The following is a 72,089-nucleotide window of genomic DNA, read 5'->3' on the forward strand; positions in this document are numbered from 1 at the left end:
AATCTTGGTACATCTGTACCACTTGGATGAATAGAAAATGGCAAGTTATCAGCCTCCGTTAATATCTCTTTCCTTAACTCCTCTATTGCTGGGACTAATAGGATCACACAACAATGCACACATTCGATCTAGATGAACACAAAGAACAGGATAGAGAAGATTGTAAGGAGAACTCTGGCTAAAAAAATTTGTATTGATGAGTATGTATAAGAGAGAATACAGAAAATAGAACGTACATTTTCAGAACTATACCGTACGGGATATATATATATATAGTTCAGTTTACTATATACAGCTTTACTAGATTTAACCATCTACTATATATAGCTATTTACTATATATAGATTTACCAGATTTAACCATCTACTATATATAGTTATTTACCATATATAGCTTTACCGGATATAGCTTTACCAAATATAGTTTTATGGAATATAATCGTTGACCAAGCTATAAATAAGAGACCAGACTCCATAACCTAACAATTCTCCCACTTGGAGACTAATCCAGTTAACCAAGAATTTCATCCTCAAACGATCACTACACCATACCAATTAAGGCTTTGCATAACCTTAATTTTCCAACATCAACACATTTTGTCAACATGTCTGCTGGATTCTTTGCACCCTCTATCTTCTCCAAACACATATCGCCTTCTTCCACTAATCTGCGAGTGAAATGGTATCGCCTTCTAATGTGTTTTGTCCTTGAATGATAGACTGAGTTTTTCATCAACTGTATGGCACTCTGACTATCTGTATAAAGGATCTTCTTGCACTGCTTCCTGCCTAATTCTTCTAGATAGTCTGTCATCCTATCATCTCCTTTCCAGCTTCAGTAGATGAAAGAGCAACGCATTTTTGAAGCTTGGACATCCAACTCACTGCTGTTTCATCTATAGTGTAGATATATCCAGATGTGCTCATGCTAGAGTCTAAATCTCCACTCAGATCAGCATCCACAAAATCTTGCATAACTACTTTGCCATTGTCATAACAAAGTGAAGTATTGGATGTACCTCTCAGATATCTCAGAAGCCACTTCACAGCTTCCCAATGTTCTTTCCCTAGATTTGTCATGTACTTGCTAACAACTCCCACTGCATGTGTTATGTCAGGTCTAGTGCAGACCATAGCATACATCAAACTCCCAACTGTAGAAGTGTACGAAACTAATGTCATGTGCTCACATTCCTTAACTGTCTTGGGAGATTGCCCCTTTGACAATTTAATACGACTTGTCAAGGGGGTAGTCCTGGGTTTAGCATCATTCATCTTGAATTTGGCCAACACCTTCTCAATGTACTGCTCTTGGGATAGATTTAATGTGCCAGCAAATCTATCTCGAGAAATCTTCATCCCAAGAATCTGCTTCGCTGCACCCAATCTGTCATCTCAAATACTGAAGACAAGCTTGCCTTCAAGTGGTTTATCTCTCCCATACTTGATCCAGCAATTAGTATATCATCCACATACAGGAGTAGAAACACATAAGAATCCGTGTATTTCTTGAGGTAGCAACACTGATTCTTTTCACTCCTGTGGAAACCACTCTTGCACATGAAGGAGTCAAACTTCTTGTACCATTGTCTCGGTGCTTGTTTCAGTCCATACAAGCTCTTATTGAGCTTACACACCATGTGCTCCTTGCCTGAAGCTGTAAACCCTTCTGGTTTTTGCATATAGATCTCCTCATCTAGATCTCCATGTAAAAACTCCGTTTTTACATCCATTTTCTCAAGGTGCAAATTCTCCGATGCAACAATACTTAGCAGAATTCGGATAGTAGTTAATTTCACAATTGGAGAAAAGATCTCCGCATAATCAATGCCTTTTCTTTGAATTCTCCGATGCAACAATACTTAGCAGAATTCGGATAGTAGTTAATTTCATAATTGGAGAAAAGATCTCCGCATAATCAATGTCTTTTCTTTGTGAATATTCTTTAACTACTAACCGAGCCTTAAACCTCCTTCTGCCATCTAGTTCAACCTTGATTCTGAACACCCATTTGTTCAACAAAGCTCTCTTTCATGTAGGCAACTCAGTTTGCACCCACATATTATTCTTTTCAAGTGAGCTCATCTCATCATCCATGGCTTGCTCCCACTTGGTTGAATCTTCCACTTGTAGGCCTCATCAAAGGATTCTGGTTCTCCTTCGTCAGTTAGCAATAGATAATGCGGTTGAATATCTATCTGGTGCTCTGATAGTTCTGAAGGATCTCCTCAACACCTGCTCAGGTGTAACTTGCTCTACGTCTGGTTCTTCAGCAATAGGATCAGGAGTTTCTTGAGCTTCTATTGTAATATCACTACGTGAATTTTCCTGCCACTCAAGTTCAACTTCCACTTGCTTTGTAGTCTCAGAGTTTATCTTCTTTCTATCCTTGTATATGAAATTTTCATCAAAGGTTACATCGCAGTGTCTTAGGATTTTCATATTTTTCTCATCCCAAAACCTGTACCCGAACATGTTAGAGCCATAGCCTATGAAGTAGCATTTCATAGCCTTAGCATCAAGTTTATCTCTCTTCTCTAGATCAACATGAACATATGCAGTACAACCAAAAGTTCTCAAGTGAGAGTACTTGAGTTCTTTTCCTGCCCATACTTCTTCGGGCAATTTGAACTTCAAGGGTACTGACGACCCTCTATTAATCAAATATGCTGTTGTGTTCACAACATCAGCCCAGAATGTCTTTGGTAGTCCAGAATGAATCCTCATGATTCTTGCTCGCTCATTCAATGTTCTGTTCATCCTTTCTGCAATACCATTTTGTCTTAGCCTTACCGCGAATTGTTCTTATTAATCTAATTCCCTCGACTGCACAAAATGTTATAAACTTTGATTTGTTGTACTCTCCTCCATTGTCAGACCTCAGACATTTGATCTTCAAGCCGGTCTGATTTTCAACTTCAGCTTTCCACTTCTTGAAGGTGGTAAACACATCTGACTTGTGTTTCAGAAAGTAAACCCATACTTTCCTGTTGAAGTTATCGATGAAGGTGACGTAGTACCTTGATCCACCAAGTGATGAAACTGGAGATGGTCCCCAGACGTCTGTATGGACCATTTCCATCCGCATTTTCTTCGGTTCTCTGGCAGCATTTGTGAAACTAACTCGTTTCTGTTTGCCCGTAACACAACTCTCACAAAGACCCATATCAACAAATTTTAAGCCTTCTAAAGCTTCTTTCGCAGTCAACATCTTCATTCCTTTGACGCTCATATGTCCAAGTCCATTGTGCCATAGACTTAAATTGGAAGTACTCTCAGCAGCAGTAGTCATGTTTATACACTCTGCAGTAGTGTATAAGGTTCCGGATTTTGTGCCACATGCAACAACCATGGCGCCCTTCACAATATTTCATGAACTCTTTCCAAACTCTACTGCATAGCCTGTGCTATCCAACTGACCAATAGAGATCAGGTTCTTCTTCGAGACTAGGAATGTATCTGACATCTTGTAATGTCCACTGATTTCCTGCTGGGGTTTGTATGGAGACATCTCCCTTCCCTTCAATCTCCAAGGTTTTGTTGTCGGCAAGATACACCTTCCCGAAATTTTCTGATTTGAAATTTCGAAACAATTTCTTACTTGGAGACGAATGGAACAATGCACCTAAATCCAAAATCCAGGATTCAGCTGGGCTGTCCACACTAAGGATTAAAACGTCCTCAATATCTTCTATTGTATATATAGAATCATCATCTTCAGATTTATAATTATGCTTCTTCTTCAGTTTTGTACAATCTGTCCGAAAGTGTCCTTTTCCCCCACAGCTCCACCACGTTACGTTGGATTTGTTTGGAGATTTTCCCCGGTTCTTTGATTTTGATCGCCCATGTTTGTTTGAGCTCTTTGATTTACTTCTTCCTCTTCAATCAACATTGACAGCATTGCCTGATGAATCTCCAGTTTCCCGTTTGTGAATACTTTCGCTGAGAACTACATCTCGAATTTCATCAAACTTCAGTTTATCAGATCCTCGGGAACTGCTGATTGCGGCAACAACAGTATCCCATGACTCGGGTACAGATGACATCAAAATCAACGCTTTAATTTCATCTTCGAAATTAATTTCCACCGAACTCAGTTGACTTACGATTATATTGAATTTATTTATATGATTAGCAACATATCCATCTTTAGACATCTGTAGATTGAACAATCTCCGCATCAAATACACCTTGTTCATAGCCGATGATTTTTCATACATATTTGACAGCGCCTTCAATAGATCTGACGTTGTCCTCTCCTTGATAATGTTGAACGCCACATTTCTGGATAGCGTCAACCGGATCAGCCCCAAGGTTTGTCGATCCTTGAGCTTCCACTGTTCCGTGGTCATGGTATCTGGCTTCACCCCCAACAGGGGTTCGTGAAGATATTTCTAGTACAAATAATCTTCAATCTGCATCTTCCAGAAACCGAAATCGGATCCATCGAACTTCTCAATTCCAATCTTTGAATTTTCCATCTTCACAGATCATGGTGAATTTCGTCTAGCTCTGATACCAGTTGTTAGGATCACACAACAACGCACACACTCGATCTAGATGAACACAAAGAACAGGACAGAGAAGATTGCAAGAAGAACTCTGGCTAAAAGAATTTGTATTGATGAGTATGTATAAGAGAGAATACAGAAAATAGAAAGTACATTTTCACAACTCTACCGGACGGGATATATATATATAGTTCAGTTTACTATATATAGCTTTACTAGATTTAACCATCTACTATATATAGCTTTACCAGATTTAACCATCTACTATATATAGCTATTTACGTTTACTGGATATAACTTTACCAAATATAGCTTTACTAGATATAACCGTTGACCAAACTATAAATAAGAGAGCAGACTCCTTAACCTAACAGGGACACATAGGCATCCTTGACAAATCAGTTCGTCATCTGAGGATTTTGAGAATCCGTCCACTCGACCCTCTCCTAGTTGGTTCATAATCTTATGTAGGCTAAGGTTCTTTTGTTGGGAATCAATAATCGTTTGTCTAAGAGTGGGTTGTACTGTGAGTCGAGCCATCTGTGTTATGACTCTTTCAGTCACTACAACTATGTTAGCTTGCTCAAAATCTTTTTATACTCGTACTTTGCTACTAATGAGGGTCGACGAGTGTGTTGCCTTTCAACTTAGGGCATCAACAACCATGTTTGCCTTTCTAGGTGGTACTGGATGTCTATATTATAATCCTTCCCCAGTTCCAACCACTTTTGTTGCCTCATGTTCAACTCTTTCTGGGTGAAAAATATTTCAAACTCTTATAGTCAGTGTAAATTTGGGTTTTCTCTCCATACAGGTAGTGTCACCAAATTTTTAATGGGAACACTATTGCGGCCAACTCTAGGTCGTGTGTAAGATAGTTCTTCTCGTATTCCTTTAATTAACGGGGAGCTTATGCAACAATCTTATCATATTGCATCAACATACACCCTAGTCCTTTCTTAGAAGCATCATTGTAAATCACATACCCCTATGAACTCTCTGGTACTGTGAGCATTGGGGTTGTTACCAACCTTAATTTTAGGTCTTGGAAGCTTGCATTTTTAAGACATTCTATTTTTTTTTTTTTTCCCTCTTGACTACCGAATGAATTAGAGACTCCAAAGATAAGGAAAAACTCACGTTTTCTATTTTTGACCGGTTCACTCGAACTCCGATTAAACTCTGGATTTCGTCCTGGAATCCTTCAAGAAACCTGTGTGAATCCTTTTTAGTTATGCACTTCAAAACTCTAGTTCTATCACTCAAGGAACTCCTCAAATCTAGGTAAAATCGAAATGAGAAGTCGAGAACCTTACCTTGTTCGTTATCAGATTTTCTTATCGGAATGGGAGAATCCACCACAAAAACTCTTCCTTGACATGTTTTTTTCTAGGTTCCCTCGAGATGTCCCGAAGATTTTCTTCTCCAGAATAAATCTAGAAAGCTTGAGTTTTTTAAACGTAAAATAGACTTGAGGAGAAATTCAAACCTGTTAGGTCTAGGTGTCGCAGTATTCATGTCGTTCAAAATTTTCTTTTTACAAACTTAAAGATTATGTATATATAATTAATTAGTATAATTAAGTTTCTTTTCATTTAGTACAACATGTTCAAGCCCTCGACCTAGAATTTGTTAGATAAAAACTATGGTTTTATTCACACGTTTTCTTAAATTTCATTAGTTGTTTTTGGTTTTGGATATCTAAATTAACGCTCACTGTTTAATGGGAGAGTGTATTTTTTTTTTTTTTTTTTTTTTTNTTTTTTTTTTTTTTTTGCTGGCAAATTGGCCGGTTGGGCACGCCACTACTGCTAAATTTAGGATAGGTTACTTATTTAAATATGTCAAATCAAATAACAACCATTAGGTCTTCACCACAATTTTCCTCTAAATTGCCAGAAGTAAACCATTGGTATCAGAGCCTGGTTTAATCAACCGATGGTATATCATTACAGAGGAGCTGATTTTATCAACAACTAAGTTGAATAGCTCAAGTGGTTAGAGCGTCAACCTAATAACACAGGTCTTTAGGTTCAAGTAAAAGAAAATTTAAAGTGTGAAAATACACACATTGTGTTTAGTGTCCACTTAGGCAGGCTTCTTCGTCACCGCCACTAAGAGGGCGACGTCGTCAAAGGAGAGAAACGATACTTTTTTTGATGCGGATCATAGGGCTTGCAAACAGCATCACCACTCTCGGTGGGAGCATTGGCGAGACAGAAATCGTGAAGAAGATGTTGCAGGTCACCCCCGATCACCTCGAGCCTCCAGCCGCAAAGGCGATAAGAAGCCATGAAAATCTCGCGCGGGAAAGGGGGAATCAAAAGAAGAAGTCGACCGATGGCAAGCCAATCTAGTACTCGAACTGCGGGAAGAAGGACTACTTGAGAAAGAATTTCTAGAGCAAGCTCTGGAACAAAGAGAAGGTCCATGTGCCTCGATCTGAGGAGGAAGAGTCGGCTCTTTTCATGGTAAGTGCATCAGTCTTGTCCGACGTCCCCAATTTCGATTCCAAATCCACGAAGGTGGAGGTAATCGACGACGGTGTAACTGCTTCTCCGGTGAGCGTTGAACCCGAGGAAGAGCTCCAGATGGGCGTAACAAAGGCACCGGTTGGGAAGCCAATTCAACTGAAGTAGAAGCGAGTGTTCGCTTAGATCGGCAAGAGGGGCCGAGAAGCATGAGCACCAGCGATGGGTTCTCTACACAGGGGCAACAAACCATATGACCGGGGCTAGATCCACGTTCATTGAGCTCGACTCAGGGATTCATGGAACTATGAAATTCTGTGATGGCTCTGTCGTCGAGATCGAAGGGCGTGGCACCATCTTATTCGTCGGTAAGGGAGGCGAGCACCGCAAGCTGACCGGCATCTACTTCATCCCTAGGCTCATGGCTAACCTTGTGAGCTTGGGTCAACTCGATGAGGCCGGCTGCTTCATTTCCATCGAGCGCGGGCTACTTAAAATATGCAATGATCGATGACGGTTGCTCACGCAAGTTCGGCACAGGACAAACCGTCTTTACATCCTGAAGCTGGAGAAAGAGCAACCGGTCAACCTCTCGGCTAGAACCGAAGAAGTATCTTGGAGGTGGCACGCAAGGTTTGGGCACCTGAACTTTCCTGCTCTACAAAAATTAAACAAGGAGGAGATGGTGCACGATTTGCTGACAATTGAAAGCGTGAATAAGCTGTGCGACGGGTGTCTCAATGGCAAGTAGAGGTGCACCCCCTTCTCGTCTCAGTTATCCTACTACGCCGGTGAGCCATTAAAGCTCGTGCATGGCGATATCTGCGAGCCCATCAAGCCAGCGACCCCAGGCAGCAAGACCATCTTCCTCTTGCTGGTCAATGACAAAAGCCACTTCATGCGGTTGATCCTACTGCAAGCGAAAATTGAGGCGATAGAGGCGATTAAGCGCGAGCGAAAACTGAATGCGGGAAGAATATGTGAATGCTACACACGGACCGAGGCAGAGAATTCACCTCAGCGAGCTTTGGTAAGTACTGCGACGAGCTCGACATGCAGCGACAACTAATGACGCCCTACTCGCCCCCAGCAGAATGGGGTGGTGGAACGCCGAAATTAGACCATCATTGGGACAGCAAGACCATTGCTGATGACGGTCGGGATGCCTGGGAGGTTCTAGGGAGAGGCGGTAATGACGACAATCTACCTCCTCAATCGTTCACCAATGCGAAGCCTCGACGGGAAGACGCCACATGAGGCCGGGTACAACAAAAAGCCAGTAGTACATCATCTCCGAGTGTTCGACTGCGTCGCATACATGAGGTAGCGCATCCACACCTCGCCAAGCTCGATCCCAAGGGGCTGAATGTCATCTTCATCGTCTACAAACCCGGGAGCAAGGCATATAGACTCTATGATCCTGTGGGGGGTCGAGCTCACGTATCTCACGACGTCATCTTCAATGAAGCACCTTCTAGAAGAGGAACGACGTGATCGAGGCAGACCACAACCCAAATCAATTCACGGTGGAGTACCTCGTCATCGAGCTGGAAAAAGAAGGAGCACAGCATCGAGAACCGTCACCGTGGTTAGCAGCTACACCCCCTGAACGAGTGGAGTTTGCAACACCACGAACTGCAGATTCGACGATGGATGCCGATCACGATAATGATCTGGTGGCCAGGTACTGGAGGATGGACAACTTAGTGGGAGGAGGTGAACCACTTGGACTGGCGACGCGCGAACTCGAAGAAGAGGTGGCCGAACTGCATGTCATCAGCGCAGATGAACCGAACACCTTCGCCGAAGAAGAAAGGAACCCGTGCTAGCTGAAGGGAATGCAGGAGGAGATGACATCCATCACCGAGAACCAGACGTGGAGTCTGGAGGACATGCCACCGGGACACCAAGTCATAGGGCTCAAATGGGTCTTCAAACTGAAGCGTAACGAAGAGGGAGAAGTTGTGAAACACAAGGCCCGTCTGGTGGCGAAGGGCTACATCCAGAAGCAAGGGGTGGATTTCGAGGAGGTATTCGCGCCGGTGGCAAGGCTGGAATTTTTCCGCCTATGGCTGGCAATCATGGCACATCATTCTTGGGAGGTCCACCACATGGATGTGAAATATGCGTAAATGAACGAAGAGCTGAAGGAGACCATCTATGTCCAACAACCACCGGACTTCCTGGACAACGACAACCCTGACAAGGTATTACGCCTGCACAAGGTACTCTATGGGCTTCGGCAAGCACCACGAGCCTGGAATGCGAAGCTCGACAGTACCCTACTATCGCTGAAGTTCAAGCACTGTGCCTCTAAGCATGACATGTACATGCACGGCCACGACGAGCAGCGACTGATCATGGGAGTGTACGTCGACGATCTCATAATCACTGGAGGCGACATGGAAGTCCTCGATAGATTCAAGAGGGAGATGTCAAAGAAATTCAAGATGAGCGATCATGGCGTCGAAGTGCAACAGAGTACTACCGGCATCACCATCTGCCAAAGTGCGTATGCGAAGAAGCTGCTCGACACAACTCGGCTTGTGGACAGCAACCCTACAAGGATGCCAATGGAGGCCCGGCTCCAACTAAGGAAGGTCGGCACTACGACAGCAGTCAACACCACCAATTACCGTAGCATTGTTGAGAGCCTGCGCTATCTGGTAAACACACGCCTTGATCTTGCTTACTCAGTTGGATATGTGATTAGATTCATAAAAGCACCTAGGGAGGAGCATCTTGTGGCTGTCAAGTGCATCCTGCGCTATGGAACTAGAGGCTGGGGTGTGAGATACTATGCACGGAGAGGAAAGGAGAAGCTTGAGTTGGTCGGCTACAGTGATAGTGACATGGCCGGTGACGTTGATGATCGTAAGAGCACCAACGAGATGATTTACTTTCTCTCAAACAGTGCAATCTGCCGGCAATCAACAAAACAAAAGGTAGTTGCTTTATCTTCCTGCGAAGCAGAATACATCGCCACTTTAACGGCGGCAACACAGGGGGTCTGGCTTGCGTGACTGATGGAAGAACTCATCAGACGAGGAGGCGATCAACCAATACTATACGTGGACAACAAAGCTACGATCTCCCTGATCAAAAATCTAGTTTTGCACGACTAGAGCAAGCACATAGAAATCAAATTCCGCTACATCCAAGAATGTGCAGATCGAGGGCTCATCAAGATTGATTTCATCCAAACAGAAGAACAGCTTGGAGACATTTTCACCAAGTCCTTGGCATGGGTAAAATTTAAAGAACTACGTTAAAAGATTGGAGTTCAAATAATAAGGTAGAGATATAGCTTGTAGGAGGAGGTTGTTAGATAAAAGTTATGATTTTATTCACAAGTTTTCTTAAATTTAGTTAGTTGTTTTTGGCTTTTTTTGGATATCTGAATTAACACGGTATTTTTGTCTTTTTTGAATATCTAAATTAACGCTCCCCTTTTATAGAGTAGTTGCTGACCATTTTGTACTTTGGACACAAGTTCTATGTCACTACTGCTAAATTTAGGATATGTTAGTTATTTAAATATGTCAAACTAAATGAAATACCTACCATCAATGCAAATATTTCTCTCCCTCTCTTTCCAGTTATTTTTTTCATCAAAGAATTTTCCTTCCGGTAGTTTTGTACTCCGGTCTATTTTCCTCTCAATTGACAAAAGTCAACAAAATTTTTAGACCTATTTACTTTCCTACCTTCAATATAGGATACTTTTGATATCAATTTGTTTTGGCTTCCAATACCTTCAATGAACTTTTAGTTTGTTCACTAATAATTTGCCAATGTTTACTCTTAATCACCGTTGAAAATTCAAATTCTACTTCTCTGTCCATTAATTGTGATTGATGACATTTCAGATATTTGGTGAAGAATTAAAAGCCCTCAACCATCTTGTTTATGGTAAGAAATTTTAAGTTCAACCTTTTTTCGAACCCATCAAAAGTCCTACAACACCTTTGTCTTTGATACTCAAAAAGGGAAATGGCATTGCTGATGATGCTCTATCAAGTGGGCGGTATCTTCCTTATCTCTCTTTTCAATTCTCTTGCCAACTCTCATCATCTATGTGATCCCAAACAAAGCCTTGCCCTTTGGGAGTTCAAGAAAGCCTTTTCCGTGAATGAATCTGCATCAAGTAGTTGCAATGATGAGCTTAAGAAGCAAGCTTATCCAAAGACAGAGACATGGAACCAAACCAAAGATTGCTGTTCATGGGATGGCGTGAAATGCGACGAGGAAGGAGAAGGTCATGTCGTGGGGCTTGACCTCAGCTGCAGTCGGCTTCTTGGAGTTCTTCATCCCAACAGCTCCCTTTTTTCCCTTTCTCACCTTCAAACCTTGAATCTTTCTCGTAACTCTATTTTATCTGAATTTTCATCCTCATTTGGAACGTTTAAAGACTTGAGGGCTCTGGATCTTTCCTGGTCTTACCTCATAGGAGATGTTCCAATAGAAATATCATACTTGTCTAACCTTGTTTCTCTTGATCTATCCGGGAATTATCTCAGCTTCTCAGACATAGTTATGAATCAGCTTCTTCATAATCTAACTAATCTAAGGGATCTTGCACTTACTGATTCACGCCTCGATGACATCACACCCACTTCTTTCATGAACCTCTCTCTTTCTTTAGCTTCTCTTTCTCTTTCTTCATGTGGGTTGAGTGGGGATTTTCCACAACGTATTATCAGTCTTCCAAACTTGCGTGTGTTACAACTTGATTATAATTCTGAATTGAAGGGGCTTTTGCCAATGTCTAATTGGAGTGAATCACTTGAAATCTTGAGTCTTAGTTCCACTAATTTTTCAGGAGAGATCCCTTATTCCATTGGTAATGCAAAGTCCTTGATATCTTTAGACCTTTCATTCTCCAAATTCACTGGTGGACTTCCAAAATCAATAGGAAACCTTACCCAACTCACTAACATTGATCTCTCTGTAAATAAGTTCAATGGTCAACTGCCCAATGCATGGAACAAACTTCAAAAGCTAACTAATTTCAGAATTCATATGAATTCTTTCATGGGTCACCTACCCAATTCTCTTTTCAACCTCACCCACCTCTCCAACATGACATTTTCATCTAACTTATTTTCGGGTCATTTACCCACAAATGTTGATTCAGATGCACTTTCAAATCTTATTCATTTGGACTTGGAACGCAACTCACTCACTGGTGCCATACCCTCTTGGCTGTATGAATTACCTCGTTTAAACTACTTGGATCTCTCTCATAATCATTTCTCTTCTTTGATGAGGGATTTCAGATCCAACTCCTTGGAGTTTCTTGATTTAAGTAACAACAACTTGCAAGGTGGAGTCTGTGATTCTATTTATAGGCAACTGAATCTTACATATTTAGCATTGGGGTCCAACAATCTGAGTGGGGTTTTGGATTTAGACAAGTTGTTGGGAGTTCAAAGTATAACATGGTTTGACGTTTCAAACAACAATCAACTTTTGATAGAGTCTACTAGTATTAGTTCTAAGAATCTTGTTCGAGTTGAAATGGGTTCTTGTAAATTGGGAAAATTTCCCTACTTTTTGAGATATCAGAAGAACTTGGACTATCTAGACCTTTCAAATAGTCAAATTCATGGGAACATTCCCAAGTGGTTTTCTGAATTGGGTGCTTTGAGGCACCTTAATCTTTCTCATAACTTTTTGTCCTCAGGAATGAAGCTTCTCCACAATTTGCCAAATTTGAAAAATCTCTATCTTGATTCTAACTTGTTCAACCTATCCTTTCCAATGTTGCCATCATCAATACAACAATTTAGGGCTTCAAATAATCAACTCATTGGAAATATCCATCCTTCAATTTGCAAAGCCACCAACCTTACTTCCCTGGATTTGTCAAATAATAGGTTGAATGGTGCAATCCCATCTTGTTTCTCTAACCTAACTTCTCTCATGTTGTTGGAATTGAAAAGGAATAATTTTTCTGGTTCTATTCCCATCCCACTACCATATATTTTAATCTATACTGCTTCAGAAAATCAGTTCACTGGAGAAATTCCTTCTTCAGTCTGCAATGCCATCTTCCTTGCTGTCCTTAGTCTATCCAACAATCACTTGAGTGGTACAATTCCGCCATGTTTAGCCAACTTCACTTCTCTTGCGGTGTTGGATTTGAAAAAGAACCATTTTTCTGGGAATGTTCCAATGTTTTTTCCAATAGGAAGTCAATTGAGAAGCCTTGATTTGAACGACAATCAAATAGAAGGAGAATTGCCACCATCCTTGCTCAACTGCAAGAATCTTCAAGTCTTGGATCTTGGGAATAACATCATAACAGGTTACCTTTGATTATTGCTATATAAACCTAAGCTATGATAAATTTAATTCTTATTCCCATATTTTTAATCCAAATTTTAATATTTTATTGGTTCTCTTATCAGGTCTGTTCCCCCAATGGCTAGAAGCTGCATCAAGTTTGCGAGTTCTTATCCTACGATCCAATCGATTTTATGGTCCAATCAACAACTCCATGAACAAAGACTCTTTTCCAAATCTACGTATCATTGATTTATCTCGCAATCATTTCAGGGGGTTGCTGCCATCAAACTTATTCAAAAACATGAGAGCCATGAAGGAAGTTGAAGTGGGCAACCAAAAACCCAACTCTTCTTCGCTTGAATCTGACATACTCCCTTTCTATAAGGACTCAGTGGTGGTATCAATAAAAGGGTCTGATCTAAAATTGGAAAGCATTCTATTGATATTCAAGGCTATTGATTTTTCAAGTAATGCATTCAGTGGAGAAATACCAGAGGTGATTGGGACGCTCTTGTCCTTGAAAGGTCTCGAGTTTTCTCATAATAAGCTTAGAGGTAGGATTCCCATAACTTTTGGGAATCTAAAAAATCTGGAATGGTTGGATCTTTCTTCAAATGAACTGTTGGGTGAAATTCCACCTCAGTTGGCTGCTCTTACATTTCTCTCCCGTTTGAACCTCTCACACAATCATCTTTCTGGGCCAATCCCTCAAGGGAATCAGTTTGCAACTTTTGAAAGTTCTTCGTATGTTGGGAATCTTGGGCTTTGTGGGTTTCCTCTACCAAATTGCTACTCAGAAAAGGCCCATGAATCTCAAATGGCACATGAAGAAAGTGAGAGTTTGGACAAAGGGTTTTGGTTGAAAGTTGTGTTCATGGGATATGGATTTGGAATGGTGTTTGGAGTATTTTCTGGGTATCTTGTTTTTCGAATTGGAAAACCTTTATGGATCGTGGCAATGGTTGAAGGAAGAAGAGCTTCAAAGAAACAAAGGTAAGAAAAGAAATGAATAGAGTATGCCTTTCATCAGTTGATATATATATTGTAGCATATTTCATAATTATGAATGAATGAAGCTATATTGTGAATTATCGAGATGGATTTGACATGACATTTATTGGATAGAAAAGCATGCCTAATTTTTATGGTCGAAGAATATTATATAGTTTTCTATAAGGAAATAGAATATATAATATTGATTATTCATTTAGGGGTATACATTAAACCTGATATCTCGAATCGACCAAACTCATATTGTAACGACTCTAGATTTCTATTTAACCTAAAGTCCTATGATATACATATCATAGACATTTTATACATAAACACTTCATTCAGAACTTTATAATAAAAACACCACCTTGGTCTAACACATTCTTTAGAAGGCATTTAAATAAAATAATTAAAAAGAACTAAAGATAACATAAGGTAAAAATGTCTTATACTATCCTATATTGCTACTAAATAGAAATGTAAACTAACCTATATTAACCTATAGTCTACTAAATTCAAAATGCAAGTAGGCATGTGTCACGGTCAGTCATATAGTGGAGCCTTGTCTAAAAAAAAAAAAAAAAAAACTTGAGTAGTTTAAGAAATACTCAGTAAGTGACCCCTATTGAGATTAGATTAAGTACATACAATCTTGAATGGAGTCACTATCCTGGGCCCCTTTTTTAGTCAGGCGAGCATTCTCTGGCAGCTGTTGATGTCGAACACTCGTTAGGAATAACGATCGTCGTAGCAGCATTATGGTAAATATAATAATTGTTTCCCTACTTCATAATGTACACGTCTGTACCATTGTAAAAGGAGAAGAGGTATCCCTCGATGCATGAACACACAATGATGCATGACGTCTCAACATTTTTCCTTTTTCATTATCATGTATGAGAGCCCCCTCTAACATTTTTCCTCTATATCATATCATTTTATCATAGCTTTTCATGTGTATATCGAGATTGTGCACTAAGCCAATTCCTTATTTGCATGTCAATCTATCCTATCATTTTATCATTCATGCGAACATATGTTATATCATAAACTTATCATGTCTTCAAACGTATCAATTCGTATCATACACATGTCATACCGTATCATATATCATGACAGTCACATAACATTTACATATCCTATCACGAGTATGTCGTCAAGCACATCTTAACTTAGCATATCATATCGTAGACATATCAATTGATCATATAAAGCATAATATTCACATATCATATCATGCACATAACATTTTGCATACACGAGCATATGACACGTGTCATAATTCAGTGTACAATTAAAATAAAAAAAAAATTGTAGGGTCACTTGCTTGGTTGGCCTTAGCCATGGTTTCCCTAGATTTGAGTACGTTTGCTTTCTATTCCTCGAGATTGCTCCAAATATCGTCGGTTGTCGTTACCCGAATGTCCATCCGATTTTGTTAGTAACTCAATTTAACTTAAATCGAGAAACTTACCTTATACTGCCTGTAGCTACCTTAAACAATGTCAAATTGAGCTTTGGGATGGTTGGATTAGAGGAAAATGGACAAATTTACCTTTACCGAGCTGAAGGACTGTGTCTTGAGCTGAATCGGGCCGAAGCTGAGTCGACTAAGCCATGTAAGCCGAAGGGGTGTCCGGCTGCAGGTGTGACACGTGGTGCAATGAGACGCTGATGCGTGTGCAGGTCGAGTCGGGTCGAGGCACGAGTTGTTACAGGTACGCGAGTCGCAGGCCTTGAGGTTGGGCTGCTGCAGGTTTCGGCCGAGGCAAATGGGACTCGGGTTATGGATGCTGACTACGGACGGGTACTATTGTGTGGGGTCGGTTTTGGACTGCAGGCGCGTGGAAACTGGGTCAAAGGCAAAATGATTCTCAGGCTGAAGATTGGTTTTTGGATATCCAATCTAGATCCGACCCGAAGTCCACGAACTTCGTCTTCCTTACCCGATTCTTGCAAAAACATAGACGAATTTCTCTCTCTTCACAACCTCCATGGTCCTCGTACGTACTTTATGCGTAGTTCATTTGTGTTAAGAGTATATAAGACAAAAATTTGAGATCCGACCGCAACGAAGGATTAGAATGTTTGTGATTGGGAACCCTACCATGAGTGCACTAGGGAGCTTTGGCCGGTTATTCCTTATGTATTTTGTTCGTGGTTCGCAGGGCAATGTTTCTCGTTCTCTCTTTCTCTTGTTCCTTCTCTTTTTCCTTGAAGGTGATATCTGGAGAACGGTTGAGGGTCGGTTATGTTGTGGGATTCAAGGGAAGCTCTCTTTAACTCGAGGTAATTTTCCCTTTATCTTATCCTCACATGAACCTCTGATGGGTGGTTTCCCATATAACTCGAGTCCCATTAATTCTCGTTCACGTACTTCTTCCTAGCATAGTAGAGATCTACATCATTATCTATATAACATTTCAAACAATGACATCTCGATAGTTACTTGGAAACTATTATTGTACGAGAATTTCATCAGATGTAGCTTGTTGTCCCAACTTCCAGTGAAGTCCGTAACACATGCTCGTAGCATGTCTTCTAAAATTTAATTCAATTGTTGCTCTGTTTGACATCCGTTTGGAGGTGGAAGCCAGTACTAAAGTAGGGGAGTACCATATGCTTTTTGGAGTTCACATCAAAATGCCAACGTAAAGTGGGGGTCTCAGTCTGATCAATCGACACTGAAACTCCATGCAACCTCACGATTTCCTTCACATAAAATTGAGCCCAATTACTAACTGTATATGTCGTCTTGCACGGTAGGAAATGTGCTAACTTTGTTAGTTTGTCGATAATTACCTTGATTATTGTAGGAAGTGTGCTAGGTAATCCCACTATAAAGTCCATAGTGATATTTTCTCACTTCCACTCTCGTCTAATTAGAGGTTGCAATAATCCAGCTATTTTCTTCCCGAGAAGCTTTTACTTGTTGGCACACCTCAATTCCTCTATATCCTTTTTTTATACTTAGCCACTAGAAGTGCTATTTTAGGCCTTGGTACATCTTGGTACTAGAAGTGCTATTTTAGGTCTTGGTACATATTGGTACAAGTAATAACCCAAAGGTTCTATAGCATATGAACAAGGTTGTGTGCCTTATCCTAGTAACACTATTGATATGACCCACTTTGTAATCGTTACAGATGATTTGATCAAAATCGTTCATATGGAAACATGTGAGTGTGATATCTATACAATGAGTTTGTTTAAGACTGAACCAAAAAATAATTAATCATTCTTTATAAATCCGTTAATTGAGAGATTAATATTTCATAGGATGATCATATGCAACTCTTTAATTTACTTGGGTGAGAATGACTCTTTGTAATCTACCATCTTGAGGACTTCCCAAATAAGAAGTTTGAAACATAATATAATGAGTTGAAATTCACTTCTTTTTCATATAAGGAAAGTAGATGAGTTGTTGTCTTAAATACTGATTTTGGAACTTAACAATGGGTCCACCCTCTCATTGACCCGAGAGTGACTCAATTTATGATTGGATCATAAACAAGTTTTTTATTAGAGAATCAATGATACCTAAAGTGAAAGATGTAATTACAAGGGTAAAACAGAATTTTAACCTAACTGTAATGATGAACAACTTGTGGAAGATTAACTTACTTGTAATGATTATATGGATATAACTCGTCATACAGTGCATAAGAGTATCAACTCTAATTCTATAATGGAGTGATATAGTTAATGAATAAAAATTGATTAATTAAAGCGCTTGATTAATTAACTTTGTACCGTATGTTTATAGTAACAATAAAATGTTCAATTTAATTGAAAGGAAAATTTCAAAACTTCAAATTAATATTAAATATATTAAATGTAAAAGAGAAAATAGATTTAATTTGAAATATTGAAATTCATATTTAATATATTAGATATATAAAATAAATTGAGGAAAAAATATTTAACTTAAAAAGTTAAATTAATATTTAATATATTAGAAATAAATGAAATATAATATATATATATATATATATATATATATATATATATATATATATATTAATTTGATTAAATATATTAGATATACTTATTGTATAATATTAAATATTAAAATAAATAAAGTATATACATTAAATAAAAAATTATCAGATTAAAATAAATAGTATTTGAATTAGATTTGATTTAGTTATATTAGATTTAGTCTAACTGGATTTGATATGTTTTCAATGTATTGTAACGCTCTATACAATTTCAATTTTTAGAAGGTGAGATTTCTCCTCATTCTTGTGATCTTTCTAGTTTTATCTCTCAGTTCCTAACCTAACATTTGGTATCAGAGTCATGCCCTAAACTAAAGCTAAAACTAGGAGCAGCAGTCTTCGTGTCATAATAAAAGTATGTCGATGAAGAGTTCATTTGTGTAGCCTGCAATTCTAAAATTTGATGGGTAATATGATCATTGGGTGATGCTCATGGAAAACTTTTTGCGAAAGGAGTACTGGGATTTGGTGGAGAATGGGAGTTCTGCAGCAATAGAAGACATCGTTTCCACAGATGCCCAGAAGAAGCATATTGAAGATCGAAAGTTGAAAGATTTGAAAGAAAGAATTATCTATTCAAGCATTAGATCGTTCGATCTTGGAGACAATTCTCAACAAGGATACAACAAAGAACATATGGGATTTTATGAAGCAGAATATCAAGGTTCAACATAGGTAAAGCGTGCACATTTGCAAGCTCTTCAGAAGGAGTTTGAAATGTTTCACATGAAGGTAGGAATCTGTAAATGAGTATTTTGCTCGAACCCTTAACATAGCCAACAAGAAGAAAATAAAGGGTGAGAACAAAGGAGATGTTGAAGTAGTTGAAAAGATTATGAGATCTATGACTCCCAAGTTTGATTATATTGTGTGTTCCATTGAGAAGTCCAAGGATACAACCATTTTAACCATTGATGAGTTGCAAAGTAGTCTGCTTGTGCATGAACAACGCATGTGTTCTCACGTTGAAGAAGAACACGCTTTGAAGATCACTCATGGTGAACAATTTGGAGAAATGAGTCAAGGTCGTAGAAGCTTTAGAGGCAAAGGAAGGGGACGAGGCAAACAAACCTTCAACAAGGCCACATTGGAGTGCTATAATTGTCACAAGCGTGGACATTTTCAATGGGAATGTCAAAGCAAGGAGAAGGAGGCAAACTATGCATAGACTCAAGAAGAGATGTCGCTGATGGCTTACATGAATATGAATAAGGCCAATAGAGAAGATATGTGGTTCCTTGATTCGGGATGTAGCAATCATATGTGTGGGAAGAAGGAATATTTCAGATTTTGATGGAAGTTTCAGAGATTCAGTGAAGCTGGACAACAACTCAAGCATGGTTGTAACCGGAAAGAGTAATGTACGGCTGCAAGTGAATGAAATCATACTGATAATCACAGGAGTATTTTATGTGTCAGAGTTGAAGAACAATTTGTTGAGTATTGGTAAATTGCAAGCAAAGGGGCTTACCTTTTTGTTTCAAAATGAAACGTGCAAGGTGTTTCATCTTGAGAGAGGCTTAATCATAAAGATAAAGATGTCTTCGAATCGAATGTTCGTACTGCATGCTATATCTCAGCCTGTAGCATCCACTTTTCTCAATACAATCACAGAAGATATTGAGCAACTTTGGCACGGTAGATATGGACATTTGGGTTTTAAGGGATTAAAGACTCTTCAGCGAAAGAAGATGGTGGATGGTTTACCACAGGTCAAGTCTCCATTAAAACTGTGTAAAAATTGTCTGATGGGTAAGCAACAAAGGCACTCGTTTCCAAAAAGGAGCACATGACGAGCTTAAAAAATTCTCCAATTGGTGCATGCTGATATTTGTGGACCGATCAAACCCATCTCGATCAAACCCATCTCAAACAGCAAGAAAAGATACTTTATTACTTTCACATATGACTTCAGCAGAAAAACATGAGTTTATTTCTTAATAGAAAAATCAGAAGCCTTTGTATTTAAAAACTTTAAGATTCATGTTGAGAAGAAAACAAACTCATTTATTAAAGTCTTATGAACGGATCTAGGAGGAGAGTTTACATCACAAGAATTCACCAATTTTTGTGATGTAAATGGTATACAAAAACAACTGACACCTGCATACCTGCCACACCATAATGGAGTTGCGAAACGAAAAAAATAGAACTATTATGAATATGGTTCATAGTATGATTTCATAAAAGAAAATTTCGAAAGTTTCTGGCCTGAAGCAGTTAGCTGGACTGTGCATGTACTGAATCGAAGTCCAACATTGGCTGTCAAAAATAAAACTTCAGAAGGAGCTTGGAGTGGAGTCAAACCTTCAGTTAAACATTTTAGAGTTTTTGGATGTATCTCTCATGTTCATGTGCTTGACCGTAAAAGAACTAAACTGGATGATAAGAGTTTGAGTTGTGTTTTGCTGGGAGTTAGTGAAGTGTCAAAGTCTTACAGACTCTATGATCCAACTTCACAAAGGATCATAATAAGTAGGGATGTTGTATTTGAGGAAGATAAGAGTTGGGACTGGGATAAGACCTATGAAGAATCCATTAAGTGCGATCTGAAATGGGGTGATCAAGAGGAGGCAGCAGATGTGTTTGATGAAAATGAAGAAGGGGGCAAATCTGATATAGAAGCTGCATAGGAAAATATTTCCTCTGGCTCTTTAGCTGAAGCAAGCTCTCCTTCTCTAGCTGAAGCAAACTCTCCTAGCTCGAATAAGAGGAGGAATAGGAGACCACCAGTATAGGTGAGAGACTATGCAACAAGAGAAGATCTTTCTGAAGAAGACAATGAAGCTCACTTAGCCATGTCTACCACTACTGATCCTGTAAACTTTGAAAACGCATTGAAGAGTGAGAAATTGAGGCAAACCATGGATCTGGAAATGGAAGCAATAAACAAAAATAACACATGGAAATTGATGGAGTTACCTAAGGGCGGAAAGAAGGTTGGAGTAAAACAAATTTATAAGACGAAATTCAATGAAAATGGGGAAGTCGACAAATACAAGGCTAGGCTTGTAGCAAAGAGGTATACTCAAGAGCATGGGGTAGACTATACTGAAGTATTTGCACCTATTGTGCGCATGGAGATAATTTGTTTGGTGGTACCACTTGCAGCAGCTCAAAGAGGCTGGTCCATCTATCAGCTAGATGTGAAATCTGCATTTCTATATGGTGATTTGAATGAAGAGGTCTTTGTGGAGCAACCCTGTGGATATGTGCAAAAAGGACCTGAGAAGAAGGTTTACAAGTTAAAGAAGGCACTCTATGGGTTTAAGCAAGCTCCACGTGCTTGGTACAACCATATAGAAGCCTATTTTATGAAGGTTTTGAGAAGTATGACTATAACATACTTTGTTCATCCAGAGAGGAAAAAAAGTCAAAGTATTAATTGTAAGTTTCGATGTCGATGATCTCATGTTTACTGGAAATGATGAATTAATGTTTACCGAGTTTAAAAATTTCATGAAAAAATGAGTTTGACATGACAGATCTCGGTAAGATGAGGTATTTTCTTGGACTTGAAGTCTTACAAAAATCCAGTGGTATTTTTATAAGTTAGAAGTATGCTTTGGAGGTGCTGAAGCGATTTGGAATGGACAAAAGTAATTCTGTTCATAATCCTATTGTCCCTGGATGCAAACTTATGAAAGATGAAGATGGAATAAATGTGGACAAAGCATACTATAAGCAAGTTGTAGGCAGTCTTAATTATCTCATAGCAACTCGACCAGACATAATGTTTGTAGTGAGTTTGATTAGTAGATAGATGGAGAATCCCAAACATAATGGTAGTGGGTCTGATTAGTAGATAGATGGAGAATCTCAAACATAATGTTTGTAGTGAGTCTGATTAGTAGATAGATGAAAAATCCCACCATGCTTCATTTATAGGCAGTAAAAAGGGTACTAAGTTATTTGAAGGGAACAACTTGGTTTGAAATTTTCTATCGGGAAGGAGGAGATGATGATTTTGTTGCATACACAGAAAGTGATTACGCTGGAGATTTGGATGAGAGAAAGAGTACTTCAGGCTGTGTTCTTATTGAGTTCTGAAGCAATATCATGGTCATCAAAGAAACAACCAATAGTAAGTCTATCTTCCACAAAGTAGAATTCATAGCTGTAGAAACCAATAGTAAATCTATCTTGGTCATCAAAGAAACAACCAATAGTAAGTCTATCTTCCAACCCAAATAGTAAGTCTATCTTCCAACCCAAAGTAGAATTCATAGCTGCAGCTTTAGAAACAACCAATAGTAAGTCTATCATCCATAGAGTAGAATTTATAGTTGCAGCTTCAGAAACAACCAATAGTACGTCTATCTTCTCCAGAGTAGAATTCATAGCTGCAGCTTCAGAAACAACAAATATTTAGTCTATCTCTCCCCATCTATCTTTCTCATAGCAAAATTCATAGCTGCAGCTTTATGTGTATGGCCATGGTTAAAAAAGGTATTAGAAAGCTTCAGAAATAACCAATAGTAAGCCTATCTTTCCCCGAGCATAATTCATATGTGGATAGCCATGGTTAAAAAAGGTATTAGAAAAGTTGTGGGTCAGAATCAAGACAAGTCAACTATTATTCACTTGTAGCTCTACTTTCAAGTCAAAATCAAGACTAGCTAGCTCTGCTATCATAGTCAGAATCAAGAATCAAGACTAGCGGTGGAGTTGGAGTTAGTGCATTGTGAGTTAAATTTGATTTAAATATTTAAATTAGATTTGATTTAGTTATTTGAATTAGATTTAATTTAATCAAATTTATTCTAGAATAGAATTTGCAATTCTTGTTACATACTAATAATAAGCGCCCAATTTCATTGATTCTCAGACTCTTTTTTTCTTTCTAAGTTTGGAATTTAGACCGTTGGGTTGTGATATTTGGCAATTCAGCTATGATATCCGAAAAGCAGTTTACCCCAATTTTGGGTTGAGTTTGCATTTGAGTGTGGAATTATATGAAGTGCTGGATTGTGCAGCTTTCACAAAGGATCTTTCTTTGTTTTATCTGTATTATCCAATATTCATTTGGTAGTACCAATTTTGTAGATTGAATTCAACATGTGAGTTATTTGATTGAGAAAATGATATAGATAGTAGGAAAAATAAGATGTCAAAACCTACAAAAGCTTTTATTCAGTAAATACCTTGAGCACAAGAGTCTGCCTAGGAATGATAAACCGAAAAAAATTGAATTTTCAATTCATTTGCAAAAGGAAAAATTAAACTAAACTGAACTGAACCAAAACGAAAAAGGATATCTATGGAGAAGCCTTGATCAAAGCTGCGACGTCGGCCTCCGATGGAAGAGCTGGAATTGCTCCCTTCTTGGTTGTTGTAATGGCTCCACAAGCATTCGCAAACGTTAGTATCTCCCTCAATTTCTTCTCGTCCTACAACAACCAACAACAATTTCAATTCATCTTTCAAGATCTCGTTTGAATAAACACAACAACAAATTACGTACCTGGAGCACAGATAGGTCGTCCACAATCTTGCAAAGAAGAGCACCCACAAATGAGTCACCAGCTCCAGTAGTGTCCACTGCTTTAACCTTAAAAGGATCCACAGACCCCCGGAAGTTCTGTAAGGAAGAATGTGGGGTCAAAAGTGGCAAAAGTTTCAAAGAATGGAGTGTTTTGGAAACAAACAATGGGGCCAAGTATGTGAGGTAATGACAACAGGTAACAGATTTGATGTGATGACCCTACCAATCAAGTCCCACATCGACAACTCCGCTAAGAAAACAGTGTCCACACATTAAAAAAAGGTGCGTTACTAATAGTAAATAGTACCTTGGTGTAGTATCTGCACCCATTCTCGCCAAGAGTGACAAGGAGGAGCTTCAACCCATCGTGCCACAGAGACATGGCGGTTTCATCATCCACCTTGTCTCTTTGCGTCAGGAATTTCAGCTCATCATCGCTCACCTTGATGATGTCGGCCTTGTTCCAAATGCTCTTGATCTGTTCACGGGCCTCATTTGCTGACGGCCACAGTGGCAGCCTCAGATTTGGATCGTATGAAAGCAGAACACCTGCTTTCTTCGCCTCCTCCATCGCCTTCATATGGGCCGATCTGCACGGCTCCACGATCAAGCTTATCGATCCATAGTGAAAGATCTTCGCCTAAAATCAATACCCATTTAAATTATTTCTCAATTTGACTCTGAAGTTAACGCCGAAAAACAGGGGATCACGGCGGCTTGGTCGGAAACCACCATTAATCGGTGAGGGATTGACGGGTATAATCGAGAATTCACACATGAAAAGAGCGAAATCTCGAAACTACACATTAATATCACTACTTGTGTACTACAGATCTAAGAGTGGGGCCCACTTACTCCTAGTCAATTTCCGGGAAAATTCGATTTAAATAAAATAATAATAATAATAACTTACGGATCTGATGAGATCGAGATCCAACTCCTCCGGCTTGAGAAGCATATCGGCACTAGGGTTCCGGTAGAACATAAACTCACGTTCACCGTCGGCGCGTAGAGTGACAAAAGCCAAGGCAGTTCTTGCGCCTTGATCGAATCGGATCCCGGCGGCGGAAACGCCGTTTTCCTTAACGATTCCTTCCAACATACGTCCAAACTCATCTTCGCCAAGCTTTCCAACGAAGGCAGCGCGTCCGCCGAGTCGGCTAACGGCGATCGCGACGTTTGCTGGAGCGCCGCCGGGAGCCTTGAGAAATCCAGGCGCCTCTGCCAAAGAGACGCCGGAAACTGTGGGGACAAAATCGATCAGCATCTCGCCGAAACTGACGATCAAGCCAGAGCCGGTGGGTAACGCGCCGCGGCTAGAACCGTGGTTAGAAGCCATCCGAGCAAAAGAGGGAAATCAAAGTATAGAAAGAGAAAATAATAGGTAGAAAAAGAAGAAATAATGAATGAGAAGATTAAGGTGAGGGAAGATGGAATTTATAGATTCAAATCAAATCTGTAGCGCAAATTAGTCGGAGGATAATACGAATTCAAATATAAATAAATTTTAAATTCTAATTACTTTTTGCCCAAAAAAATTATTATTTGCTTTTTTTTGTTTTTTTCTTCTTAATTTAGTCAAAATCTTAATTTGGAATTATTATTAATTTTTTTTTTTTGGTAAGGGCGCCCACCAACGATAAAATGGAATGGATTTTTTTTTATTAAAAATATCTGGATAATGACGTTCTGAAATAAGAATAGTTTACTTGAGATGACAAATTGATTTTGTTTTCTAATTTTAATTTATTTATTTAATTATAGATTTCTTTCTTTTTAAAAAAAAAAATAATAATTAGGATGGCAAAACTATTTTAATTTTTTATGTTCAACTAACTTTATAATTTATATATTTTGTCGGGTATTTCGTCATCTTTTCAATAACTCTAATGAATAGAAAACATGGGCCTGACAATACTAATACATTAAACAAAATGTGATTTAAAGCAATAATATTTTGAAAATATGTAATATCAAGTATTCGAAGGCGTGAAAAATCATCAAAATCAATAGAACCCTCTCCTATACTCATCATCCATAGAGCTTAAAACTTTTTAAGATATTAAATATTATTGGTTCGAACTTTACATGTTGGGTTCAATGACACGAATGTTCATTAAAATGATTTAATTTCTCGGTTTGTATTTTAAATTTGAATTAATACCAAAATTAATGTGTTATGAACGGAATTATAAAATGTTGAGTGAAGCAATTAATAAATGGATCGAAATTTAATCAACAAGACGTCTAAATCAAGCTATTAACGTCAAAATCCAACCAAGAAACAAATCTAAACTCCTACCATCAAGGCGGTAAAAAAAATTAAATTTAAAATATTAAAGAAATAAATAAAGCCTTTTAATAGTAAAAATCCAACGGTATTCTACCATAAATTTAAGTTTCACAAATTCAATCATTTAAATAATATTAAAAAAATCACCAAATTTGAGTTTGATTAAGGTATAAACTAACCATTTATAACTTTAATAATTTATTTTTTAAAGAAAACATATCCAATTATCAAATTTAAAGATTAAACTGATAGCCGTTACTTAAATTTAGAGTGAAATTTAGTAAAATGAAAATTAGGGCCATTTAAATTAAAAAAATATTAAATTATATATATATTTATTTATTTATTTATGTCACTCCACTGGAGTAATGATTACAAATGACATTTGTATTATATGGTAGTTTTAGAATTATTTTTGGAAAAAAGGAAATATAATTATTTTATGAATGGAAAGTTGGATAATAATCTATTATTTTATGGAAACTGGTCACGTCCAGATGGCTGCTTACTACGGGCGCTCTTTGTCTAGCCCAAGGTTTATTGGTTAGATAAATTATTTTATTTTATTATTTTTAAATTACACTTTAAATATTAAAAGTTGTCTAAACTTTTAAAACAATTTACTATAATTTTTTTTTTTTTTTTTAAATAGATTAGTTATGTTATTGGGAGAGTTTGTCAACCCTAGTTTCTTAGGTTCTATGAATTCAATAGGCTTAGGATCAATTATTTTAGCTTGGTTCGATACTAAATCTAATAACGCTGGTCTCTCATAGCATGTGTTCAAACATGCTACAACAATCAATTAATCTAAAGTTCGAGATGCTACTTTTATTGTTCAAAAACTACTTTGATGTTTGATTCAAGAACGAAAATTAAAAAAGGTAAATCGGTTCAATTGGACTAGACCTATCACTTTCAACCTCTACCCACCCACACGCTACTTTCATCTTTCCTTCCTTTGTTCGTATCTCACGTTGTAGAACTCTTCAATATAAGCTTGTATTGATAAAAATATAATCACTCAAAGTAAAAATAAATGAATAAATAAATAAAGTCCTACCTTTCACCCATGACTCGATCTCCATTTGTGCTTGTGTATATTCTCAAAGCCTTCTACAAGGTTATTGTACTCCTCAACACAAACCAATAGGGATAAAAAAATCACAAAAATCCATTGAGGTCCATCGGATTTGGGTTGCGGGTATCCGGTTCGGGTCCCTGGACCTCTTCTTCCTCACTCGACTCCATCACGTTTTTCTGGCGCATGTTCTCTCTCTCTTTCCCGTGACGTTTTCTGGCGTTCTCTTTCACCGTTCTTGTTAAGAATGAGATAGAAAATAGATTGAGAAGGTGTGTATTATCATTGATATTGATATCCTTTAAATAGGATACAAGAAGTAGAAATGAGAAAAATATAAAATAATTAAATACTGAGAATAAAATAAAATATAGAATAAAATATAGAAAGAATATTAAGATATAATATGTAAGATATAAATAATATATCTCTAAGAATTCTTCTCCTCAATCTCTCTATTAGGCCTTCTACTCTTCCTCCATGAATTTTTTTGGCTGATGGACGTCCGGGAAGGCCGATCTCGTTTTCTCTAAAATAGATTTTTGGGTTCTTCCTCTGACCACGACGACGACAACACGACTTATATTTGCTCTGGATGGATGTATATTAGGCCGGAGAGGTCTTACCAGTTGTGTTTGCTCGGTATAGAGGTTGGGGGAGGAGTTTTCGGGTTTATGGTTTTGCTCGCCATAAAGCTTTGGGTTTCTTCCTCTCTCTCGATTTTCTTTCCTTTTTGCTCTCTATTGCAGGTTTTGGCACGCTAAAGGGGGAGGGAGGTTGGTTGACGTTCTAGGCACATTGTAACAAGCCAAGCATGCAAGCCTCAAGTAACACACATTTGACCATGCTAGGGCCTACATGATGCGACTGAGAAGAAGATGCATCATCTAACACACCACACATAGTCGGCATTGAAGCTAGAATAAGGCAAGTGAGAAAAGAGCAACGAGTAGACAAAAGGGCCAAAGATATTTTTGTTGAAGGGTCGAGTAAGGCCAGGCCACACAATCCATCCGAGTTCTATTGAGGCCATGCAACATCCACATATCCTGAACATTCATCCACACAATAATGCATGAGGTCCTAACATTTTTCAATTTTCATTATCATTCAATACAATCTCGCTAGAATCTTCCTTCATATCATATCATGTCATTTCTCATATCATGTATCATATAATTTATCGTATTTTGCATACTATATCGAGGTTGTATTTCATGTTAGTTCGTAGTTTTGCATGTCAATCATATCATTCATGTCAACATATATCATATCATAATATTTACATTGTTTTAGACATACAATCCATATCATGCACATATTATATCCTATCGTAAATCATAACAATCACATAGTATATCACGAGCGTGCCTTCAACATATCTTATCATAGCTATATCACCATAACATATATCATATCATTCTCATATTATATTACGATACATATAAATACATACATCGTTCCCATATCTTGACCATTTCGTAAACATTTCGTAGTTATATCATTCCATATACATATCTCCTGGTCATATCGTCTCACCAGTCAACAATCATATTGTTTTCTATACATAATCTTATCGTATCGTATCATCAATCTATCATAACCATAACGCTTCCTATACATAACCTTTTCGTATCGTTTTATCAATCTATCATAACCATAGTGTTTTCTATACATTACCTTATCATATTTTGTTTTATCAATCTATCGTAACCATCGCGTTCTCTATACATAACCTTATCGTATCGTTTTATCAATCTATCATAACCATATTTTTTTCTATACATAACCTTATCGTATCATTTTATCAATCTATCATAACCACAACGTTTTCTGTACATAACCTTATTGTATCGTTTTATCAATCTATCATAATCATAACATTCATGAACAAATCTTAGTCTTATCATTACATTACGTTTATTGCATCCTTCTCGTATCTTACTTATAACATATCATTGAACACATCGTACCATAAGTGTTATCATACAATTCACATATCATAACATATACATACCATTTCATAGTCATATATCAATATATATGACACGTGCAGAACCACAGGGCACGTGTAAACATCAAATATAACTATGCCGAAGTTGCTCCAAGTATCATCGAGGATTTATTTCCTATTCGAACATTCATCTTATTTACGTAAATAACTCACATTTCTAGCCTAAACCACCTTAAACTTGGAAGTAGGATGCTATATTGACCTCAATTGCCTTAATAAAAAATGTAGGAATCGGTGCAACCCTAGCCAAATAACCCATTTCTGAGCTGTTAAAGCCAAGTCGAGCCATTAGCGCTGAGTGCGAGTCGCTCTTAGGAGGTGACGCATCATGGGTAGTGTTTTTCCTCACGCGAGGGTTGGGTCGTACTGGTAGCTTGGGCTTTGGGCTAGGTTTGCAGGTACTAGGTCTCTTATGTAAATCTCTTAAGTGTCTTGTTCGTCGTTTGTGTGTTAGATCGAAGGTCTCTGTTTCACAGGTGTTTATGTCTGATGATCTTGGCCTTTCGTGTTTCCTTTTCTTAAAGGTGAGGTCTGAGGGTTTGTTGAAGTGTAAGATTTTAGGTATGGTTGTGAGTTTGTTGGAGGCGAGGGTTCTCTAATTGATGTGGGACTCCACCAAATCCACCCCATTTAGGGCTAGTGTCCTTGCTGGCACATTGCCTCATGTCCATCCCTCTTCGAGGCTCAGCCTCCTCGCTAGCACATCGCCCGATGTCTGGCTTTGATATCGGTTGTAACTGTCCAAGTCCACCTCTAGCAGATATTGTTCTTTTTGAGATTTCCCTTTCAAGCTTCCCCTCAAGGGTTTTAAAAAGCGTTAGCTAGAGAGGGGGTTTCACACCCTTATAGAAGGTGTTTCATGCTTCTCTCCAACCGATGTGAGATCTCACACACACATATATATAATTTTTTTATTTTTTAAATTTGATTAATAATTCAAATGTTTAATAAAAATGTAAATTAACTAATTATGATTAAGAAATTGACAATTGAAAGAAAAAAACAAAATGTCAATGATCACAACTATAACCATTATATTTTAAAAAATTATAAAATTTAAATCAATACAAATAAAAAGGAAAAACATAATAAGAGCTATTAAATTCCTTTTTTGCATGTCAATATTTCAATGGCCTTTTAATAAATTCTTGAGATATTTCCCAAGTAACAACAAAATATAACGTGAAACTATTACTAAATTAAAAATATTTAAATATAATGTCAATAGTTCTTGTTAATTTAAATATTTTTATTATACTTTTCAAAAAAATTTTTGTACAAAGTTTTATAAAATTAAGACAAATAATTTGTTTAAATCCATGTTTCTAAACTTTAAAAATTGTTTAATATTTTTTTTTTTATAAAATTAATATTATATCCTGAATATGTAGTTAACTTGAGCTTAGTTCAACCAAAGGTCAATTAAACGGATAATTTTACTTATATTTAAAAAAAAAAATTATAATTTTTTAATAGAAAAATATAAATAAATCAAAACAATGGGATGAGAGAAGGGACCATAGTTTCCAAGGAAGTAAAGTTGAGAAATCATCCAACCAATGGTTTTGATTTCCTTCCTCCTTCAATTATGTCACCTTTCTATATATATATATATATATATATTTATTTATTTATTTATTTATTTATTTTGATTATGGCCTTCTATTTTTTTCAACTAGAAGAACAAAATTTTATTTTCCTATAGTTGAACTTTAGGTTATTTTATTTTAATGCATAAAGTTTTAAACATATAGTCGGTGGAGTTTATTAAATTAAAAAACATGAATTGATTTTACGTCATAATCAAGATAGGGTCCTACCATTACTTCAAATGATGAAAAGAAATATTGAGTAAACCGAGACATCATTGGGGGAGACTTTTAAGATGTGTCCAACCAAAACAATACACGTTTAGGTATAATAATGTATATTTTATTTTATTTTATTTTTTATTACTAGGAAATACGTATTTATTTACCAACCACACGTTGTCTAACCAAATCCACTCGATATGTTCTTCAAAAAATTGTGGGAATTTGCTAAATTTTCACGTGAAATTGAGCCAATTTTGTAAAAAAGTAGCCTACCAACTCAATATCATTTAATTGAATAGTTGACCAAGCTCCTTGTTGTTTGAAGAATCTCTCCACTTCAATTGCTATTTTTTCACCAAAAGCAAACATGAGATAACAAGTCGAGTCTTTCACTAAGATTTCGAATAGACAATTCTCAATCATGGTCCTTCCGGATCTGATCATCCCTATAATATATAAAAAGGAACTTTAGATATTTGATATCGACAAAAACAAATATTATATTATAGAAAAATAGACGAAATATAATAAAAATAGGAACAATGCGAACCTAATATTAATAATAAAAATTTAAAGTTAATTAAAAGAGGTAATATGTTCTTAATTTGAATTAGGTTAACAAAATGTAAATCTGAGTACAAATGGTGGACCTTAAAAGATTAACCCAAAACAATACATATTAAAATAACATAAAAACTCTTGAAGCAAAGAGGTTAAGATATTAGGTGGAAAAGGGGAGGGTTGGAGTTGAATAGCTTGAAAAATGAGATAAAAGGCATGAAAAAGGGGTTAGCTAGGTTTGAAGTGAAGCAAAGTGATAATTATTGGCCTTTTATATACTCATTTAATTACACCAAACCCCAACTAATCTTCCTAAGTTGAATGGGACATGTCAGCTTCATTTTTTAATCATCGGTCGAATGCTACAAGTATCTCAATCGTTCTTTTGGAGTAATATGTATATCCGACTTCAACAATGTGAAGAAGAAATCGATGTTGGAAGAGAACATCCCGGTAAGTCCTATTATTAATTTTTCTTTTTCCTCAAAACTCATTCACTTTTTGTTGTGTTTGTTTAATTTGGTTAAGTCATGAATTCGTTTGTCATCCACATCATCCCTTTCTAGATTCAACTATTGCCATGTACCCACTCACAATAGAAGAACACACAAAGTGTATTGGATCATATATGAAGGTTAGTAAAGTTTAATGATGCTATGGAGAGATGACGAGCTCGAGTAAAAAAGTAACATCAAAAGGTTAGCCTCCTACCTTATATTTATCAAAAGAACATGAGATTGTTTGCCTCGTTCTAAATTTGGAATTTGTACCAAGTCATTGATCTGTAGTGAATGAATCCTAGAGTGTATAAGTTCTTGAAAGTGGTAGGTTAATCGGAGAGTAATTAAATGATATGTCCAAACCATTGTTAGTGAATATGAGGGGTACACATACTTTTAATAGCTTGAGAGGTTATATCATTCAATACTATCTAGGTTTATTTTAGATAACAAAAGGTCATACCGTCATTCGAGTAGTGGTGGGTTCTTGCACTCATAAGCTTACACAAGTTACTTTAGGTAAAGTCTTAGTCCTATGGGGAATAGGTGAGACTATGCGATACCGATATTAATAGTAACAAGCCTTAGTTTCATGAATGACATGAATTCCAAGATTAAGATAGTTTTGAAGACAAAGTTCCATTTAGATGTGTATGATGTAACAACAAGTTAAAAAACAAAAATTTACACTATAACAAGATAGATCCTTTGCCTTGGATCGGTACAATTGATCCGTCGCAGAACTTCACGCTTCCGATGAACTTCTCATCAAGTTATTTGAATTTTGCTCAATTTTCAGTCATGTGGGTGCTCACTCCGTTATTTAGGTACCACATGCTAGTTTTCATTTGGTTTTCATTTGGTCTTCCCCGTCTATGAAGGGGTTCACCATAACCTTCTCTTCATTGAGCATCAAAAGGTTTGGCATTTTCTCGGCCAGCATCAATGTGGACTCTTCATTATCCGTGAATATGAGGTTTGCCTCCTCATCGCACTCCTTATTGCGGTACTTTACTGCATAATGCCCATATTTTTCACCAGAGTAACACTTGATCATACTCTTGTCCTTCTGAGGGTTGAAATTTTCATGGATTTGTGAGATATTGTCATGACCTCCTCTGCCACCTTGTCTGCAGTCATGTTAAGGACTTGTTTTTTTCTTTGTTATGGTTGTCTCGTAGTCATCTCCTTTGGCACGCTCCTCCACCACGTCCCTAATGAACGAATATCGCTGATGATCATCGTCAACTTCATGGCAAGTCGTCTGTTGACTCATCGTCCTTTATGCGGATAGCCTCGAACTCAATTTTCAAGGTTTGCACCTTTACTTCCTTGACACGTTCCACACCCACATGCATTATTTGCAGCGTCTCCCACGCAACCTTTGCCGAGTCCTTCTCTACCAAGATGAGAAAGACGTCCTCCGAGACTGCTTGGTAGATGACGGCAAGAGTCATCCTATCCTTACGCTCCTCAACGTCACTGTGCTCGACAGCGTCCCACACGCCTTGTGCCTATAAGTTAACACGCATCTTTATCGACGTTGTGTAATTACTCTTCGTTAGTAACAAGTACTGGAGCGTTACACTCCCTCCCTCCCTTCCGCTCTTTATTGTTGTCACAACTCCTTTGGCAACCTTGTGTGGTGTTGATATTTTATTTCGGCATCCTAGCTCTTATACCAAATGTTGGATTTGGCCCACGATGTTCAAACAAATAAAAGAATAAAAAAAGACACCTTGGATCTTTTGAAACAAAGAAACCTTAATCACCTTTTCAATTCTTTTTATTATTGTGAAAATAGCTTGCATGTGATGAATATTTATATGGAAGAAAATAACTAATTTCCTAAACTCTCAAGTTAATTACCACTACTAATTTCCTAATTAAAAAATTAATAATTTCTCTAAAATTGGTCTAGGTTAATAACATATTTTGCCAAGTAAAGCTTATTAATGGTACATGTCCATAAGAACAGAGATCTACAGGATTGTGTATTCTTTAGGGTTGTGGGCCACAACTGATCTCTGAATTTCATCTCGAAGCCAACAATGAAATAATTGATTATTATGTTCTCTGTGCTCACAAACTCAAGAGCAAATCTAGAAAGTTTGAGACCTTTTGGGGAAGCTCAAAGCAAAGTCATGAGAGCTTATACTCAAAGTGGACAATATCATATTATTGTGGAGAGTCGTGTTCGTCTAACATGTTGAACTCGAGATCATAATCTTCACCAAATCTATATCATTGCTTCAACTTCAGGAATACTTCTTGGTTTTTAGTGCATGCAATAACAGGAAGTATTTTAAAAGGAACGCTTCCTTGAATTGCTACCTTGATACCAGACCCTCATTAGGACGGAGTGTCTTGTGGATGGTTTTCCACCAAAAGTGCACTTCTCTCATCAACATATATGTAGCGCAATTCACCGGGTACTCCTCTAGGTATTTCATACAACGAAAGACTGTCTCAAAAGCTTTTAACCAGAACTCCATTATTACGAGATCAACCTTGTAATTGAACTAATTTGTAATCATCGGAGTGTCTTTAATGGAATTGAGTTTTGGAAGTAATGAAATGTAGAAATCTCTCTATCTCAACCCTGATCGTAAAATTTAAAGTCATGTTCAATACAGTTGTAGGTGTGAAAATCATGAGGTAATTTAAAGGTGTCAAATGATGATTCAAGTTTTTCAAGATTGTGTGGAGGTGGATAGTAATATGAGATGCCCAAAATATGAGTTAAAGTTAATGAAACTATAAATTGAGATTGAAGAAAGTGGTAGTTTCGCGATGATGCAGGTATATAAATTGTTTCCAAGATAATCTTAAGCTTCTAATATGAATCGCTTCAAAATCTATATGAACTCTAAGGTAAGTAAGAATTAAGGATTATGGAAGGGGTAAGTCCAGAACTAAAAGTTAAAGACCTAAGTTGGACGATTTACTTGAGATTCAAGTGACTTTAAAATAATCCACTAAATCGACTTTGCTGCTCATAAAATTTTAATAGGGCTTTAATAGAATATGATAAGGTTATGCATGAAATTTGGTGGTTATTGAGTTATGTTAAAGGGCTAAACCAAAGATAGTGTAAAATGATCAAAATTCTTCGATAGTTATGTACCATTTCTTTATGACCCAAGTTACCTATAAATGACATGAAATTTTATAAGGAGCCTTCTTTTAAATCCTTCTTTTATGATTTAAAGTGATTAGGTAAGTTTCAAGACCATTGGAATTTTTTACCGATTTAAACCAAGATTTGGGTTGAATGACCAAAATAGATTTGTAAGAATTCTAAGATAGACTCTAAAAGACTTTAAATGCTATGAAACATTATATGAGACTAATTTATGGCTCTAAGGGGGAATCATACCAGATGTTAAGGGGATTAGAGAGTGTATGTGGAATGAACCAAGAGGAAAATGATGAAACTATCCTTCAAAAACTCTTTATAAGAAATCCATACTTTTATGAATTTCAAGTGACTAGATGCTTGTGAAAGATTTATGCATGTGAAGAAATGTTTGACTCATAGGGATTAGGGTGTATATACTAAGAATTTTACCTTGGTTGTGACTCAAGACTGAACAAAGAATTCTTAGAGCTAGAACTCGTGATACCCTAAAGACCTCCTGATGTGTAGTGTGTCTATATACAAACTACGTCTTAAGGAACACATGAAGCCTTAGACATAGGTGTCTAGACTATATCCCACCAAATGTATGAAGCCCTTGACATAGGTATGCATATTGTATCACAGGGAACGTATGATGCTCTAGATGCATGTATGAAACAATGCTGCAGAAACGCATAAAGTGTTGGGTATAGGTCCGGATTAAGTTGTTTATTGACCATAGGACCTCACAAGTCTCCCAAAGGAGTGTCTAAGGGACAAGAATCAAGAACCAAGAACTTAAGATCTTAGAACCCTAGACCAAGGTCCTCGATACAAAAATCATGTACCAAATGGGAGTTATTCCTCCCGAAAAAGACATTAAAAGAAGAAAGTAAGTCATCTTAAAGAAAGTGAAAAAGTTGAGAATTAAGGTTGAATTAATTATTTGAGTTTTTCTAGCATTAGTATCAAAACGAGAGGTTGATTTCAATAAAGAGATTGAGCCATGAATTCACTTTAAGGTCTTAAGATTATGAATAGAACGATTGAGTAGAGTTGAGGTAGACCGCCCCACAGATACACAAGCTACTAGGCCAGGATCTCAAACACTTTATCGTTTTCTATTGAATGCGTTGGTTTTGATCGTTAAGAGGAAATCAGAAAATAAAATCTCATTTTTAATTTTAGATCCATTATTTTGGGTGTTGATCAGAAAAATTGTAAGAAAGAATTACTTTGGGTGTTGATCCATTATTATGACATCAGAATATGATTCCATAAAAAAGGTTGAGAAAGAAGAAAAAGTGATTTCTCCCATTGGTTTGATTTTACATTGAATTTTCTTGTTTCCATTATTATTCCTTTTCAGAACATCCTTCTCTTCCAACTAATCCAATATTCCTCAGTATTTTAACAAATACTCGGGAAGTAATCCCATTATAGGGGTCTTAAAACATTTCATTGACTGTTTGAACAAAATTTGGATGTGTAGTATTTCTCTACACATGATCGATAGCATGGCGCATGGATCCACCAAGCAAGGGTAAACGTACCTTGGACTTTCCCTATAGAAACACAATCATGTCATTGGAAACCACGGAGGGAAAAGAGCCCCCATAATATCATGGAGTGCATAATATCGAAATGCATGCACTCATATTAATCATAACGGAGAATTATCTTAATGCATGTGAAATTTATCTTATCTTCTATTTTGGAAATGCACGTGATATACAAAGATGCATAAGGTCCCATCTCTTTAAGTCATGGCATAAGCTTATGTTTGCCACGCATAACTTTTTTTTTTTTTTTTTTGTTCATATCATTACTATGAGACAAACATATGTATTACTTATCATAACTTTCCTAATTTCATATATGGCTTTCTAATATATCATAGACATAGATTCTTCATATTAAAGTAAATTACATGGCGTGATACATGGAGATTTCATGTATCATAGCATAATCATATCATCTTGTAGTAGATAACAAAACATATTTTGTAACATGATATAACATATATATCATAACATAAACATAACGTAGTGTACGTCATTCAATCGTGAAACACGACATGTGTAGAGGTTACATGGGTATGCGTCGTTCATACAACAAACAAGTCATCCAACTAAGCCAATAGAAATATGAATGCAACTATTCCACACATGATCTTGAGCTAGCGATCGTGGTATTCGCATGAAGATATAGAGACATTACCTATGTGGTGAGAGAATAGACATACTCAAATCACAAGAACCTCAAGTATGTATTTACTCAAAAATAACTAAACCTAAGATAAAAAAAAAGGTGGTTGGAAGTGATGAAAGACAATGACATTGAGATTCTTTACCACCCATGTAAGACTAATATTGTAGCACATGGTTTAAGCAGAAAATCATCTATTACCTCTCCATTAGTTAGCAAGCACAGAGGGTTATAGGATGAGATTTAGAGGGCAGGTATTGAAGGGGTGGTCAGAGGCACTGTTGCAAAAATGTATAATATATGCACAAAACACCCAATATACCACCAAAAAGTTTGAGTTGGAGTTGGGTTAGGTGGAGAGAATTTTTGGACGAACTCAGAAGTTCGAGTTGTTTAGATGGGTAACCCAACCTAACTCGAAAAATATTACAACCCAACCCTCTATTTTTTTTTGGATGGATTCAGTTTAAAAAAAAAAAAAAAAAAAAGTTAAGATTTATTTATCCACTATTCATAATTATTTAAGACATTTTTAGATAAAAGATACTAAAAGTTCATAAACAAACACAAATCAATATATAATCATTAAAAAAAAAATAAATTTTGCATCAACAACAAGGAGCGAAAATTGTAACGTCAATATAGTTCAACATTGTCATATATCTAAAGAAACTAAATGTCGACATTTTTTGAGCAATCCATTACTCTACAAGCAAGAAAAATACCAGATAAAAAAAATAGTTTAATGAAACTACTCATAACAAAAATAAAAAAATACTATAAAAATATTTTACTTCCATTGAAAAAGACTTACTTATACATAGCATTGATGAAGCTGATGGGCCTAACTTATCCTAAAAATATAAATTGTAATATAACAATGCATAAATGGCAACAAAAAAAAAAATAAATAATAATAATACATAAGTTAGAATTTAAAATTATTTGTCTCAGATTTACAACAAAATCTTCAAACGGTTAAAAAAAATTCTAATGAAATTAATTTTCTATCAATTCAATTTTATGTTCATTGGGTCGATTGTCACACAACTCCTAAAATAATTAAGTATTCTACCGCACATACTAAATGCTAATCTAGAAATTACAGTAGACAACAATTATTTTGGTCAACTTTCGATAAAACTCCATATTTGAAGTTATTTATTTTTCACCAATCCCTTATGAGAAAAATGATGGGCTGAAAGTAAAAGGAATTCTAGAACATTTTGGTCGTTTTTCAACCAAGAAATTCTAGACTTCAAAAAATTTATTTAAGAATTCTTAAAATTAAAAATTCTTAAAAGAGGAGTTTATAAAATAAAAAATGATATTTGTTTTTTCAATCTAAACTAAACAAAATAATGAAATAGTATAAAATAACCAAAAAAATTGTAAAAAGAAACTAAACAAAATGATAAAATATATATAAAAAAAAAAACTAAATAAATTAATGCTGAGAGGTGGAGTTATTAGCTGGAGTTAAGCTTGCACGCTGACTTCCTAAAAACAACAAATTACCACTTGGGCAGAAATATGGATACAAAACTTACCTTAATATGTTTTATATGATATTATTTGTTTCGGATTAACTCAAGACCTAAACGGAATATATTCGAATCAGAAAAATTAAACCAATCCAACTCGAGATACGAATCTAACCCAGCCCAACCCTTATAATTTTGGTTGGGTCGGTTCAAGTTGTCGAGTTTTAGGATTCATTGTATACCCCTATCAAGAGCCAACGAGAGCCAAAGGATTCTTAATTTCATAAAATGGCAGGTTGTTGTGACAAGGTTGTCTTTGTATGCCGAAGGATGAGGAAATCGTTAAGGATGTCTTTTAGATACACCCTTTACATTCTACCTTGAAAGTACAAAGATGTATCAAAATTTGAAGAATAGCTATCGTCGTAGAGTTTGTGAGCCGCTATTTGACCTGTCAATAGGTAAAGGCCACGAGACAATAACCGGTAGGGTTCCATTAAACATATCCAGTGAAAGCGGGAGGAAGTGAGAATGGACTTTATCTCTAGCTTACCTTGAACCAAGTGGGGTTTCGATGTTATCTGGGTTATAGTGAATAGACTCACTAGGATAGCCCGCTTCTTTACGGGCAAGGGCACGTTTTGTGCTGACTGTTGGGATCAATTGTACATTAAGGAGATAGTCCGATTGCACGGGCGATGACATCTATCATGTCGGATCGAACACCAGGTTCACCTCACATTTTTTGAAGGGTTTGCAGAAAACATTGGGTTCGCAACTTTAGTTTACTGTAACTTTCTTACCAAGACTCATACGCAAAATAAAAGGTTGAATCAAGTCTTAGAGGATATGTTTAGAGCTTGTGTGATGGATTTCATCGGTTGCTGGGATGAGCACCTACCCCTTAGGGACGATTCATATGGCTTTGTTTGAGGCTTTTTATGGACAAAGGTGTCAAAAACCGGCGTTTTAGGAAGAGATGTGTATGCAATAACTTATGATGCTGGAGTTTTTATAGGTTACTAACATAATGGTACAAAAGATCATATAGAGGATATTGACATCATAGACCCAATCCAACGAAAGAGTTATGCTGACTCTCGTAGGAAAGACCACTAATTTGCTATGGGTGAACACGTCTTCTTGAAGGTGGTACTAATGAGAGGATTGTTGAGAATCGGGAAGAAAGACAAGATGAGTCTAAGATTCATATGTCCATTTGAGATCTTTGAGAGGATAGGATCTGTGACATACAAGTTAGTGTTTTCACCCCCTCGCTACTATGCGCAACGTGTTCCATGTATCTATGGTGCAAAAGTACACCTGGGACCTCACTCAAGTTATACAGCAAGAGGTATTCTAACCTCCTATGAAGAGATCCTTGTCAAGATTATAGTGCATGATGTCAAGCGATTGCAAAAGAAGGAAATTCCTCTCGCCAAGATCTTGGGAGGCAACCATCAGGACGACGAGACAACCTTGAATGTGAGGAGGACGTGAAGGGAGTCCTACCTTGAGTTGTTCCAGGATAGCCAACTTTTTGGGACAAAAGTTTCGGATAATTTATAATACTGGAGCCCAACAAATACATAATTCTCTTTAAATTGCCTTTGTTTTTCTAAGTTTTGGAGATGTAAAGTGAAAAAGTGCTTGGGATGGAAAAAATAAAATAAAATATGCCAAAAAAATTAGAGAACTCGGCCAAAATGTAATTTTTCTAGACTTACTATTTGTTTTTTGAGGGGTCTGGTCTCACCTTGGACAGACCTGCATCAGGAGAAGGAAAAAAGAAAAAGGAAAGACTTCAGCGCCACATGTAGAGTAACAGGCGGTAAGCACGACCAGTGCAATGAGAGACACGAGTCAATGATGGAGTGGTAAAGCGTGTTTGAAATCTACAGTGACAAGTGTCTTGGGTTAGACCGACTCAAACTGATACTAGCCTATGATCCACGCGTGACCTTGCTTAGTACCCGCGATTTAACCCATCATCTCGGTTCAAACCCAGCTTGCAGTGCCTACCGAAGGTCACCATGTGTAACTCCTAGAAAAATTGAAGGTAAGGGTTGCGTGCGCTGGGGCTCAAAGCCAAGCTTTGCCCGCACCTGGTTGCATGCATGGAGATGCGTGGGAGGTTTAATTTGAGCCCATTCAATGCCTATTTGTCAATTTTTCATCCCGATCAATGCTAACCTTATTTTGATGTGAAATGGATCCAATAGAGGAAATTTATAAATTTTGAACACCTCCTTGTTGTGAAAGGCACGTGTCAACTTGTAAGTAACCGAAGGGGATTTAGAAAGTAATATTTGAAGGAATCGCTTGGATATGCATGCATGGATGCTTGTAAAGGCTAGTTTGGTATAACATGTACCTAGGTTAGTGGGATAATTGTGAGAATGATTACACTCAACTTTATTAATTAAATGGATTGTTTCTTGCATGCTGATTTGTATCATTTCTACACTGCTGGTACGTTATCATGCAGCATTGGTGGAACAAAATTTATTTTTGCATTCCAGGTGCTTGAAGGACGTTATCATCCCGTTGAGCATGTGTATGACTGTGTGCATGATTGATTGTGCAATAGCTCTAGGTTATTGAATGTGTTGATTAGTTATAGAGACGTACTAAACCTAGAGTGTTTGAGTTAGTTTGTCTAGTTTGCAACCTAGGATGGGACACCACAAGAAGTTTTGAGCGCTACAAAAGAAATGATTAGAGGGTGAGAATTCGTGCTCTTGACTGATCCAAACTCGAGGAGTCAAAATTGAGTAACTTGGAAATGTTGATCCTTGTCAAGACCTTTAAACCACCCTAGAGACCTAAAAGACCACCACCACAATCCCAGAGAAAATATAGGTAGCACGTAGGTCAGTAATAGTTGGTGTAATGTCATCTAAGCTTTCACTTTCACTTTCATTTCCACTCTCATACACTATTGTTGAGTTAGTCTTGAGGCGTGTTAGGGATGCAACCTAAGTGAGAGAGTTTGGTTGAACTATCTTGTGCATTCGGTCTATTGTGGGAAAATGTTGATTATGTACGTAGTTAGCAGAGCTCGCACGCATTTGCGGCAGTGACCTCGACCTTGGGCGACTTCATGGATAGGAAGGGTTTGTCAGCTGACCTTTTATTGATGATGTTTAGATTAGAAAACACCATACTGTCTCATCAAAACTTTATGAAGTAGCTCATCAACCTAGGTCATTGGTTATTCATTGCATAAGTAAAGCAAGCTACCTAAGTCAAAAGAAGAGAAAGGTTGTAGAACCTTTACAGACCTTTAGGGTAATATTCAAATTAGAGAACTACTTGAACTTTAAGACACCCCATATGATCAAATAGCAATACTGGCTACTCAATTTTCCTAGAGCTCAGACAAAAACTCATAGATACCTATGCGATGAAAGTTTGCAAGTAGGTTGCTTATTTAGTATTTTTATGCTCATCTTTTTTTCCTTTTTTCCCCTTGGGTGTTCGTAGGCTACCCGTCAAGGTGGGGAACATTCAAGAGCTACTCTGTAACAGAGGGGGTCGTTTTCTAGCGTTAGTTTATTTTTATATTTTGATTCATTTGTACTTCAATTTGTAATTGTATCTCAAAATGTTTTCTCGTTTGTTTTATATTTAATTATGGTGTTGTTTGGCTTTAATTTCAATTTAAATTTTAGTGTATTTTTATATTTTATTTTACTTTTGGTCTTCGCCTATTTAGTCTCTGTCCAAATTAGGGTCGTAACCACTTATGATGCAAATTATAACTCTATTCTGAACATGCTAACATAATATACATGGTGTGACATGCAGAGGTTCATACATAACACAACGTAGTTTCATAATATAGCATAATTATATCATACTATAATTCATATCGGAACATAAATGACTCACGAGTTTTAAGAAATACCAATATCAAAAATGCAAAAATTAATCTTTTGTTCTTTCTCGTTTTTCGACAGAATCGAACGAATCAAGGATCACACTAAATCTCCTTAGCCTAATGAGAGTTTCTTGTGAAGCACGCTCGGCCAACCTCAACCTCCAAACGCCGGTTTCAACGAATCTAACCTTTTTTTTCTTCCTCCTCTCAATCCCAAACTTCCATTTATTTTCCTTTCCTATTTATTTCTACTCTCCATTCTTTGTAGGCCAGTTCAAGGTATTCGAGACCTCCCAATGGACAAAATTACCATTTTCCCATTTGAATGATATTTTTTTTATATTTATTTTTCTACTATTTTTATTTTATTTTTCTTCTAATTTCACGAGATTATTCCAAACATTTTTCTCTTCTGTCACATCTTGAAATTAGGTAACCAATCCCCTCAATAAAGTCTCAGAAATTTAAACCTAAAAGGAAAAATCGAGAAGATTAATTATCATTGGAGATTGGTGTTACAGATGATGATGTGATGATGATGTTAAGGCCAGTTAGATTTTATGAGGCAACACCTCAACTCATAGAACTAAATGTTCACTACTGTGGCTATGAAAGTTGTCAAGTATAAGAACATAACAGTAGTTCATCCTAGATATGAGATTTATTGCCAAGTAGACCCTCACGACGTTAGAAATTGGTGAACCACTACTTCCAAACCTAAAATGGATCCATGAGCAGCTAGAGAGTCACTCAAATCTTTGAGGTTTCTCCAGATACTTAGATAATAGTAGAGACAAAGACCGACCTTTATAGAGCCCAGAGTAAAGCTCATGGATACTTATTAGGTTAAATTTGTGATGGGAGCCAACAAATAGGTTGTTTAATGATTATTTTTTATGTTCATCTCTTTCTCCTTTCTTCAATTTATTGTAGGTTACAGGTCGGAAGTGGAAGAACATTTGAGAGCTACATGGTCATAAGTCTTTTACACTTATACTCGATTTTGATTTGTTTTAAATTGCTCAAATTTTATCATATTTGATCATATTTTATACTTATTTTATTTTATTTTACTTCACTCTTCTTAGTTTTTGTCTTTGTCTTTTTGAATCACAGTTCAAGATTCTGATTTTGACATAATTAATCTTAGTTAAGAATATAAGTCATAAACAATTGAATCTTGCTTAGGTTGACACATTAATATTAGATGTGTATAACACATGTATATTTATTCCAAATACCGTACTTTTAAGTATATTGTATTAGGAATAGCAATCGTCGCAACATTATAATAAATATAATGATCGTTTTCCTATCTCAGTGTACGAGTCTATACTATCATAAAAGAGGGATATTTCTCCGATGCATAAACACACAATGATGCATGAGCTTCTAACAATATTATTCACCATCATGTAAGACAACCATCTCCATTTTCTTTCATATCATATCATTTTCATCATAACTTTTCATGCATAAATCGGGGTTGTGCATCATATCGACACATCTTATCTTATATCATTCATATAATGCATCGTGTCACATCATGTCATATCATGTCATGTCAACATCACATCATCAGTACATCATATCATAACACGTGTCATAATATTCACGTATCATCTCATAGTCGCATCGTATCATGGACTTATCCGTTCATATCATTTCATAATCATATCATAGTCATATTATTTCATAAACATATCATAGTCATATCGTTTCATAAATATTTTATAGTCATATTGTTTCATAAACATATCATAGTCATATCGTCTCCCAAATATTTCACACATGTAAAGCATATAACACGTGTAGAGCCATGGACACGTGTCATCATACGAACATCAATTTCTAACCTTACCAATAGCAAGACCACTTACTTGGTTGTCTTAGGCCGAAGTTAGTACGACTCCTTGACGCTAGCTTAACGTTGCTCTCTGAAATTTAATTCTACCTAAGGAGTCCAACAATCATAAATTAAAATTCTACGATAGGAATTGACTCGCTTCATTTTGCATAAAATAATTTAAACTTGGAGTCATTTAAACTAGCTCAACCTAACTGTAAGTACTTTAAACTTGACTTCAAAAAAATTAAACTAGTTAAAACATATTCATACTAATTTTAAACGCTTCCAAAAACATTGAAACTAGAAGGAAAGGGTCCAAGCCTATGAGACATAAGTTAGATCAGCCAAAATGTTGGCCTTAAGTCGTGAGAAAGTGTATTCTTCGACCAGCTTGAACCGTTCGAGTGGTATGATAAAGTGAAGTGAATGACCTCCCTTTTATAGTAGATGTCAACTCTCCACTCCTCAACTCTTCTCAATTCAGGCAATTTGTGACACTTTCCCTCTTCTTTTTTGCTTTCTAATTTTTAGGTTATTACAAGTTAACGTAGATTAAATTGAAATTTTTTTTATCTTAATTGAAATTATGCTTATTCATAGATTAAATTTGAACTTATATCAATTATGCCTGCTCATAAATGAAATTTGTACTTATATCCTAGTACAACTATAAAAGTATAATGTTAAAAAATATTTCGACTAAAAAAATTATAATGTTAAAAATTTGATGATTAAACCTCCTTATAGATTGGTCATATGATTTTATAAAACATTCGTTGTTATTATTATTATTATTATGATTATTGGTTTATTATGATTATTGGTTTAAATGATCGAAGGGTATTTTTTATTACTAGGTAGACTATAAAATGTTGTCAATATCATAATTCAACTGGTCTAAAGAGTATTTTTAAGCACAATGAAATTAACAATTAGGAATGCCCTTATTAAAGAACATTTTCTAGAATATTCTTGAAACTATTTGCAACTTATTGAGTTAAATCTTTCTAGTTGATTAGAATGATTATAGGTAGTTCGTAAAATTACGCCTTTAGTAGTGACTGTAACACCCGTTCCAACGAGAATTTATTTTTCTAATTTTTTATATTAAATGCAAACTTCCAAAATTTTATTGAGAGCCGCATGGATTGAATTTCAAAAGAGTCCATGTTTAGAACAATATTAAGAACTAAATAAAAAATATTTAAAAAAATAGTGAAAATTTGAAAAAAAAAAAAAAACAGTCAAAGTCCACACCTAGGGATAAATTAGTTATTTTGATTCAATGGATTAGTTGTAACAAGAATGATAATGACGAAGACAAGGAAAGAACAAAGGAAAAGTAAAAAAATATAAAAGACAGAGAAAATGAAAGGAAAAGTAAAAATGAGGTGGTATTCAAATGATGGTCGAGAACTAAGTTATAATCCACCCAAAATTTATAATCCACCACACCTAAATGGTGTGAAAGTTATGTTATTTATAATCAAATGAATTACAAGGATATGAAAATAATAATAAATGGAAAGATACCAATGATAATAAGGTAAATATTAGATATTTTCCTTATAATAAAATATCAAATATAATATATATGATAAACTATAATTTATTACTAAATATCCTTAACACCCCACCGCAAGCTAAGCGTCAGATTTAAACGAACGTGAAGCTTGAATATGAAAAATTCAAAGAGGTTGAGAAACATTTTTCATGAAGATGCTAACAACCCGGTTCTTGGCCATCAAAAATTTGCAGAGGGATCGCCGCTCAGCGGCGATGCTGCCTTGGCTTCGGCGAGAATATGTCTAACCCATGAAGAGGGATTGTCGCTTAGCGACGATGTTGCCTTGGCTCTGGTGAGAATATTTCTAACCCCAAGAAGTAGAAGGGGAAACTTAGAGCAAGGGACAAAGACAATGTTGAAACCGGAAGAGTCGCCACATTGGGCGAAGGAGCCAATTTTGGCGAGAAGGGCAGTCGGAAGAGTCGCCTCATCGGGCGAAGAAGCCAATTTTGGCAGGAAGGGCGGCGACAACTTGGTTGGCGAATAGGCCAGTGCGGCACCCAGATTCCGAAGGTAAATCTCAAAAGGTTGATAGGTTTAGGTTAGGGTTTATGTGAAGGATGAAGGTTGATTGGGAAGAAAATGAGAGAGACTATATTGGCCAAGGGGAAAATCGATTGGGTTGGAAAAGGTGAGGTTGTATGTACAGAGTATGACGAAAGGTGATTTGGAGGTCAATAGGGTGGAGCCGAAGAGTAATCAATATGCTCCGACTACGGCAGCCATGAAGACTGCCCCTGTGGCGTCAAAACCAGCAGGGGTGGTGGAGAAGAAGATTAGAGGATTCAAAAGCCATTGAAAAGAAAGGATCGGGGTTGTTAAACCGAGAGGGCTCTGATACCATGTGAATGTTTGATTAATCCACCACACCTAAATGGTGTGAAAGTTATCTTATTTAAAATCAAATGAATTACAAGGATATGAAAATAATAATAAATGGAAATAACAATAAATGGAAAGATACCTATGATAATAAGGCAAATATTAGATATTTGCCTTATAATAAAATATCAAATATAATATATATGATAAACTATAATTTATTACTAAATATCCTTAACAGTATTATAAGACTTTTTATTTGCTTTGTTACAATTACATCATGGCTAATTATGACACTTAAGTATGAATGTTACCACTCTTGTAATGTCTTTAATAGTTTCATTTTGAAGCCATGTATGTTGTATTTGTTAGTAGACTTGGAAAATATAGTAAAAGGAGCATTTGTGCTCTTATTTAGCCAAGGACTAAGTTTCTTTTCAATTCTATGTAGATGAGGTTGCATGTAGAATCATTGAAGCTCGACATGATCAATCTTGCTTGTGGAGTGATTTGAATCTCAATCAAATGTTCTTTCCTTGAGATATTTGATCAACAAGAATGATTCAAGCTAGACATGATCGATCTTTCTTGTGGAGTGATTCGAATCTCAAACAATGTTCTTGGCTTGAGATATTCGATCAAGTTAATCTGAATCTTACTCCTCTTGTAGTGATTCATTATCTTATCAAATATCTTTGTAAATATTGATGGTCTACAACTTTTACCATGAAAAATCATATTGAATGATCTAGAAAAAGATACAAAAATTTATAGGAAATAGAAAAGAAAATAAAAATCGCTATTTGATTTTGAATTAATTCTTGAAAATTCGAATGACTGAATCAGAGTTCGAAATTGTGTGCTCAAGTGAGAGGAAGAACACACATCGGATGAAGATCGCGCCACGTGCCAACACTAGAAAAAGAGAGGAAAATCTACATGCCCACGTCTGTCGTGATTCAAAGGTCCACTAGATCAAACCTGACCTGACTATCGTGCGCATCAGTTGCACATGTGGGCCATCTCCTACACGCGTGTGGGCATGTGTTGGCGGGACCTGTCAAAGAAATATCAACAATTTTAGAGCTCTTAACCTGTAAAAAAAGCTAATTCGGAAAGAAACGCATCTATGTAATTAACCACTCAAACCTTTTCAAGCAATATTTGTAGGGATCACTAGGACGAACTAGCATGCTAGCCTTACCACCTTAAATGGCTAGATTTTGCATGCTTTGGACCTTAGAAAGGTATTTTTGAACAAGTATGCAAGTGTGTTACCAAAAATAATTAAAACACTCCAAGAATAGAATTAAGAGTTGCATGGACATTTTGCTTTCCACCCGAGCTAGGAAGAGATTATGCATATTAGAACACAAGAAGGGCAATTTGAATGAGTAAGTTATGCATAATGTCCATAGATGGAGATTTTGAGACGTATATTGTTCTATATGCTTTCATTGGGTTAGAACAGAGGTTGAGATATTTTGTTATGTGTTTCGGGTTATCGATGGAGGTTATCTTCCCATTGAACTTTTATGTATGCATGTTTTAAAATGATTAGCTCTAGGTGATTGATTGTTTGTTCTCCATGTAGAGTGAATTTACATGACAAAGAAGACTAAGATGATATTGTTAGGTTGGCTAGACAATGACCTTAGGATCATGAACAATAGTAAGAGGGTCCACACCCTAGTGTTTCTAGACAAAGAAAGACTTGAGGAGTTAGAGTATAGAGTACCTGGAGCCTAGAGTCCACGTTGAGTCACCTATCTACCTTAGGTATCCCAGAAGACCTCCAGAATTCCAAGCAAAGAACAAGATGATGTTTTGATTATGGTATCTCGTGTTTTAGGTGATCAATAGGTTTATCTCCCAAACAAGCATGCACTAGAGAACCTAGATAAGATTAGGATGATACAACTAGTATGGTTTACACATTGACATAGGTGAATACGTTTCCATTAGACTGAGCACCCCAAGATCGTGAGAGACAATCAGAGGTCAAGATCTATTGACAACTAGAGATTGTATTAGGCTCAAGGAGATAATCCCGAGCTTCTTGGAAATGAGAGATGAGATCTAAACTACCTAGACACCCTTAAGAATGTAGAAGACCTCCACGATACCCAAGAAGGAGCAAGGTAACTCCCCTAGCTATAAGTAGTGTGAACGGCATCTTCAAGCCCTCCACTACCCTTTCCACTTTAGTAACAATAGTGTTAAGCTATGCACAAGTCGGTTAGAGTAGTGTGAGCTTTAGCTTTGTGGAAATGTCAATGGTCTCCCTAATAAGGCCACTATGCTGTAAACCCATAATTGAGATGGGAGCATGGGACCACGTCACATAACCTAGTAGTTGGCTAACACAAGGGGATCACATTCCCCAAACTTAGGTCTTTATGGTCTGTAGGGATGTGTCAGCCAATGTCCTTTGGATGATGTTCATACTAGAAACCACCATGTTGTTTCGTCCAAATTTATGAGGTAGTGCCTCAACCCAGGACACTGGTTATTCACTATGTATAGCAAGCTGCTGAGGTCAAAGAACAAAAAGGTTGGACTTTTATAGACACAAAGAGGGTAAGACTTAGAATATAAAATTTCTCAAAACATCGAGCCACCTCGGATGCTCATATAGCACCAGAGACTAGGTTTGAACCTTCTAGTACTTAGAGAAAAGTCCTTCGGAACCTGCCAGATTATGGATACGATGAAAGCCTATAAGTAAGCTGCTTAATGAGTATATTTTTATATTCATCCCTTTCCCTCTTTCTTTTTTAGGTGTTCACAAATGTCGGTTGAGGTAGGGGAGTATTCGAGAGTTGCGCAGTTAGAGAGGGAATTATTCTGAAGTGTCCGTTTGTCTTGTATTTCAAGTATTTTGTATTTATCTCTAACAAGTTTCCCGGTTTGTAATTAAGTTTGAATTACACCGTCTTGTAATTGATTTTTTTTAATTGCGTTGTTGTTTTTGTCTTAATTTGATTTAAACCTTATTGTATTATTATTTATTATTATTATTATTATTATTTTGTTGCATTACGAGTTTCGAAACTTCAAAAATCAAGTCATGACAATGATTATCATTCTATTGTTTACTACAGTTCACTTTTCTTACCGTTTCCAACAAAAGATTCATATACATATATATATTGTCATTTGTTTTAACGTCGAAGCTCGATAGGTAGGTAAGACTTCACAACTTATTCTTTTAATTTTTTAACTTCAAAAATTATAGAAATTGAATTAGTCTCACAAGCTTAAAGAAAAATGAAACACAAAATAGTGAAAAAAGAATTAAAAACTTTGTCCAAGTTAATGGAGGAACAATATGGTCATTTCCCCTCTGGACAGAAGCATATAGGAAAGGAAGGAGAAAAAGAAAAAGGAGATAGGGTTTGAAGTAAGAAGAAAATGAAATATAAATGACTCAAAATATAGAATCAAATTGAAGTCCCCAAATGACCCCCTTTGTAAGCGCAAAGCCCTCGAACGCTCCTCAAACTCGACCAACAGCCTACGAACACTGTACTCTTGGTTCAAAAGAAAGGAGAAATGGGTGAGTAAAAAAATAGTCCGTAAGTAACCTAGTTGTAGGCTCTCATTGCATCTTAACCCAGCAGGAACTCATGGGGTTTACTCTTGATTCTAACATGTTTTAACCTAGTTTCTACTATTATAAGAGAATTTGGGTGTCTCAAAGTTTCAAGCGGTACTTTAACTACTCATCCTTTGGTTCAAAAGAAGTGGTTCGCTCTTTTCTAGCGCCGCAAATCGCCCGAACAACAAGTCCCATCTTTGGGTAAACTGCTCTTTTCTTTTTTTTTACTTAGGTAGCTTGATTTGCTTAAGCAACATGAAACTAGTGTTCTGGGTCAAGGTGTTACCTTGTAGAACTCTCTGTTTGGTGAAGACAGTTTAGTGAGTGCTAGCTTGCTCAACATCTATGGGAGGTTAGCTGACAAACTCCCTATAACACTATATAGTCATTCAAAGTTAGGGGTGTGACCCCTTGCGTGTAAGCTCCAAGGACTACCCGCACGATCCACGTCCCCCATATGAAAGATTTTCACTATGTGTAATCCACGTCCCCTAGAGAAACGATCTTTATTGTCTGCATGGTCCACATCCACCCAAAAGACTGAGATAATCCAACTAAGCTATATAAGGTCATACAATCCTAAACATCCCCATGCTTGGCTCAATGATACATGTACTTGGCTCAATGGTACAGGTACAATTTCTGAGGGACAACCAGTGCATGGGGAAACTTGATTCAAGACTTTCTTTCCAGCCCCTTAACCGAAGCCCTTACTCAGACACCTCATCTCATTCTTGATGTCAGTGGAACTCAATAGTACAGGTATTAGAGTGAAAAAAGGGAGTGGAGACTCTTACGGCTCCATCAAATTGATGACTATACATACTCCTAATGACTTTGAGAGCTATCTTTGTCATGGAGGTCTACTAAATTCTATAGGCATCTAGGTAGTTTAAATCTTATCCCTCATTTCTAAGACATTCAGAGTTAGTTTCTCCATACTTAACCAATCTTTGGGTTCACACAGGTCTAAGTCTCTGATCGCTCATGATCCTAGGGTGTAAGGTTTACGGGAACGTACTGACCTGAGTTAATATGTAAACCCCTCTAGTTGTAGCACCCCAAACTTAGCTTGGTTCTCTTGTGATGCTTTGCTAGGGAGATAATCTTATCGATCACCTAGAACATGGTGCACATATTTTAAACACACGAACAAGCTTATTAGGGAGATAATATATCAATCACTTAAAGCACTGAAAATATAAACTAAAATATTCATGCAAACAAACAAACAAGCTCAACAACGAGGTACATCCATCAAATGCCCGGAGCATAGATGACAATAGTCCATCCTCCTTTCTAACACATCAAAAAGCATATAAAAGAGCATAAATAACAAATCTCATTCATATTGGACAACTCCTATTCTAATCATGCATATTCTCTTTCTAGCTTTGCATAATACATAATAAAAAAAAAAACATACTTCTAAAAAATCTCAAACTTAGGATATAACAATCATTTTTACGAAAATGCCTTAAGATTGAGAAATTTAGAAGCATATCTATTTTAATGCTGCATTAATGTACGATTTATGATTTATAAATTTCGTCCCTTAGGTGATCTATAGGAATATCTCCCTAATAAATATGTATGGATGAATGGAATATGTTTTTCATGCTTATGTAATCGATGAACCTAATAAATGAAAAGATGAACTCGAATCCAAAATTTAGAATTCAACCGAGCTATACATATTAAGGATTAGAGCATCTCTAGTGTTCTCTACTTAGTTATAGAATCATCGTCTCCATATTTGTGCTTTTGTTTATTTTTTTTTATTTTGTACAATATATCAAAAAGTGACATTTTTCTTCACAATTCTAACACATAACGTATGGTATGTTTGAAGATTTTCTAAATTCTTTGATTTTGCTCGGCATATTTGCTTGAGCACTTCGATTTACTTCTTCCCCTAGTCAACACTAAGAGCATTGCTCGATGAATCTCAAATTTCTAATTTGTAAATACTTTTACTGAGAATTTTATCTTGAATTTCATCAAACATCAAGTTTTCAGATCTCTAGGAACTTGTGATCACAACATGAGTAGTATCTCAAGACCGAGTAAAGATGCCACCAAAATTAATTTTCAAACTCTATTAACTTATAGTCATATTGAAATCATTTATATGAACTTCAACATATCACCCATCTCTATATTGAGCAACCTACACATCAAATATAATTTGTTTATAGATTGCGATTTTTTTTTTTTTTTTTTTTCATATTCAACCGGGCCTTCAATTGATCTAAAATTGTCTTCTCCTTGACAATGTTGAACACACATTTTTTGCATTGTCAACTGGATCAACCCTAAAGCCTATCAATCTTTGATTTTTCACTACTACGTGAACATGAAATCCAACTTCATCTCAAACAAGAGTTCGTAAAGATATTTTTAGTGTCGATTATCTTCTACCTCTTTTAAAAATTGAAATTTGATCTATCAAACTTCTCCACTCTAGCCTTTGTGCTTTAGATCTTCATAAATCATGATAATCTTTTAAACTGTGATACTAGTTTGTAGGATCACCAACAATAAACACTCAATGTAATGAACTGAATAGAGACAAAAATTATTAAATGTTGGAGAGAGGGAGAGATCTAACCTCACCCTCAACTAACCAATCAAAGGCCCTTTTTGACGGGGAGATCTGTGCCCTTTCCGCTTCCACCCATACCTTATCTCTCAAAACCCCCCCAAACCTCTCTTCCCGTTTTCATACTCTCTCTCCCCCCATGGCAGCTTCCCACTCTCTTCCATCTCTCCGCCACACACTTCGCCGTCCCCACCGTCCTAACCTCTCCCCAAACCCCTTCTCCTCCTCCTCCTCCTCCTCCTCTCTCCTCCTCCAATCAACCTCTACGCCCACTGCCACTGCCACTGCCGCTATCGCTGCCACTTCCTCTCTCTCCGCTGCAGCCGCCAGTTCCTTCTCTCTCTCCTCAGACACCTCCTCTGCCGTCTCCTTCGACGAGCTCGAGCGCCACCTCGCAGCCAAAAACTTTCGGCAAGCAGACAAGGAGACCCGCCGGCTTTTAATCGCCCTCGCCGGCGACGCTGCACAAAAACGAGGCTACGTCTACTTCTCCGAAGTTCAATTCATTTCCTCCGACAATCTGAAAGCCATCGACGATCTCTGGCAGAAATACAGCGATGGAAAATTTGGGTACAGAGTACAGAAACGGGTTTTCGAGAAAGTGAACAGAGATTTCACAAAATTGTTCATGAAACTTGGATGGATGAAGAAACTGGATACAGAAATTGAGCAGTACAATTACAGAGCATTTCCAACGGAGTTCATTTGGGAGCTGACGGAGGAGACGCCGGAAGGGCATCTGCCATTGACTAACGCTTTGAGAGGGACGCAGTTGATGACCAACATTCTGAGCAATCCGGCATTCGAGGAGGACGCCATTGAAGGAGGAGCTCAAGAAAACGTTGCAGGGGACGAAAATGGAGGATTCAAAAAGGGATTGAAAACGATGAGTGAGAGGATTTTCAAAAGGGATTATAGCTTCTGAAATTGGGGATTTTGGAGATTACCCATTGAAATTCACATCGAATTTACAATTGGGTCGCTTCCATTTGGGATGAATTTGGTTGATTTTGAGTGTATTTTAAAAAAATCAAGATGAAATTCGTTGGTAATTGTATCATTTTAATGTGATTTTGGTAACTCATTCCACCTTATTCAATTTAATTAAAGTAGATAATATGTAAACTACCAGTTTTATGAATGGTAAGAATTGGGTTAGTATCGATTTTGTAACTCACCAATTTTAAATTTATTTAGGTGTAACGAACCTGTTTTTTTTATTGTAGAATCGCTATGAATTTGGAAATATTCCTTTAAAATATTTCAAATACAATATCATGATTAAATATTTGCAATAAAATCTTAAAACAAAACAACTTCAAATTTAAATAAAACAAAAGAAGATCAAAACAAATAAAATACAAATATTTTGGTCTTCATTGCGACATTGTAGTCATCTATATAGAGTTGTTTTACCTTTACCTAAATATAAGAGTAACATATAGCTTGTATATTTTAATAAATACTCATAGCTAACCGCACTATTGGAGTGTGAAATGGAAACATATGCAACATCGTAGATGTAATATCAGTCCAAAATAATAATAAAACAAAATAAGTTAATTAATTAAAAAAAAAATAATCATTTTCCCATCTCCCTTAAATACCTTAACTAACCCCTCTTGCATCAATAATTCATGCTAAAACAAACGGAAAATAAGTCATATTTTAAATATTCTTTTTCTTTTATAATAATAATTTTGTTGCAATTATTTAAATTTGAATTTTATTAGAAAAAGAAAAAAAAATCTCCATATTTACCCAAATCCAATGATTATAGCTTTAAGGTAATGTGATGGTATATTAATAGAGTTTCATCTAAGGTAAAAAATTTTGTGGTTCAAATCGAATTTTTATTTGAGTTTCGAACATGGATAAGAGAGTATAAAATAATTAACTAATGTTAGTCAAAATTTTGAGATAGCACATTCGGGAGTTGGTTTTTTCTTGTTTCAGTTAAGACTTGCATCAAATAATTAACTAAATTGTGTTAAGCTTTCCTAGTATCACATTGAAGATTTCTAATCTTTAAAATCTTGGCTGCGAATTTATTTTTTAAGATTTTTTTCGATCTCCCCAATGATTTTTTTTCGATTTCAGTTAAGACAGTATCGAAAAATTAACTAAATCATATCAAAATTCTGCAGTAGTACATTGACAATTTCTCATACTTGAAATCCAAGTTCAAAAATTGGCTCAATCAGTTTTGAGAGATTTTTTTCTCGATTTCGGTATCATTGTATCACACTTTCGTAGTATAACATTTTAAGTTAACACCGGTTTAAATCCTTATTTCAGTTAAAATAGTATCAAATAATTAACTAAATGCTATAACACTTTCCGCAGTAGCACCTTGGCAACTTCTAATCTTTGAAATCTAGGTTCAAATCGATTTCAGCAATGATTTTTTCTCGAGATTTCAGTTCAAACAATATCAAACAGCTAACTAAATTGTATCAAACCTGCTGCAGTAGCGCATTTTCTAACATTTTTACTCGATTTTCGCAAAGATTTTTTCTCTCGATTTCCAGTTAAGACGGTATCAAACAATGAACTAAATTGTATCAAACTTCCGCAGTAGCGCATGTTTTAAGAGTTCTTTTTCGGCAAGATAGTGTCAAATAATTAACTAAATTGTATAACATTTTTTCTCGATTCCAGTTAAGACGGTATCAAATAATTAACTAAATCGTATCAAAATTCCAATCCAGGTTTAAATCCTGCTGCTGCAGATCAATTTTTAAAGATTTTTTTCTCGATTTCCGCAACGATTTTTTCTCGTATTTCAGTTAAGACAGCATCGAATAATCAACTAGGTTGTATCAAAGTTCCGCAGTAGCACATTGGCAATTTCTCATCTTTGAAATCCAGGTTCAAATCCTGGCTGCGGATTGGTTTTTTCTTTTCGAGAAATTTTCGTAGTAGCATGTTGGTATGTTGGTTATTACTAGTCAGTCTTAGGTTTAAATCCTGGGTGCGGATCGATTTTTAACTTTTTTCCCGATTTCCGCAACCGTGTTTTCTCGTTTCAGTTAAGACTTGAATCGTATCAAATAATTAACTAATTTGTGTTAAACTTCCGTCTATATCAATTGAAAGCTTCTAATCTTGGCTGCGGATCAAATTTTCTCGATCTCGATCTCGGTTAAGACAGTATCCAATAGTTAACTAAATTGCATCAAAATACCGCAGTAGCGCATTGGCAATTTCTGATACTCGAAATCCTGGCTGCGGATCGGCTTTGAAAGCTCTTTTTTTTTTTTTTTCCGTTTTTTTAATATTTTTATTTTCTCGATTTTCGCAACGGTCTTTTCTCGATCTCAGTTAAAAAAGTATGAAACAATGAACTAAACCCTTGTGGTGAACTTCCCAAGTGTCGCATTGAAAATTTCTAATCTTCGACACTTTCGCACCGGCACATTTTTTTAATATTTTTATTTTCTCGATTTCCTCAACGGTCTTTTCTCGATCTCAGTTAAGACAGTATGGAACAACGAACTAAATTGTGTTGAACTTGCCAAGTGTCACATCGAAAATTTCTAGTCTTTGAAATCTTGGCTGCGGGTCTGTTTTTTAAGATTTTTTTTCTCGATTTCAGTTAAAATAGTATCAAATAATTAACTAAATGCTATAACACTTTCCGCAGTAGCACCTTGGCAACTTCTAATCTTTGAAATCTAGGTTCAAATCGATTTCAGCAATGATTTTTTCTCGAGATTTCAGTTCAAACAATATCAAACAGCTAACTAAATTGTATCAAACCTGCTGCAGTAGCGCATTTTCTAACATTTTTACTCGATTTCCGCAAAGATTTTTTCTCTCGATTTCCAGTTAAGACGGTATCAAACAATGAACTAAATTGTATCAAACTTCCGCAGTAGCACATGTTTTAAGAGTTCTTTTTCGGCAAGATAGTGTCAAATAATTAACTAAATTGTATAACATTTTTTCTCGATTCCAGTTAAGACGATATCAAATAATTAACTAAATCGTATCAAAATTCCAATCCAGGTTTAAATCCTGCTGCTGCAGATCAATTTTTAAAGATTTTTTTCTCGATTTCCGCAACGATTTTTTCTCGTATTTCAGTTAGGACAGCATCGAATAATCAACTAGGTTGTATTAAAGTTCCGCAGTAGCACATTGGCAATTTCTCATCTTTGAAATCCAGGTTCAAATCCTGGCTGCGGATCGGTTTTTTCTTTTCAAGAAATTTTCGTAGTAGCGATCTCGGTTAAGACAGTATCCAATAGTTAACTAAATTGCATCAAAATACCGCAGTAGCGCATTGGCAATTTCTGATACTCGAAATCTTGGCTGCGGATCGGCTTTGAAAGTTCTCTTTTTTTTTTTCTTCCATTTTTTTTATATTTTTATTTTCTCGATTTCTGCAACGGTCTTTTCTCGATCTCAGTTAAAAAAGTATGAAACAATGAACTAAACCCTTGTGGTGAACTTCCCAAGTGTCGCATTGAAAATTTCTAATCTTCGACACTTTCTTACCGGCACATTTTTTTAATATTTGTATTTTCTCGATTTCCTCAACGGTCTTTTCTCGATCTCAGTTAAGACAGTAACGAACTAAATTGTGTTGAACTTGCCAAGTGTCACATCGAAAATTTCTAGTCTTTGAAATCTTGGCTGCGGGTCTGTTTTTTAAGATTCTTTTTCTCGATTTCAGTTAAAATAGTATCAAATAACTAACTAAATGCTATAACATTTTCCGCAGTAGCACCTTGGCAACTTCTAATCTTTGAAATCTAGGTTCAAATCGATTTCCGCAATGATTTTTTCTCGAGATTTCAGTTCAAACAATATCAAACAGCTAACTAAATTGTATCAAACCTGCTGCAGTAGCGCACTTTCTAACATTTTTTCTCGATTTCCGCAAAGATTTTTTCTCTCGATTTCCAGTTAAGACGGTATCAAACAATGAACTAAATTGTATCAAACTTCCGCAGTAGCGCATGTTTTAAGAGTTCTTTTTCGGCAAGATAGTGTCAAATAATTAACTAAATTGTATAACATTTTTTCTCGATTCCAGTTAAGACAGTATCAAATAATTAACTAAATCGTATCAAAATTCCAATCCAGGTTTAAATCCTGCTGCTGCAGATCAATTTTTAAAGATTTTTTTCTCGATTTCCGCAACGATTTTTTCTCGTATTTCAGTTAGGACANCCAATCCAGGTTTAAATCCTGCTGCTGCAGATCAATTTTTAAAGATTTTTTTCTCGATTTCCGCAACAATTTTTTCTCGTATTTCAGTTAGGACAGCATCGAATAATCAACTAGGTTGTATCAAAGTTCCGCAGTAGCACATTGGCAATTTCTCATCTTTGAAATCCAGGTTCAAATCCTGGCTGCGGATCGGTTTTTTCTTTTCGAGAAATTTTCGTAGTAGCATGTTGGTATGTTTGGATATTACTAGTCAGTCTTAGGTTTAAATCCGGGGTGCGGATCGATTTTTTAACTTTTTTCTCGATTTCCGCAACCGCGTTTTCTCATTTCAGTTAAGACTTGTATCGTATCAAATAATTAACTAATTTGTGTTAAACTTCCGTCTATATCAATTGAAAGCTTCTAATCTTGGCTGCGGATCAAATTTTCTCGATCTCGGTTAAGACAAACTAAANTTTTTTCTCGATTTCCGCAACGATTTTTTCTCGTATTTCAGTTAGGACAGCATCGAATAATCAACTAAGTTGTATCAAAGTTCCGCAGTAGCACATTGGCAATTTCTCATCTTTGAAATCCAGGTTCAAATCCTGGCTGCAGATCGGTTTTTTCTTTTCGAGAAATTTTCGTAGTAGCGATCTCGGTTAAGACAGTATCCAATAGTTAACTAAATTGCATCAAAATACCGCAGTAGCGCATTGGCAATTTCTGATACTCGAAATCTTGGCTGCGGATCGGCTTTGAAAGCTCTCTTTTTTTTTTTCTTCCATTTTTTTAATATTTTTATTTTCTCGATTTCCGCAACGGTCTTTTCTCGATCTCAGTTAAAAAAGTATGAAACAATGAACTAAACCCTTGTGGTGAACTTCCCAAGTGTCGCATTGAAAATTTCTAATCTTCGACACTTTCGCACCGGCACATTTTTTTAATATTTTTATTTTCTCGATTTCCTCAACGGTCTTTTCTCGATCTCAGTTAAGACAGTAGCGAACTAAATTGTGTTGAACTTGCCAAGTGTCACATCGAAAATTTCTAGTCTTTGAAATCTTGGCTGCGGGTCTGTTTTTTAAGATTCTTTTTCTCGATTTCAGTTAAAATAGTATCAAATAACTAACTAAATGCTATAACATTTTCCGCAGTAGCACCTTGGCAACTTCTAATCTTTGAAATCTAGGTTCAAATCGATTTCCGCAATGATTTTTTCTCGAGATTTCAGTTCAAACAATATCAAACAGCTAACTAAATTGTATCAAACCTGCTGCAGTAGCGCACTTTCTAAGATTTTTTCTCGATTTCTGCAAAGATTTTTTCTCTCGATTTCCAGTTAAGACGGTATCAAACAATGAACTAAATTGTATCAAACTTCCGCAGTAGCGCATGTTTTAAGAGTTCTTTTTCGGCAAGATAGTGTCAAATAATTAACTAAATTGTATAACATTTTTTCTCGATTCCAGTTAAGACGGTATCAAATAATTAACTAAATCGTATCAAAATTCCAATCCAGGTTTAAATCCTGCTGCTGCAGATCAATTTTTAAAGATTTTTTTCTCGATTTCCGCAACGATTTTTTCTCGTATTTCAGTTAGGACAGCATCGAATAATCAACTAGGTTGTATCAAAGTTCCGCAGTAGCACATTGGCAATTTCTCATCTTTGAAATCCAGGTTCAAATCCTGGCTGCGGATCGGTTTTTTCTTTTCGAGAAATTTTCGTAGTAGCATGTTGGTATGTTGGATATTACTAGTCAGTCTTAGGTTTAAATCCTGGGTGCGGATCGATTTTTTAACTTTTTTCTCGATTTCCGCAACCGCGTTTTCTCGTTTCAGTTAAGACTTGTATCGTATCAAATAATTAACTAATTTGTGTTAAACTTCCGTCTATATCAATTGAAAGCTTCTAATCTTGGCTGCGGATCAAATTTTCTCGATCTCGGTTAAGACAGTATCCAATAGTTAACTAAATTGCATCAAAATACCGCAGTAGCGCATTGGCAATTTCTGATACTCGAAATCTTGGCTGCGGATCGGCTTTGAAAGCTCTCTTTTTTTTTTTCTTCCATTTTTTTAATATTTTTATTTTCTCGATTTCCGCAACGGTCTTTTCTCGATCTCAGTTAAAAAAGTATGAAACAATGAACTAAACCCTTGTGGTGAACTTCGCAAGTGTCGCATTGAAAATTTCTAATCTTCGACACTTTCGCACCGGCACATTTTTTTAATATTTTTATTTTCTCGATTTCCGCAACGGTCTTTTCTCGATCTCAGTTAAAAAAGTATGAAACAATGAACTAAACCCTTGTGGTGAACTTCGCAAGTGTCGCATTGAAAATTTCTAATCTTCGACACTTTCGCACCGGCACATTTTTTTAATATTTTTATTTTCTCGATTTCCGCAACGGTCTTTTCTCGATCTCAGTTAAAAAAGTATGAAACAATGAACTAAACCCTTGTGGTGAACTTCGCAAGTGTCGCATTGAAAATTTCTAATCTTCGACACTTTCGCACCGGCACATTTTTTTAATATTTTTATTTTCTCGATTTCCGCAACGGTCTTTTCTCGATCTCAGTTAAAAAAGTATGAAACAATGAACTAAACCCTTGTGGTGAACTTCGCAAGTGTCGCATTGAAAATTTCTAATCTTCGACACTTTCGCACCGGCACATTTTTTTAATATTTTTATTTTCTCGATTTCCGCAACGGTCTTTTCTCGATCTCAGTTAAAAAAGTATGAAACAATGAACTAAACCCTTGTGGTGAACTTCGCAAGTGTCGCATTGAAAATTTCTAATCTTCGACACTTTCGCACCGGCACATTTTTTTAATATTTTTATTTTCTCGATTTCCGCAACGGTCTTTTCTCGATCTCAGTTAAAAAAGTATGAAACAATGAACTAAACCCTTGTGGTGAACTTCGCAAGTGTCGCATTGAAAATTTCTAATCTTCGACACTTTCGCACCGGCACATTTTTTTAATATTTTTATTTTCTCGATTTCCGCAACGGTCTTTTCTCGATCTCAGTTAAAAAAGTATGAAACAATGAACTAAACCCTTGTGGTGAACTTCGCAAGTGTCGCATTGAAAATTTCTAATCTTCGACACTTTCGCACCGGCACATTTTTTTAATATTTTTATTTTCTCGATTTCCGCAACGGTCTTTTCTCGATCTCAGTTAAAAAAGTATGAAACAATGAACTAAACCCTTGTGGTGAACTTCGCAAGTGTCGCATTGAAAATTTCTAATCTTCGACACTTTCGCACCGGCACATTTTTTTAATATTTTTATTTTCTCGATTTCCGCAACGGTCTTTTCTCGATCTCAGTTAAAAAAGTATGAAACAATGAACTAAACCCTTGTGGTGAACTTCGCAAGTGTCGCATTGAAAATTTCTAATCTTCGACACTTTCGCACCGGCACATTTTTTTAATATTTTTATTTTCTCGATTTCCGCAACGGTCTTTTCTCGATCTCAGTTAAAAAAGTATGAAACAATGAACTAAACCCTTGTGGTGAACTTCGCAAGTGTCGCATTGAAAATTTCTAATCTTCGACACTTTCGCACCGGCACATTTTTTTAATATTTTTATTTTCTCGATTTCCGCAACGGTCTTTTCTCGATCTCAGTTAAAAAAGTATGAAACAATGAACTAAACCCTTGTGGTGAACTTCGCAAGTGTCGCATTGAAAATTTCTAATCTTCGACACTTTCGCACCGGCACATTTTTTTAATATTTTTATTTTCTCGATTTCCGCAACGGTCTTTTCTCGATCTCAGTTAAAAAAGTATGAAACAATGAACTAAACCCTTGTGGTGAACTTCGCAAGTGTCGCATTGAAAATTTCTAATCTTCGACACTTTCGCACCGGCACATTTTTTTAATATTTTTATTTTCTCGATTTCCGCAACGGTCTTTTCTCGATCTCAGTTAAAAAAGTATGAAACAATGAACTAAACCCTTGTGGTGAACTTCGCAAGTGTCGCATTGAAAATTTCTAATCTTCGACACTTTCGCACCGGCACATTTTTTTAATATTTTTATTTTCTCGATTTCCGCAACGGTCTTTTCTCGATCTCAGTTAAAAAAGTATGAAACAATGAACTAAACCCTTGTGGTGAACTTCGCAAGTGTCGCATTGAAAATTTCTAATCTTCGACACTTTCGCACCGGCACATTTTTTTAATATTTTTATTTTCTCGATTTCCGCAACGGTCTTTTCTCGATCTCAGTTAAAAAAGTATGAAACAATGAACTAAACCCTTGTGGTGAACTTCGCAAGTGTCGCATTGAAAATTTCTAATCTTCGACACTTTCGCACCGGCACATTTTTTTAATATTTTTATTTTCTCGATTTCCGCAACGGTCTTTTCTCGATCTCAGTTAAAAAAGTATGAAACAATGAACTAAACCCTTGTGGTGAACTTCGCAAGTGTCGCATTGAAAATTTCTAATCTTCGACACTTTCGCACCGGCACATTTTTTTAATATTTTTATTTTCTCGATTTCCGCAACGGTCTTTTCTCGATCTCAGTTAAAAAAGTATGAAACAATGAACTAAACCCTTGTGGTGAACTTCGCAAGTGTCGCATTGAAAATTTCTAATCTTCGACACTTTCGCACCGGCACATTTTTTTAATATTTTTATTTTCTCGATTTCCGCAACGGTCTTTTCTCGATCTCAGTTAAAAAAGTATGAAACAATGAACTAAACCCTTGTGGTGAACTTCGCAAGTGTCGCATTGAAAATTTCTAATCTTCGACACTTTCGCACCGGCACATTTTTTTAATATTTTTATTTTCTCGATTTCCGCAACGGTCTTTTCTCGATCTCAGTTAAAAAAGTATGAAACAATGAACTAAACCCTTGTGGTGAACTTCGCAAGTGTCGCATTGAAAATTTCTAATCTTCGACACTTTCGCACCGGCACATTTTTTTAATATTTTTATTTTCTCGATTTCCGCAACGGTCTTTTCTCGATCTCAGTTAAAAAAGTATGAAACAATGAACTAAACCCTTGTGGTGAACTTCGCAAGTGTCGCATTGAAAATTTCTAATCTTCGACACTTTCGCACCGGCACATTTTTTTAATATTTTTATTTTCTCGATTTCCGCAACGGTCTTTTCTCGATCTCAGTTAAAAAAGTATGAAACAATGAACTAAACCCTTGTGGTGAACTTCGCAAGTGTCGCATTGAAAATTTCTAATCTTCGACACTTTCGCACCGGCACATTTTTTTAATATTTTTATTTTCTCGATTTCCTCAACGGTCTTTTCTCGATCTCAGTTAAGACAGTAACGAACTAAATTGTGTTGAACTTGCCAAGTGTCACATCGAAAATTTCTAGTCTTTGAAATCTTGGCTGCGGGTCTGTTTTTTAAGATTCTTTTTCTCGATTTCAGTTAAAATAGTATCAAATAACTAACTAAATGCTATAACATTTTCCGCAGTAGCACCTTGGCAACTTCTAATCTTTGAAATCTAGGTTCAAATCGATTTCCGTAATGATTTTTTCTCGAGATTTCAGTTCAAACAATATCAAACAGCTAACTAAATTGTATCAAACCTGCTGCAGTAGCGCACTTTCTAAGATTTTTTCTCGATTTCCGCAAAGATTTTTTCTCTCGATTTCCAGTTAAGACGGTATCAAACAATGAACTAAATTGTATCAAACTTCCGCAGTAGCGCATGTTTTAAGAGTTCTTTTTCGGCAAGATAGTGTCAAATAATTAACTAAATTGTATAACATTTTTTCTCGATTCCAGTTAAGACGGTATCAAATAATTAACTAAATCGTATCAAAATTCCAATCCAGGTTTAAATCCTGCTGCTGCAGATCAATTTTTAAAGATTTTTTTCTCGATTTCCGCAACGATTTTTTCTCGTATTTCAGTTAGGACAGCATCGAATAATCAACTAGGTTGTATCAAAGTTCCGCAGTAGCACATTGGCAATTTCTCATCTTTGAAATCTAGGTTCAAATCCTGGCTGCGGATCGGTTTTTTCTTTTCGAGAAATTTTCGTAGTAGCATGTTGGTATGTTGGTTATTACTAGTCAGTCTTAGGTTTAAATCCTGGGTGCGGATCGACTTTTTAACTTTTGGTATGTTGGTTATTACTAGTCAGTCTTAGGTTTAAATCCTGGGTGCGGATCGACTTTTTAACTTTTTTCTCGATTTTTATTACTAGTCAGTCTTAGGTTTAAATCCTGGGTGCGGATCGACTTTTTAACTTTTTTCTCGATTTCCGCAACCGCGTTTTCTCGTTTCAGTTAAGACTTGTATCGTATCAAATAATTAACTAATTTGTGTTAAACTTCCGCCTATATCAATTGAAAGCTTCTAATCTTGGCTGCGGATCAAATTTTCTCGATCTCGGTTAAGACAGTATCCAATAGTTAACTAAATTGCATCAAAATACCGCAGTAGCGCATTGGCAATTTCTGATACTCGAAATCTTGGTTGCGGATCGGCTTTGAAAGCTCTCTTTTTTTTTTTCTTCCATTTTTTTAATATTTTTATTTTCTCGATTTTCGCAACGGTCTTTTCTCGATTTCAGTTAAAAAAGTATGAAACAATGAACTAAACCCTTGTGGTGAACTTCGCAAGTGTCGCATTGAAAATTTCTAATCTTCGACACTTTCGCACCGGCACATTTTTTTAATATTTTTATTTTCTCGATTTCCTCAACGGTCTTTTCTCGATCTCAGTTAAGACAGTAACGAACTAAATTGTGTTGAACTTGCCAAGTGTCACATCGAAAATTTCTAGTCTTTGAAATCTTGGCTGCGGGTCTGTTTTTTAAGATTCTTTTTCTCGATTTCAGTTAAAATAGTATCAAATAACTAACTAAATGCTATAACATTTTCCGCAGTAGCACCTTGGCAACTTCTAATCTTTGAAATCTAGGTTCAAATCGATTTCCGCAATGATTTTTTCTCGAGATTTCAGTTCAAACAATATCAAACAGCTAACTAAATTGTATCAAACCTGCTGCAGTAGCGCACTTTCTAAGATTTTTTCTCGATTTCCGCAAAGATTTTTTCTCTCGATTTCCAGTTAAGACGGTATCAAACAATGAACTAAATTGTATCAAACTTCCGCAGTAGCGCATGTTTTAAGAGTTCTTTTTCGGCAAGATAGTGTCAAATAATTAACTAAATTGTATAACATTTTTTCTCGATTCCAGTTAAGACGGTATCAAATAATTAACTAAATCGTATCAAAATTCCAATCCAGGTTTAAATCCTGCTGCTGCAGATCAATTTTTAAAGATTTTTTTCTCGATTTCCGCAACGATTTTTTCTCGTATTTCAGTTAGGACAGCATCGAATAATCAACTAGGTTGTATCAAAGTTCCGCAGTAGCACATTGGCAATTTCTCATCTTTGAAATCCAGGTTCAAATCCTGGCTGCGGATCGGTTTTTCCTTTTCGAGAAATTTTCGTAGCAGCATGTTGGTATGTTGGTTATTACTAGTCAGTCTTAGGTTTAAATCCTGGGTGCGGATAGATTTTTTAACTTTTTTCTCGATTTCCGCAACCGCGTTTTCTCGTTTCAGTTAAGACTTGTATCGTATCAAATAATTAACTAATTTGTGTTAAACTTCCGTCTATATCAATTGAAAGCTTCTAATCTTGGCTGCGGATCAAATTTTCTCGATCTCGGTTAAGACAGTATCCAATAGTTAACTAAATTGCATCAAAATACCGCAGTAGCGCATTGGCAATTTCTGATACTCGAAATCTTGGCTGCGGATCGGCTTTGAAAGCTCTCTTTTTTTTTTCTTCCATTTTTTTAATATTTTTATTTTCTCGATTTCCGCAACGGTCTTTTCTCGATCTCAGTTAAAAAAGTATGAAACAATGAACTAAACCCTTGTGGTGAACTTCCCAAGTGTCGCATTGAAAATTTCTAATCTTGGACACTTTCGCACCGGCACATTTTTTTAATATTTTTATTTTCTCGATTTCCTCAACGGTCTTTTCTCGATCTCAGTTAAGAGGCACATTTTTTTAATATTTTTATTTTCTCGATTTCCTCAACGGTCTTTTCTCGATCTCAGTTAAGATAGTAACGAACTAAATTGTGTTGAACTTGCCAAGTGTCACATCGAAAATTTCTAGTCTTTGAAATCTTGGCTGCGGGTCTGTTTTTTAAGATTCTTTTTCTCGATTTCAGTTAAAATAGTATCAAATAACTAACTAAATGCTATAACATTTTCCGCAGTAGCACCTTGGCAACTTCTAATCTTTGAAATCTAGGTTCAAATCGATTTCCGCAATGATTTTTTCTCGAGATTTCAGTTCAAACAATATCAAACAATATCAAACAGCTAACTAAATTGTATCAAACCTGCTGCAGTAGCGCACTTTCTAAGATTTTTTCTCGATTTCCGCAAAGATTTTTTCTCTCGATTTCCAGTTAAGACGGTATCAAACAATGAACTAAATTGTATCAAACTTCCGCAGTAGCGCATGTTTTAAGAGTTCTTTTTCGGCAAGATAGTGTCAAATAATTAACTAAACTGTATAACATTTTTTCTCGATTGCAGTTAAGACGGTATCAAATAATTAACTAAATCGTATCAAAATTCCAATCCAGGTTTAAATCCTGCTGCTGCAGATCAATTTTTAAAGATTTTTTTCTCGATTTCCGCAACGATTTTTTCTCGTATTTCAGTTAGGACAGCATCGAATAATCAACTAGGTTGTATCAAAGTTCCGCAGTAGCACATTGGCAATTTCTCATCTTTGAAATCCAGGTTCAAATCCTGGCTGCGGATCGGTTTTTTCTTTTCGAGAAATTTTCGTAGCAGCATGTTGGTATGTTGGTTATTACTAGTCAGTCTTAGGTTTAAATCCTGGGTGCGGATCGATTTTTTAACTTTTTTCTCGATTTCCGCAACCGCGTTTTCTCGTTTCAGTTAAGACTTGTATCGTATCAAATAATTAACTAATTTGTGTTAAACTTCCGTCTATATCAATTGAAAGCTTCTAATCTTGGCTGCGGATCAAATTTTCTCGATCTCGGTTAAGACAGTATCCAATAGTTAACTAAATTGCATCAAAATACCGCAGTAGCGCATTGGCAATTTCTGATACTCGAAATCTTGGCTGCGGATCGGCTTTGAAAGCTCTCTTTTTTTTTTCTTCCATTTTTTTAATATTTTTATTTTCTCGATTTCCGCAACGGTCTTTTCTCGATCTCAGTTAAAAAAGTATGAAACAATGAACTAAACCCTTGTGGTGAACTTCCCAAGTGTCGCATTGAAAATTTCTAATCTTCGACACTTTCGCACCGGCACATTTTTTTAATATTTTTATTTTCTCGATTTCCTCAACGGTCTTTTCTCGATCTCAGTTAAGACAGTAACGAACTAAATTGTGTTGAACTTGCCAAGTGTCACATCGAAAATTTCTAGTCTTTGAAATCTTGGCTGCGGGTCTGTTTTTTAAGATTCTTTTTCTCGATTTCAGTTAAAATAGTATCAAATAACTAACTAAATGCTATAACATTTTCCGCAGTAGCACCTTGGCAACTTCTAATCTTTGAAATCTAGGTTCAAATCGATTTCCGCAATGATTTTTTCTCGAGATTTCAGTTCAAACAATATCAAACAGCTAACTAAATTGTATCAAACCTGCTGCAGTAGCGCACTTTCTAAGATTTTTTCTCGATTTCCGCAAAGATTTTTTCTCTCGATTTCCAGTTAAGACGGTATCAAACAATGAACTAAATTGTATCAAACTTCCGCAGTAGCGCATGTTTTAAGAGTTCTTTTTCGGCAAGATAGTGTCAAATAATTAACTAAATTGTATAACATTTTTTCTCGATTCCAGTTAAGACGGTATCAAATAATTAACTAAATCGTATCAAAATTCCAATCCAGGTTTAAATCCTGCTGCTGCAGATCAATTTTTAAAGATTTTTTTCTCGATTTCCGCAACGATTTTTTCTCGTATTTCAGTTAGGACAGCATCGAATAATCAACTAGGTTGTATCAAAGTTCCGCAGTAGCACATTGGCAATTTCTCATCTTTGAAATCCAGGTTCAAATCCTGGCTGCGGATCGGTTTTTTCTTTTCGAGAAATTTTCGTAGTAGCATGTTGGTATGTTGGTTATTACTAGTCAGTCTTAGGTTTAAATCCTGGGTGCGGATCGACTTTTTAACTTTTTTCTCGATTTCCGCAACCGCGTTTTCTCGTTTCAGTTAAGACTTGTATCGTATCAAATAATTAACTAATTTGTGTTAAACTTCCGCCTATATCAATTGAAAGCTTCTAATCTTGGCTGCGGATCAAATTTTCTCGATCTCGGTTAAGACAGTATCCAATAGTTAACTAAATTGCATCAAAATACCGCAGTAGCGCATTGGCAATTTCTGATACTCGAAATCTTGGCTGCGGATCGGCTTTGAAAGCTCTCTTTTTTTTTTTCTTCCATTTTTTTAATATTTTTATTTTCTCGATTTCCGCAACGGTCTTTTCTCGATCTCAGTTAAAAAAGTATGAAACAATGAACTAAACCCTTGTGGTGAACTTCCCAAGTGTCGCATTGAAAATTTCTAATCTTCGACACTTTCGCACCGGCACATTTTTTTAATATTTTTATTTTCTCGATTTCCTCAACGGTCTTTTCTCGATCTCAGTTAAGACAGTAACGAACTAAATTGTGTTGAACTTGCCAAGTGTCACATCGAAAATTTCTAGTCTTTGAAATCTTGGCTGCGGGTCTGTTTTTTAAGATTCTTTTTCTCGATTTCAGTTAAAATAGTATCAAATAACTAACTAAATGCTATAACATTTTCCGCAGTAGCACCTTGGCAACTTCTAATCTTTGAAATCTAGGTTCAAATCGATTTCCGCAATGATTTTTTCTCGAGATTTCAGTTCAAACAATATCAAACAGCTAACTAAATTGTATCAAACCTGCTGCAGTAGCGCACTTTCTAAGATTTTTTCTCGATTTCCGCAAAGATTTTTTCTCTCGATTTCCAGTTAAGACGGTATCAAACAATGAACTAAATTGTATCAAACTTCCGCAGTAGCGCATGTTTTAAGAGTTCTTTTTCGGCAAGATAGTGTCAAATAATTAACTAAATTGTATAACATTTTTTCTCGATTCCAGTTAAGACGGTATCAAATAATTAACTAAATCGTATCAAAATTCCAATCCAGGTTTAAATCCTGCTGCTGCAGATCAATTTTTAAAGATTTTTTTCTCGATTTCCGCAACGATTTTTTCTCGTATTTCAGTTAGGACAGCATCGAATAATCAACTAGGTTGTATCAAAGTTCCGCAGTAGCACATTGGCAATTTCTCATCTTTGAAATCCAGGTTCAAATCCTGGCTGCGGATCGGTTTTTTCTTTTCGAGAAATTTTCGTAGTAGCATGTTGGTATGTTGGTTATTACTAGTCAGTCTTAGGTTTAAATCCTGGGTGCGGATCGATTTTTTAACTTTTTTCTCAATTTCCGCAACCGCGTTTTCTCGTTTCAGTTAAGACTTGTATCGTATCAAATAATTAACTAATTTGTGTTAAACTTCCGTCTATATCAATTGAAAGCTTCTAATCTTGGCTGCGGATCAAATTTTCTCGATCTCGGTTAAGACAGTATCCAATAGTTAACTAAATTGCATCAAAATACCGCAGTAGCGCATTGGCAATTTCTGATACTCGAAATCTTGGCTGCGGATCGGCTTTGAAAGCTCTCTTTTTTTTTCTTCCATTTTTTTAATATTTTTATTTTCTCGATTTCCGCAACGGTCTTTTCTCGATCTCAGTTAAAAAAGTATGAAACAATGAACTAAACCCTTGTGGTGAACTTCCCAAGTGTCGCATTGAAAATTTCTAATCTTCGACACTTTCGCACCGGCACATTTTTTTAATATTTTTATTTTCTCGATTTCCTCAACGGTCTTTTCTCGATCTCAGTTAAAAAAGTATGAAACAATGAACTAAACCCTTGTGGTGAACTTCCCAAGTGTCGCATTGAAAATTTCTAATCTTCGACACTTTCGCACCGGCACATTTTTTTAATATTTTTATTTTCTCGATTTCCGCAACGGTCTTTTCTCGATCTCAGTTAAAAAAGTATGAAACAATGAACTAAACCCTTGTGGTGAACTTCCCAAGTGTCGCATTGAAAATTTCTAATCTTCGACACTTTCGCACCGGCACATTTTTTTAATATTTTTATTTTCTCGATTTCCGCAACGGTCTTTTCTCGATCTCAGTTAAAAAAGTATGAAACAATGAACTAAACCCTTGTGGTGAACTTCCCAAGTGTCGCATTGAAAATTTCTAATCTTCGACACTTTCGCACCGGCACATTTTTTTAATATTTTTATTTTCTCGATTTCCGCAACGGTCTTTTCTCGATCTCAGTTAAAAAAGTATGAAACAATGAACTAAACCCTTGTGGTGAACTTCCCAAGTGTCGCATTGAAAATTTCTAATCTTCGACACTTTCGCACCGGCACATTTTTTTAATATTTTTATTTTCTCGATTTCCGCAACGGTCTTTTCTCGATCTCAGTTAAAAAAGTATGAAACAATGAACTAAACCCTTGTGGTGAACTTCCCAAGTGTCGCATTGAAAATTTCTAATCTTCGACACTTTCGCACCGGCACATTTTTTTAATATTTTTATTTTCTCGATTTCCGCAACGGTCTTTTCTCGATCTCAGTTAAAAAAGTATGAAACAATGAACTAAACCCTTGTGGTGAACTTCCCAAGTGTCGCATTGAAAATTTCTAATCTTCGACACTTTCGCACCGGCACATTTTTTTAATATTTTTATTTTCTCGATTTCCGCAACGGTCTTTTCTCGATCTCAGTTAAAAAAGTATGAAACAATGAACTAAACCCTTGTGGTGAACTTCCCAAGTGTCGCATTGAAAATTTCTAATCTTCGACACTTTCGCACCGGCACATTTTTTTAATATTTTTATTTTCTCGATTTCCGCAACGGTCTTTTCTCGATCTCAGTTAAAAAAGTATGAAACAATGAACTAAACCCTTGTGGTGAACTTCCCAAGTGTCGCATTGAAAATTTCTAATCTTCGACACTTTCGCACCGGCACATTTTTTTAATATTTTTATTTTCTCGATTTCCGCAACGGTCTTTTCTCGATCTCAGTTAAAAAAGTATGAAACAATGAACTAAACCCTTGTGGTGAACTTCCCAAGTGTCGCATTGAAAATTTCTAATCTTCGACACTTTCGCACCGGCACATTTTTTTAATATTTTTATTTTCTCGATTTCCGCAACGGTCTTTTCTCGATCTCAGTTAAAAAAGTATGAAACAATGAACTAAACCCTTGTGGTGAACTTCCCAAGTGTCGCATTGAAAATTTCTAATCTTCGACACTTTCGCACCGGCACATTTTTTTAATATTTTTATTTTCTCGATTTCCGCAACGGTCTTTTCTCGATCTCAGTTAAAAAAGTATGAAACAATGAACTAAACCCTTGTGGTGAACTTCCCAAGTGTCGCATTGAAAATTTCTAATCTTCGACACTTTCGCACCGGCACATTTTTTTAATATTTTTATTTTCTCGATTTCCGCAACGGTCTTTTCTCGATCTCAGTTAAAAAAGTATGAAACAATGAACTAAACCCTTGTGGTGAACTTCCCAAGTGTCGCATTGAAAATTTCTAATCTTCGACACTTTCGCACCGGCACATTTTTTTAATATTTTTATTTTCTCGATTTCCGCAACGGTCTTTTCTCGATCTCAGTTAAAA

At 36.1% G+C, this 72,089-nt stretch overlaps 3 protein-coding genes across 3 annotated transcripts; 2 read left to right on the forward strand and 1 right to left on the reverse strand.

Moving 5' to 3' along the window:
* The first annotated feature begins 10,946 nt into the window (after window positions 1–10,946).
* LOC111488526 (receptor-like protein 12) lies at window positions 10,947–14,372 on the forward strand. Its single transcript, XM_023136299.1, has 2 exons — window positions 10,947–13,294; window positions 13,398–14,372. Exons 1-2 carry the CDS (start codon window positions 10,978–10,980, stop codon window positions 14,270–14,272), a joined length of 3,192 nt encoding a protein of 1,063 aa, XP_022992067.1. The 5' UTR covers window positions 10,947–10,977; the 3' UTR covers window positions 14,273–14,372.
* An 8,994-nt stretch (window positions 14,373–23,366) lies between these two features.
* On the reverse strand, window positions 23,367–25,171 carry LOC111488672 (probable fructokinase-4). Its single transcript, XM_023136564.1, has 4 exons — window positions 24,671–25,171; window positions 24,065–24,397; window positions 23,737–23,853; window positions 23,367–23,662 (listed from the first exon to the last, which is right to left on the reverse strand). The coding sequence occupies exons 1-4, from the start codon at window positions 25,094–25,096 to the stop codon at window positions 23,531–23,533; spliced, it is 1,008 nt and encodes a 335-aa protein (XP_022992332.1). The 5' UTR covers window positions 25,097–25,171; the 3' UTR covers window positions 23,367–23,530.
* A 28,047-nt stretch (window positions 25,172–53,218) lies between these two features.
* LOC111488677 (tetrapyrrole-binding protein, chloroplastic-like) lies at window positions 53,219–54,322 on the forward strand. Its single transcript, XM_023136569.1, has one exon. It carries the CDS (start codon window positions 53,297–53,299, stop codon window positions 54,080–54,082), a length of 786 nt encoding a protein of 261 aa, XP_022992337.1. The 5' UTR covers window positions 53,219–53,296; the 3' UTR covers window positions 54,083–54,322.
* Window positions 54,323–72,089: the final 17,767 nt, after the last annotated feature.

Source organism: Cucurbita maxima, unplaced genomic scaffold, assembly GCF_002738345.1.
Source record: "Cucurbita maxima cultivar Rimu unplaced genomic scaffold, Cmax_1.0 Cma_Scf00013, whole genome shotgun sequence".
NCBI lineage: Eukaryota > Viridiplantae > Streptophyta > Magnoliopsida > Cucurbitales > Cucurbitaceae > Cucurbita > Cucurbita maxima.

Coding starts and splice junctions, on each gene's coding strand:
- LOC111488526 (XM_023136299.1), top strand. CDS start 10,978: ATGGCATTGCTGATGATGCTCTATCAAGTGGGCGGTATCTTCCTTATC. Junction 13,295..13,397: donor TGGGAATAACATCATAACAG/GTTACCTTTGAT, acceptor TTCTCTTATCAG/GTCTGTTCCCCCAATGGCTA.
- LOC111488672 (XM_023136564.1), bottom strand. CDS start 25,096: ATGGCTTCTAACCACGGTTCTAGCCGCGGCGCGTTACCCACCGGCTCT. Junction 24,398..24,670: donor ATCTCGATCTCATCAGATCC/GTAAGTTATTAT, acceptor TATTGATTTTAG/GCGAAGATCTTTCACTATGG. Junction 23,854..24,064: donor GGTGCAGATACTACACCAAG/GTACTATTTACT, acceptor TCTTCCTTACAG/AACTTCCGGGGGTCTGTGGA.
- LOC111488677 (XM_023136569.1), top strand. CDS start 53,297: ATGGCAGCTTCCCACTCTCTTCCATCTCTCCGCCACACACTTCGCCGT.